This window comes from Electrophorus electricus, chromosome 2, assembly GCF_041902795.1.
Source record: "Electrophorus electricus isolate QZ-2024a chromosome 2, ASM4190279v1, whole genome shotgun sequence".
Taxonomy (NCBI): Eukaryota; Metazoa; Chordata; class Actinopteri; order Gymnotiformes; family Gymnotidae; genus Electrophorus; species Electrophorus electricus.
Window position 1 is genome coordinate 15,424,298 of NC_137498.1, and position 72,089 is coordinate 15,496,386.

Genomic DNA, 72,089 nt, shown 5'->3' on the forward strand with positions numbered 1-72,089 from the left:
CTGCAAAGGTCCGTGGTGGATGAAAGCGGTAAACGGGTTGGTGATAAGGAAATAAAAAACTGGTTAGCAGATCAGGATGCATACACACTACATAAACCAATCTGTATAAAATTGAAAAGAAACAGAGTCATTGTAAAAAAAAAACATAGATGAACAATGGCAGGCCGATTTGCTGGACATGACCAACATAACGGGAACATGAAAGTTAGGCTAACGTGCTAACTTTCCAAGTATGCTTGGGTACGCGTGATGAAAAACAAAACAGGTGCCGAGGTTACCAAAGCCTTTGTATCGATTCTAAAAGAAGGCAGAGTTCCTAAAAAACTTCAGCCTGATGAAGGGAAATAATTTTTAATAAAAGCTTCAAAACATTAATGAAAAAAACATAACGTCAATCACTTTGCTACCGGGACGGGACAAAAAGATTAAAGTTTAGAGTCGGCGATACCGTCAGAATTTCACGATTAAAAAGACATTGTGAGAAAGGGTACGAGCAGAACTTTACGGATGAATATTTGAATATTTTACCGTTTTTGAATGTCTAAGGAAAGACCCTCCCATATCAAATTACGGAATTTCGATGGGGAAAATGTAGATGGGACCTTTTATGAACAGGAGCTGCAAAATATTTTAGTGGGAAAAGATAAAGCCTTTAAAATAGAAAAAAATATATCTGAAAAAAACTAGGAACCGATAAAAGATGTGCTTGATCAGGTGGGTTGGGTGGCCCAATAAATTTAACTCCTGGATTCCGGCCGAGGACGTCCTTAACATTGTGAAAGGTTAAAAGGTGGGGTGCTAAATCAAAATGAAATTATAATCCAATCACCATGGAAGAGAGCGGATTCTACGTGACTCTACTGAGCAACGCCTCCAAAGACATTTACCCCGATAATAAGATTTCGTGCTACACAACCAAATTTCTGAAGCCTATAGAGTTGGTGGGGGGATGGGAGGTCGCACTCACCGAGGTACAATACCCACACACGGTACTCGCTGAAGGAGCTAGACATTTTCACATTACCTTACACCCAAACAAGTATCAAAAAGTACACATACGTAGAAATCCCACTGCTTTCAGCCATTTCCGACAATTCTCCGATCGAATTTTATGTGGCAGGCAATGGTGATGATTATCTGGAGTTGAATAACACCGTTTTGCATCTAAGATGTAAAATCACAAACCTCGACGGGAGTAACATTGCTAACGATGCTAAGGTCGGCGTGGTAAACTATCCTATAGCGTCTCTGTTTTCACAAGTGGATGTTATGTTGGGTGACCGTTTCATCAGCCAAGCGAGTAACACGTACCCCTACATAGCCGTCATTGAATGTCTTGAATTATAGTAGGGACACTCTGGAAACACAATTTTCTGCCGGGTTGTTTTACAGAGACACAGGACATATGGAGGCTACGGACCCGACGGGGCATAACCTTGGACTCAGGACCAGAGACGCTTTCAGCGCCGAAAGTAAAACCTTTGAATTTATCGGACACATTCATTCTGACATATTTTTTCAGGATAAACTTTTACTGAACGGCGTTGATATGAAAATTAAAATGGTGTGGAGTAAAGATGAGTTTTGTCTAATGAAAGAAGGAGCCGGGGATTACGTTCTAAAAATACTCATGGCTTCTCTGTTTGTGAAAAAAAGTGTCCGTTTCACCAGCTGTTAAATTAGGTCACGCACTGGCTCTTTTAAGCGCCACCGCCAAATACCAAATACCCCATCGACAGAGTTTGTATGAAAACCTTCAGTTTCCGGGGGTCGTGTGTGCACCCAAGAAAACCTCTTCCTCGGACTGCTCCCTAAAACTCTTATTATTGGGATGCTTGACAATGAGGCTTACAGTGGAGCCTACCATAAAAATCCTTTTCATTGTGGCCACAAATGAAAGTCCTCCCACTGCACGTGGCGGGAGGCGAGCGTACCGTGACAGTGAGTAGCTTCTCATTTGTTAAACAACCATGTGGAAAGACACATCCTGTGGTCGTGGAAAAGATGTTAAAACCCAGTGACAGAGCAGTGCAAGAACAGGTGACTCGAGCACTAGATAATGCTTCATATCAAAAAGTCAAAGATGAATGCTCATTGGTGGTGTGATTTTGTGCAGTAATACATTTAATGTTTTGTGAAAATAAGATAAGGCATTAAAAAACAAAAGTAATAAATCAGCGAAGGTTTGACAAGGATACACATTGTCACTGACGCAAAATGCCACCGTCACAGTATCCCTCCTGTATTTCTTTCTCAGTAGCTCCACCTAGTGGAGGATTTAGTGCTGGGTAACCTTGAATGAGTATGTGCAAATACAAATACAAGATTTTTATAATCCATTCATATTTTAATAAAACTGATGAAGATCTTAAACTGAACCGCTGGCCGAGCCAAAGACTGTCAGATGGAGTTTTTTAATTTTTTTTATTTTATTTTTATAAAGAATCTAAAGTCATCTAGTCAACTGACCAGACAAACCGTTACACTGATAGAATTCAGCTGGTTGCTGCTCCAGGAAATTTCTCTCTATTCATATCTGGTCTGACTAAAGAGGACGGGGGACAGTACAGGTGTAGCATCAGCAGTCATCATCTTATAGAGGTCAAACTCCAAGTAACAGGTAAACCAACCTCTTGTATATTTATAGTATGCATGAAATGTTGACTACCCTTAGTGATTGGTCTGTACCAATGACTATCGTACTATGAATAAAAATGCAGTCAACTAGACAAATATGGAATGCTATTCTCATCTAAAATATGAATCTGAACCCACTGATGCAACACTAATAGATCACAGACCTGAAACACTCAGAAATAAAATATGACATTCTGTTTGTGCTTTATTTTAATCTCTCCATATTTAGTCCAAGGTGCCTGGGTCATGTGGTCAGAAACTGACCAGTGATAAAATAGTGGATCTCTAACACAAAATATTCATGGCCACAGATAGGCTGTACTTTCTAACTGTGGACATACTAGGTGTTTCTATTAGAGTATAAACACCCTGGAATTGTGACATGAGGCATATAAAGACATTTAGATTTCTGGTTGTTTGAGCACCAAGTTTCAAGAATCATTGAGAAAATACACTGCCTGACCAAAAAAAAGGTCACACACTCTAATATTTCATTGGGCCGCCTTTAGCTTTGATTACGGCATGTGTTCGCTGTGACATCATTTCCACAAGCAAGTCACAACATTTATTTCTGTCCAGAGTTGCATCAATTTTTCCCCAAGATCTTGTATTGATGATGGGAGATTTGGACCACTGTGCAAAGTCTTCTCCAGCACATCCCAAAAATTCTCAATGGGGTTCAGGGCTGGACTCTGTGGTGGCCAATCCATGTGTGAAAATGATGTCTCATGCTGGTGAACCACTCTTTTACAATTTGAGCCTGATGAATCCTGACATTGTCATCTTGGAATATGCCCATGCCATCAGGGAAGAAAAAAATCCATTGATGGAATAACCTGGTCATTCAGTATATTCAGATAGTCAGCTGACCTCATTCTTTGGGCACATAACGTTGTTGAACCTAGACCTGACCAACTGCAGCAACCCCAGATCATAGCACTGCCCCCACAGGCTTGTACGGTAGGCACTAGGCACGATGGATGCATCATTTCAGCCGCCTCTCTTCTTATCCTGATGCACCCATCACTCTGGAACAGGGTAAATCTAGACTCATCAGACCAAATGACCTTCTTCCATTGCTCCAGAGTCCAATATTTATGCTCCCTAGCAAACTGAAGCCATTTTTGCCGGTTAGCCTCACTGACAAGTGGTTTTCTTAAGGTTACACAGCTGTTTAGTCCCAATCCCTTGAGTTCACTTCACATTGTGCGTGTGTAAATGCTCCTACTTTCACTATTAAACATGTCCATGAGTTCTACTGTTGTTTTTCTTTGATTTGATTTCACTACACGTTTAAGTGATCGCCGAGCACAATCATTCAAGATTTCTTTCCGACCACATTCCTTCTTCGAAGATGATGTTTCCCCGCTGTCCTTCCACTTTTTAATAAGGCATTGGCCAGTTCTTAACCTGATTCTAGTAGTTTCAGCATCTCCTTAGATGTTTTCTCTGCTTGATGTATGCCAATAATTTGACACTTCGGAAACAGATTAACATCTTTTCCACGACCACAGGATGTGTCTTTCGACATGGTTGTTTAACAACTGAGAAGGTACTCACTGCATCAGTTAGGGTTAAATAACTTGTTTCCAGCTGAAACATAATCACCTATGCAGTAAGTATCCAATGGGAGGCTCTTACCTATTTGCTTAGTTAAATCCAGGTGGTGACCTTTTTTTTTTGGACATGTAGTGTATGATTCACAGTATTAAGTCCCACCTCTTTGATATCTGCAATTATTTGATTCTTTCACAGAAAATGATTGATTTGTATTTAAAAGAAAAGGCAATTTGCTTGCTTCAGAAAGGAAACACTGCACCTACAGAGCCCTGTAGCCTCAGACTAAGCTGTTGTATTACCAACACTGACACACAGCAAACTGACACACAGGAAACTGAACATTTCTGCTTGTACAAATTGTAAATCCATCAGTTCTGTAGTATAAAATCTAAAGCTAAATGTACAAAATACATAACAGCCCTGAACCCTCATTAAAGTAAATAAAACTTCCGAGTCTTAAACGAATACGTACCACCCAGTCTTTAATGTCCGCTCCGCTGCCGGTCATGTAGTCATACTCAAACTTGCGTATGGGTCTCGGGTGTGTGTGTGTGTGTGTGTGTGTGTGTGTCTCTCTCTCTCTCTCACTCACCCACTCATTCACCCCTCCCACTCCCTCCCATTGGTTGATTCTCTAGAGGTTACACCTCCTCACTCCCCCCCGCCCCCCATCATGCAGGAAAAACTTTCTGACAAAATATGATATAAGGTGAAAAAAACCTCCTCCCAGGGTCAGAAATACACTCCTCATTTGACTCCTCAATTTTGCCGCCTTTTCTTTCTACCCAACCACCCGGTCTGACCAATCCCGTGCAGCGTGCAACTCCTCCCACAAAACCAGACCCTCGTACCCGCTCATTTAAATTTAGTTGTACCCCAGATGTTTGAGTAGGAATCATTGAAATAATTCTTTAATAGTGAAATAATGTGATTAAAGAAAATAACATTTTTTAGTCTCATACTACACCAGTTTGTCTCCACTTTCTCTATCTGTTCAGTGTCCTCTCTGACACACACTCTGCAGTCAGAGGTCATTGACTCTCTCTCTCTCTCTCTCTCTCTCTCTCTCTCACACACACACACACACACACACACACACACATCTCTCCCACGACACCTCTTCACATCTTATTTGCCAGATGTATTCAAACAAGGCAATAAGCAAACTTTTCAGAAAACATCACAAAGTTTTAATTAATTAATTTTTTGTCTGATCTCTAACCATTGTGGTTACTCTATAAGTTTTATCACACAAGGTTTTTGTCCGTTATCACACGTTGTACTCTTACCACTTTCAGTGCATTCCACAACTGAGAGCGGTGTTGGGGGAGGGACGTAATTTACAACTTCTATCCGAAAACCATTTCTATCCCCACCGACTTTTTCTTAAAGCCGTGTTTTCGGTATTTCACTCCTTTAGTTCACAACAGGTAAGCAATTCAGTAATGCTTAACTAATTCATGCTATACCTTATATTAGTATAAGTTACCAAAAAGGCTGACGTGTATTTAGCTATTTATTTAGCTAATGGATGAAATACTTTATCGTGCGTTGTATGATTTAACTCAGTGGGGCTTAGCGTCGTAATTAATTTCAGGTCTAGATAAAACATACATTTTAACAATCAATGCGTATTATCTACAAGCTATCGTAAGTATTCTTTTGCGAGCTATCTAGGAAAGGATATTGTCAATGTCTTTATTCTGATGATTAATGGTCAATATGTAATATGACCGCTATGCCATAGAGTACGTGAAACATTTTGATCGACTAAAACTCTTTTGATCGACGGCTATTCTTATTCTCAGGGCTAGCTAAATAGAAAAACTTTAGCTTCGAAGTGGGTGAATCTATTTACTTAAATTAACCAGTACATGACCTGACATAAATGCGGTTTTGGTATAAAGGATATCATTATGGTGATCTTTTCTACTCATGGTCTATAATTCTGTTCTATGTATTTCCATAGTTTCCGACGTTCACGACTTCCTTGACTCTGGAGAGAATTGCCGACCAAGGTAATTTCTTATTTGTGAACTTTTATACATTTTAATTGTATGTATTTTATTTTGTTTACATTTTTGTTACTTTTATTTGCAGATATAAGGAAACAAGCTGATGAAACAGTTCATATATTGAATGAGTTGTTACAAGGTAATCTTTTCTAGAGTGCGTCTACCATATGATAAAAGATCGCTTTATGTCTAAAAGTTTATGCAGTGCGTTAATTTGTCACACAGGCAGAGGGGGTGAATCCCTCTACTGTCATCCACTATTCATCGAGCCCTCTGGCGGAGCTCACAAATATTTCACCTGTTACAACCGGCAACGTCTACAGAAACGTATACAGGTCACTGTGGCTTATAACATACATCTAAATAATTCTAGGCCTATTCACGCTGTTCAACCACACTAACCTGTAGGCCACCATCTCCACGTAAGTATATTTTTAAAAGCATGTTTATTAATCGCATTTATACTAGAATAATTGGATCAACTTTCTTTTCTAAGATGACTCGGACGACGAGGATGATTGACAGCTGTCAAATCAACCAATCAAATCAAGCAATAAATCATTTTGACGGTTAGGAAATACCATTACTCTCTCTGTTCACAAATAGCTGCCATTTTATGCAAATTTCGTGGGTATGTTGGATAGCCTAAAATGGGTTTTACGAGCAGATGTACTTAAAATTTAAATGGTTTACAATTCTAATTTTTCAGAAATATCTGATTCAAAGTTGCAGAAAAAAATGCTGCTTTCCAGCATTTGCTCATTTTTGGGGCTTGAAAATCATAGTTTTAAATCTGGCTAAGCAGTATGACTTCTCAAGCATTAGGATGCAAAATTCAGACAACCCCACCAAAGTTCTCTTGTTTCTTACCCTTCGAGAAACAGACTGTTGCTAACTGGGCATAATATGAAGAGTTTTACTTTATCTCTGTAGTTCTCTCATTGGCATTTAGAGCATAACCTATTGCACAAATTCTGTATGCTTGACATTGCCTTGCAAGGATTTTTTCTTTGCCATAGACTTGATGAAAGTAACTTTTAAAATTGAGCTAATTAGCATAAACCTTTTTAGGAAACAAAATAAGGACACACTCACTAAAGTTTATACTTCCTGTACTAATGTTTGAAAGTCTTGAATTAGCATAGACATTATGCTACGAGTTTTAATTAATCAGTTTGGCGATTTGTTAAGGAGCCTGACTTTGCTCTGTGAAGAACAGCCCTCCATTCAACTGTAAGGACAGCAGTTACACATTTACCAAGAAAAGTGTTTCAGCCTGGTATTGAACTAGGTACTTTCTGCCTGTAAAACAAACATGATAACCACTACACTACAGAAACCATACAGCAAGGGGACTTCTGGATCCATCCAGCATTTCCTCCTTTTTGGTGCCTGAAAGGCATAGTTTAAAAACTGGCTTGAATTGTCTTCTCCCCATTAGGATGCAAAATTCAATCCCACAAACCAACGTTTTCTTGTTTCATTGCCTTTGAGGGACAGAATGTTACTCTCTAGGAATAATATGATGAGCTTTACGTGATCACTGTAGGCTGTTGCCTGCAGTGTTTACTCTGCTCAGTAAAGCCATACATTTCTAGCGGCATGCGACTCCCATCTTGCCTGCTTCTCAAAACTAACATTATGGTTTAATATATATTTGAAGTACAGTTGTTTTCTATTGATTTTGATTAATCAGCATTTCAAGAAACGTCAGTTGTACTGCGTTTATTTCACCATCGTCTCAACAACATATCAGCAAGAATGTGTTCTGATTGTCATTAAGAACATAATATGATTAGATTTATAGATCAAAACAACAATTAATCAAATTATATTTATCAAATGGAGCAAAATGAAGCTTGTGAAGAAAATACTAATATTTTCTTAATACACTTTCAAGAAGTAGTGGGGACAATGTAAGTTCAGAAATGGATGGGGACAGGGTAAATTGCATCTGGCAGTTGTCTCGGGTATTTCCAATGCTGTGCCTCATGAGCTGAAAACTAACTTTGTGGTGTACCATGTTACGCAGGTTTTAAACTAACATGGATTTTCGCTGAAACAGAATCCATCCTTATAACCAACGACATAGACATCGGCACCATTCCCCCACATCACAGTGTCACCCCTTTCCACATGGACACCACAAGGCGGCAGATGAGGAGATGATGGGAGAGTGGCTGAGGAAGATGAAGGAGGAGCAGCAGACACTGAAGGAGGAGAGAGACATGGCAGGTTCTCCTGCAGATGTGAGTAAATGTATCTATTTTCATCCAGCATTCATTTTATGCATCATCTATAGGTTTTCTGTTTATCTGTCTGGAGTTGGTATTCTCAAAGCATTCCATTCTTAATATCATGATAACCAGAATGAAGTCATTTTACTGACTTAACATGTCAGAATAATCTTGGCTCTGCAATGGGAAGCACTAATTTTTGTGTTAGATATGCAGGTAGCAGTCTATAGCAGACTATAAACTTAAGAGAACTCGAATGAATAGTGAATCTGAGAAGATATGGTAGTAGGAATAACACACTTTAATAGCAAAAGCAAATCCATTCACAGCCACTTATAAAAACATCTGTTTTCCTCAACACACAATCAGCTTTTTCATTCATGAAGCAAAGTGATGGGAATCAGGAACCAGTTCCAAATTGCCCGATCCATCAGAATTATACGACTCCCAGATGAAGACTTCTTTTTAGCATTGCTTGTGCATTTTTCTGAATTAGGCATTGTGCAAAACTAACACTGAGTGTCATGATTTCAATCTCTTACAAACATGCAAGAAGGTGTCATGGAGGAGAGGCGTGGCTTCTTTTCATGAAAAAAAGATAACAGAGGTGCATGGATTGTCTGGAATATGACCATTTCAAGTAAGAGTGGAATCACAAGACGTATGTCGAAACATCTTTCGATGCAACTTGGTCCAACATTCCAGAAATACCATGTGCTGCTGCTTCCCAGTCAAGCAGGATGTCCCATCCCCCAGATAAATATGCTGCATTAGAATAAAGTTAACACTATGCTGCCAGGCTTAGCAGGTTATTTCTTTGATTAAATGAAAATGAACACTGTACAAACCTCCTCTACTTTCATGCATATTAGATGAGGATGGACAGACTGTTGCTCCAGCCAGCTGGAAGACTCAACATCAGCCCCCAGCTGAAAGCTCCATCTCATGCTTGCTGCACAGTGATGGAGAGTGAGCATAGCAGGGGTGAATGCATCACTGTGCCAGACAGGCAGGCAGGGAGGCAGACAGGCAAGTAAACTGGGCAGGCAGGTGGGCAGGTGGCAGGGTAAGCAGAGAGGCTGGGGAGGCAGGGAGGCAGGGAGGGAGGGAGGGTGCACAGGCAGGCAGGCAGGGAGGGTGGTAGGCTGGGGAGGGAGGGAGGGAGGGAGGGAGGGAGGGAGGGAGTCTGGGGAGACAAGCAGGCTGGCAGACAAGCAGGGAGAGATGGAGGGAGGGAGGGGGCTGAGGAGTGAGGGAGACAGGCAAACAGGGAGGGAGGCAGACTGGCACATAAGCTGAGCAGGCAGGCAAGTGCGTGGGCAGGAGGGTAAGCAGAGAGGCTGGGGAGGCAGGCAGGCAGGGAGGGAGAGAGAGGCACTGGGGAGGCAGGTGGGGAAGGCAGGAAGGGAGGGAGGCTTTGGAGGTAAGCAGGTAGGCAGGCAGGCAAGCTGGGTGGGCAGAGAGGCTGGAGTGAGGCTGGGGAGTCAGGCAAGCAGGCTTGGATGGAGGGAGGCAGGGAGGGTGGGGAGGCAAGCAGGCAGGGAGAGAGCAAGAACACTGGGTACACTGGGGAGGAAAGGAGGGAGGCAGGAAGGGAGGGAGGGAGTCTGGGGTTACATGTGGCCAGATGAACAGAATGTATTCCAAACCTCCCCCAGGAGTCTGCGTCTCCATTCAGATCTACTGTCCATGGGTAGCCCCAGCCTCCCCTCGGTGTCTGGGTCTCGATTCTAATCATGTGGCCACATGTATTCCCAGCCTCCCTCCCTCCCACCCTGGCTGCCTACCTGCCTCACTGCCTCTTGAGCCTCCCTCACTCCCTCCCTCCCTGTCAGCCTCCCTGCCTCCTTCTCTCCCCAGCCTCCCTCCCTCCGTGCCTTCCCTCTGTGCTTCATCGTTGTTCTCCTGTTAGCCATTCCTTAGTGTTAAGTTTCCTTAGTTGCCTTGTTATCAGCCTCGCCCTGTTAGCCTGTTTAGTCTTCTGATTCTTTCCCTCATTCTATTCTGTGTTGTTTTTCTTGTTCATTTTTTTATATTAAACTTCTTATTTATTTGTTAATCCTGTCTGTTCGTTTACTCATTCTCTTTAGGGTTTGCATACTCATTGTTCCAGTTCACTCTCACATCCGAGGCATTGTTACTTTGTATATGTGTTCACCCTCAGCCTCCCAACCATTACACTCATGTGGTTCCTTATTTCCCAAAATCCAGATGTATTATTAAGTACATTTTAAATAGAAAAATAAAGATGCAGACTCGAGAATTAATTGGAGAATAGCAGGCCCTGTGTTTTTGCTGTTCGATATAACATACAAACAAGGCATATGGTAAATATGCTGCGTTAGAGTAATGTGAACGCCACACAGGCAGGTTTAGCAGGTTATTTCTTTGACTAAATTAAAATGAACGCTGTGCAAACATTCTCTGCTTTCATCCATTTTAGATGAGGATGGACAGACGGTTGTTCCAGCCAGCTGTAAGACTCACCGTCCCCCCCCAGCTGAAAGCTCCATCTCATGCTTGCTGTGAGTGTGGCAACGGTGAACACGTCACTGTGCCCATCACTGCATCACGGAAGAGACACTGAGACACTGTGATGAAGAGGAGGAAGAGGACTACACTCAGATCATTATTATGATCATGTGGCATGGTTTAAAACATGAAGCTTCAATAAAGCCATTAAACTAAACCATTTGGTGGTACTAATATAATAATAGTAAACTTTAGTTGTATACAACTTTTTAAAATTATAGTACAAGATAAGAGTACACACAATCAAGATAAAAAAAAAAACCAATGATAAAAACCTGGATAATAAAATCATAGAACATAAAATCTGTTCAATATAAACTGTATAATATAAACAGTGAAATAAATTTGGTAAGAGAGATAAAACTAGACAGATTTACAATATAATTTTTTTTTTTACGTTCCATGTAATTTTCATACGCCCAAACTATGATGGAGTTTGCAGATCGGTGCCCTTCAAAACTATTTAGAATGAAAGAGCTCAATAGCATTTATGGCAGACCCCAACCACCAGGCCCCACTCACCAGGCCCCACCCCACAATCTTTACATTCACTGTATATAAAAGATAAATATGTTTCTATGATTCTATGTTATATATGTTATATATGTAAAGTATAATAATGCTATAAGGATGGATGAAATAAAGGGTCAGTATCACTGCCCAGACAGAACACATATTGCATCTGAGAAAGAAAGGTCAGACTACATCAGGAATCCACCAGAGCCAAACTGTAATGTGGACATTGTGTGGTCCAGCTGTGGCCATGCAGATGATGGTCATGACTAAGGTAACTACTGTCATCCACTGCTTGAAGCTCACCTAACTTCGTGGTAAGCTACCATCAGACAGTATGCTCACAAATGTAAATGCAGCAATAAGCACAATACCAACAACCTGTATAACTGAAACCAACAAACTGGTATATACCACTGTAGTAGTTAAGCTCAAGATCCTAGCATACAGAATGCAAGCAACAGGCCACTTCCACTATGCCCCCTGGAAACAGAGGTTTGAAACCAATATAAAGCCAACTTGAAGTCAGCTAATTGACAGATCTTCAGAAGGAGATAAAGACCAAATATGTGGCCTGGTTACAGAATAAATATAATGGGTGGCCCATAACTTAGGATCTAGAGTCTGGTAAACAGAGGTCAAAAGAGTGGTCAAGAGGCTTTTTATTGTCTTTCTGTGATGGCGGCGGGTGAATGGAAGCGAGAGGTGGGTCAGCAGCGAGGTAATCTTTATTCTCCATAGGTTGTCCGTGATAGAAGCATGGAACCTCAAATACAAATACAGAGGAGCTAGTCTTCCTCTAGACAATTGATCATGCATTGTTCGACCCACACGTAATAGGACCGCTAATGTGCAGCTCCGTCTCCGCGGATCTGGGGGTTAAAATAGAGCAGGGAGTGAATGTGGAATGGGTGAAAATAATTAGTAATCAGGGGATTGTGAACGGGGCAGGTGCGATGAGTAGTCCTTAGCAGGGGTGGGTGTGTCTCCCCTGCTAACTGGCTGACCAACCGTGAAACTTTCTAGCTATAAACAGGTAATTAAATAATGCTCCTACAGTACCATGATGCAACACAAAAGGAGAACATGTGTAAACAATAAATATGAAATACAGCACAAATATTAACATATAGGCAACTTCAACCAGTGCACCATACTGTGACATATAAACAAATACGCTTATAGTATACAGCAGTTACTGAGGTAACAGTACCTAACTGCTGTTCTTACTATTCTCCTCAGGGTTTTGCGGTCTGAGTCAGTTCCTAAACCAGGCAGTGAAGCAGCTGCTCAGGATGCTGTCTATTGTAGAACATGGTGAGGATAGTGGCAGGGGGATGAGCTAGAAGTAGTAGTTACTGCTGGGCTTTCTTGGCTATAGAGCTAGTATTGAGGGTCCAGGTGAGGTTCTCTGCTAGGTGGACACCAAAGAACTTGGTGCTTGTAATGATTTTCACAGAGGAGCTGTCGATATTGATCGGAGAGTGAAAACTACATACTTTCCTGAAGTCAACCACCATCTTTTTTGTTTTTTTCCACATTTAGTGACTGACAGGTTCTGAGACATCCTCTCTGAACGCTGACTCATCATCACTGCTGATGAGACCCCACAGTCTTGCCATTAGTGAATTTGATGTGGTTCAAGCTGTGCATTGCTGCACAATTTAGGGTCAGCAATGTGAACAACAGTGGACTGAGCACACAACACTGGGGAAGCTCAGTGCTCAGTGTGGTGGTGCTGGAGACAGTGATCCTGATCTAGACTGATGGGGCTTTCCCACCAAGAAAGTCCTGGATCCAGCTGCAGAGAGAGGAGTTCAGACCCAGCAGTCTCTTTTCAACCAGACACTGAGGAATGATGGTGTTGAATTCTGAGCTGCAGTCTATGAACAGAATTCTATCGTATGTGTCTTTGTTCAGCTGGATAAGGGTCAGATGAAGAGTGGGGGCAATTGCATCATCTATTGAATGGTTGGGACGATATGTGAACTGTAGGTAAAAAGCACTGGTGTCCAGTCTGCAGAGCTACACAAAAGAAGAAGCAGCCAAAAGTAATGCCTTTGTTTGTAACCACACCCACCTTGATTTCATCATAAGTCATCACACCTGATCCTTGTTACACACATCGTTTATGTATATATGTATTTAAACCCCTGTGTTTGAGAGTTAGTTGTCGGTCATTGTTAGTGTTAATATTCATGCGTATTTTCAGAGTTCATAGTATTTGATCCTGTCATTAATTGTGTTTATGTCTATGTGTTAATATCGCGCTGCCCTGTTTGTTATGCGTGAGTGCCTTTAGTGTTTATTGTTAATCCATGTTTCATCTTATTTAATAAATGTCTGCCTGCAGTTGCCACTGCAGGTGAGATAGCAGAGCATGATGAGATTTCGATCAATGTAACACTCTGCATGTCATCTGTTAAAGAGATAAGTTAAGATGTTTGTAAAACATTTTATATAATAACAATACTATTTATGATTTATTTAATAACGATATGCCCACAGTCCTCCTTCCCAAATCCTCTGTGTGAACACTGATTTATATATTTCTCAGTTCCTAAACACTGAACATCTTCCAGCCATGCTGGTTCTTGTCCCTGACCACAGTGGGCAGTGAGAGCTGGGCCACATCGCAGATGTCTGCACACCACCTCTTCATGTCCCAGTGATCATCACACACTGTTCCCCACTGACCATTACGGTAGATCTCCACTCTACCACAGCAGGCGTTACTGCCCCCAATGTTAAGGCCCTCTATTAGGAAAGAAACATAATAAACAGTTTTATTAACTATAAGCTACTAATAGTCACATATTTCTGTAGAACTAAGCAAAGCATTTTCTGTGTATCCTAATGTGTCTTGCAAAACATTTCTGCAAAGGATGTCTGAAGAATAAAGATGCATGTTGATATATAGGAGATACTATAGCCATTCATTGGCATATGAATTGGCTCATATCAAGCCAATATTTATATCTGAACCAGAAACGTACCAGCAAGCATGAAAACACTAAAGTTACTGGCTACTGAAAGAAAGATATTTGTTACTAAACCCATGATAAGTCACAGCTGTTCATGGTCACACTAACTTCACATGATTGGAGGATGTGTGGGAGCTGGCATGGCTGGATGCCTACCAGCACATGATATAGCTTAATTTCCAAGCCACAATCTCAATTAGTAATTAATTAATTATTATTCTTATTATTCAGATACTTGTGTTCAAAGATGCTTTCAGAAACAATGTTCCCCATATGGATTTGGGCAGAGATTTTAATTTTCTTCAATCAGGAAAACTGAAGAAAAGATTATGCATATTGAAATAATAAAACATTTGCAAATCATCAAGTGTTCTCATGAGTGGTCTAATATGAGCGTGGCGCTCCCAGCCTGCAGTTAGTACTGGTTCTATAAAAAAATATATTTAAAAAATAGGGTGGGGGGGATGTTATGTGTGAATGTTAGGTATGAATGCTAAGTATGAAAATACATATGACTGTCACTTAAGCAGCAAGTGAACAGTCAGTTCTCTGAGTGACATGGGCCAAACTGAGATGGCAAGATGACTGAGTCAAAGCATTTGCCAAACAGCTGGTCTTGTAGAATTCAATTAGCACACACCAACAGGGGTTTAAATACATACTGACATAACGACACTAAATCAGGTGCAGGTGTGTGCTAAACAACATGGGTGTGGTTACAAACAAGTTAAGTCACAGTAAACGAGAAACACCCACTGAACACAGTGGGCCGTAGCACGTGATCAGCAGGAAGGAGAGCGTTCCGTGACATCATTCCAAAGTACTGTATGGAAATCCAGAAAGGCCATATGTGACATCTGGGGTTGGTTGCGTGACATCATAAGTTAACTATTGTTTGTCTCGCCTTATGAACTATCTAACCTAGGTTAAAATTACTCTTAACTAAAATAAGTAATTAAAGACAAAGTACAGTACTTAATTAATTAAAGAAAAAATACTTTTGAATAAAATCAAGAAGTCAGACTTGATTATGGAAAAGTAATAAAAGATTACGGAAGAACTGAGTGATGGGAAATGAATAATGTTTAAACCAAGAATAGGCCTACATAAGTTTGTGTTCCATGTTCCTAAGTTGAAGTGGAGGAGACTGAAGAACAGAATACACATTTTGGCCATTAGGGTAAAAACAAAGGAACAGTTACATAATGAAAGTAAAAAGGTGATTAGGAATGGTGTCCTAGCCCTACACATACTCGGCTGCAGTATATATGAAGCTAAAGTCATTAAATATATCTAAAAAAAAATGTTTTTCATAAATTACCCCTTTTAAGTTTCATCCATGCTTCAACAATTGCAATTGACTAATTCATTGTGTTGCTGTAGCTACAGGGGATGCATGTGCATATGTGTGTAATGTTTGTGAGCTTGAGGGCAAACACACGTGCGGAGTATAATTATCTCGTATGAGAGAGTATAGAAAGTCAGAGTCTGATATATGACATTGTCTGATATATATAGAGTCTGATATATGACATTGGACAATTTTGGGGGGGTCCTGAGTGTGGTCCAGGATCGGACTCTGCGGAGTCCTACAGACCGCATCCGGACTCTGAGGATTGGCATGCGGAAGTGGACTTCTCTGGGTCCTACAACCCCTAGATGGACTTCTACGAGGGTTAGGCGGATTATGGAAACAACGGGGAGTGCAGCGACGTTAGTCTACAGTCAGACTTGGGATTCGACTATGGGGAGGACCTGTCTATGGAGGTGGGGATCGTCCCAACATCAGTGATGTAGAGTCTGCAGACTCTGAGAGCGATAAGCCTCCAGCACTTAAGATACCGCCCAATGCTCCACCTAGGAGGTGCCACTCGGGATCGAGCAAACCATCCGGTGCGGCACAAAGAGGGGCGACCTCGTTCGAGGAGGAAACTCCCTCCACTAGGGCATACAGCCCCGGAATTCATGCGCTGGTACCTAAGTCTCGTAGAGGCAAGGGGGAGGTGTCACCAGTGCCCACCCCACAACTTCTGTGCCTCCTGTATTCCCCATGGGGGAAGTGGATGGCTGAATACAACCTTGATTTAATACTTCATCTATATATTCCTCTCTTCTTCTTGGGAGAGAGGATAAATACGATCCTTGGGAAACACGGATACTTCCAGGAGCTCAATAGCACAGTTGTAGGGATGATGGGGAGGTAACAGGGTTGCTTTTTTCTTACTAAAGACCAAAGTGAGATCCTGATATTCCAGAGGGAGGGAAAAGGCTTGTGTATCAGCAGGGCTCTCAAAAGTGGTGGAACATAACTGGACAACTGGTAATGTCAAACAATTTCTTAGGCAGTGAGATGACCACTGAGTGATTTCCTTACGTGACCATGTTATAATTGGGTCATGTTGTTCTAGCCAAGGTAGACTTAAAATGACTGGTAATGAGGCATCTTCTATGACGAGAAATTAGATGATCTCTGAGTGGAGTGTGCTTGTGGTAAGTTTTATGAGTGTAGTGCGGAGTGTAATATAACCGGCTCCTACTGGTGATCCTTCCAGACCCGCCAGGTGAAGAGACTTGGTTAATAGCTGGGATGTCCATTTCCCATAAAAGATTCATGTATGAAGTGTCCCTCAGCTCCTGAATCAACTAAGGCTGTAAATGTAGAAGATGGTGTAAGAGACCCAATAAAAACACTTTAAAATGTCTTAGTGATCATCTTTCTTTCTCTGGCAAGATCTCTACCTTGTTTTCTGACATGGGTGGCCTGATCTGTCTATGGCTCAGTGATGCTCGATTAGGTCGAAGACAACAACCACTGATAAAATGTTCTGAGGATCCATAGTAAAAACAGAGACCATATTGGAATCGGTGCTGCCTCTCCTCTTCAGTGAAGCATGAAGAATCATATTGCACTGGTTCCACTGGTCTATAACTGGGAGAGGGATAGCTATGGTGAGAACTACTAGTTCTACGTGGTTTTCGTTCCTGGATGAAGTGATCCAGATGTATAGAAAGAGCTATAAGCCGATTCAAATATAACTTATCATCTCGGCAAGCCAGTTCATGTAAAATCTCTGCATTGAAACCATTCCAGAAAGTGACGATCAACGCCACCTAATTTCATCCACTGCCAGCAGTGACTGTACGGAATTCTCATGGGTAGTCGGCCACAGAATGATTGCATTGGTGTAATTTGGTAAGTATCTCCACACAGGTTCTTCCCTCATGTGGGTGATCGAACACAGCCTTGAATTGCTCAATAAAGTCGTCATAAGACGCCAGTTGTACGTTAGCCCAAATGGCTGTCGCCCAGTTAAGAGCTTTGTCAGTTAGACGAGAGGTAATGAAGGTAATTTTATCTTGATTGGAACAGGTTGGAAGACTATTGAAATACAATGAATATTGCAACAAAAAACGTTGACACTTGGGTAGCCATAATATTTTTCAGGTTTCTCAGAGGGAGGGTTGGTTGGATACTGCTTGTGGCGGTAGTAGGTGCAGGTGTGGGACTGAACTGAGAAGGAGTAGTCATCATTTGTAGCTGGGATGTAAGCTCTCTGAGACTTTGTCCTAGTTCCAACATTTGAGTTTGTTGGTCTGCTTGTTGCTTGCCTATAATCCATTGACTGTGTGAAACCCTCAAGCAACTGGTGCTGTTGGTGGATTAGTTGACCCTGGTTGTTCAAAGCTTCCTTCAAAGCATCTGAGTCCACCATCTGCATGGAGGTGAAGTATGGGCCAGGCAAAAATCACATGCAGATAAAAAAAATAGGGATTTATTGTAGTAACAGGTAGTGGAAACGGTCACAGAAATAAATTAGTAACTCGAAAGTAGGGAAAACAGTCCGTGTCAAAAAATCATAAAGACCAACCAATAATCCAGGCATCAGAATCCAAAAGGAGCAGGCAAAAATCGAAACGGGAAACATTAAGTCAAGGTTCGGTACACAGGAAAACAATCCAAAGCACGTTCGGTATGCATAGGACTCTAGAGGCAATACTTCACAGTGTCCTAATGTTCGAGACAGGCTTAAATAATCAAGTACACAGGGGAGTTCAATATTCCGGTAATGACGATCTGATGTGAAGTTCATGATTGGTGGAGTCCTGGGTTGGGTGACAAACAGCCTGCTGGGTGCTGTACTGTGATGAGGAATTGGGTGATATGACACATATGGACTCAATGTTGGAATGTAAATAATGACCAAAGCAGATATTAACACACAATGATGATTTTTCTAATGCAAAGATGGTACAGATAAGTGTGAAAAGTTAATGGAGCGCTAAGACTGGAGAGACGACATTTCACTGAGACATAAGACAATAAGAAATGGCATTCTTGGAGGGTGACACTCTACTTTGGTGGGGTGGTGTAGCAAGAAGGATAAAAGAAGATCCCAAATGTAAGGTCTGCAGTTGTTCTTGAGGCAACTCCTTTGTTGTAAACCATACTGGTGTCAATAAAGACATCTTCTGTTTTTCTCTACCATCCTGAACATTGCCTGTTTGAGTGCTTTGATGTTTTGCATGACTCATCAGCTCTGTAAATATCTGAGCATCAAAGTTTCACATCCACTATTACCCTCGGTCGTCAGGCATAGTGGAATGAACAGACTACATGATCAAAAAACTGCTAGCTGCAGTTCTATGTGAAATGCATATGACTCCTAGTGCAACCACAAAAGTGGCCCCTTTCGAAGTTTTGATGGGAAGACCATTTGAGCCAACCAGGCCTCCTGCTAGCTGTTTGGCACACTCTGATTAGGTTGTACCCTCATTAAGAGCCACCAACTCTGCCCCATAAACCAACTGCCAACTGACACTGAGGAAAACATGGAGGAGCAATGCAATGCACCACATGCCCCGGTCTGGTTTTGTCTGCATGCACAACTCCCACAACCCACCAATCACAATTTCAATATGTAACCTGTGACTGTCAGGTTGATCAGGGGTGAGGCACCCTGACAGACGTAACACGTGTGTCACAACAAGATTTTCTAAGAGGGGCCTTTATGAAGCTGTTATGTAGGGTGATGCCACCTGAAGGAGATCAGGCTAACCAACCCTGACTAGCTCCCGGCTTGTGGCCTCCCTCTGGTAGCCGTGAACTTGCGTTGTAAGCCACACGTTACTTAACCAACATCACCTCAATTATCAACACTGGAGGATGCCACAACTGTTCAATGAACAGGTTGGTATTTCCATGACTTTTCAATGCTAAGCTGCACACCGTTGTCAGCACTCTTCAAATATCCTCTGACAAACGGTTCCATTTAAAAACAGTATAATAGCTATTTTTAAATCATTTATCTTTGCTCTGTTGCCAAGCAGAGATTCTATAGTTGTTTTAGTCACTTTATATTGTTGCCAAGCAGGTTTTCTACGTTTGTTGTGATAGCAGTCTGCCAAAACTATATTCTTCCTCTTTTTTGTCACTCATGCTGTCTATATATTCTAAGCCCTGTGTGAGAATAAGCTGGAGCACTTCTGAGTGCTTGCTGACTCAGTGTCCTGTGTGCAACTCAGGACTTCTCTCCAGGCACCTGAGGTTCACAAAGATGAAACCGGTCTCCTCACTGAGGGTTGACCATCCAAATGCTTAACACACTGCATTGCGGGTAATAAGAATGTTCTGAATTTAAAATGCTCCTTAACATCCGTTCAACACTTTTTAAAAGTCTCAGGTAGCCAATTCTTTAGCTGCTCTAATTGCATGTGCTATTTTCTTTAATAAGAAGAAAAGATCCCTTTGAACCGATAGTAAAATGAACTGACCACACATGGTGGTAAAAATATTTGGTGTGTGTGTTGGGGTTAGATGTTTGTCAAAAGTTCATTTGAATATATTTCCTCTCCACTGTAAGTGTAGAACATTCAGTAGACTATGTTTCTAAAGAGTGTTTATGTTACTGTGGGTTACTATGGAGGTCAAGGCCTGTTTGATACTCAAAAAGGATGGCAGAGGTCCTCATCCTGGGAAATTTGAACTGTTTCCATCAGGTGTTTTTCACAGACTGCACATTAATTTGGGGAACCAAAAGGTTCATGTGGGAGGGTCTGTTCTACTGACCTGCTCCTAGACTGAACATCACATACCACACACTCTTAAACGAATCTTCAGAGAAAAAGAAATCGTACCCACTGACCAGACTCAGGGTTACACAGGCAGAGTTCAGCATCTTAAAGATACTCCAGGAAATATCTCTCTACTCATATCACCCCCCACTGAGGAGGATGGGGGAGTGTCCACCATACCTGTGTAAACACTGCAGTCCACTTCCTCCCACTGACTGGACTCTGGCTATCAGGTGTTTCCCTCTGACTCATGTTGCCTTTATCACTCCAGGACGGCACTGCCATCCTGTGGGAGAAACTGACTTGGAGAACCGAGATGGATGATGCTTGTCCACAAACTCTACTACACTGTGTAGTAGTGTTATATTCTGTGCAGATGACTTTTTGACTGGGACATATGTATAGAGAATAACATTTTTTTTTTAAATTTCCATCAGTCATTCAGTGTATTTGTTTCAATCTTTCCAAGAGATGACATGGGGGTTTAATCATGAAGTTTGGGAATTTTCACATTTGTAAACTAATTGCCTTGAGCACAAAGACAAAAACAACAAAAAAAGACTAATTAAGAAAACCAGTCTTTAAACTGGAGTCACTGGAGTGAATGTGACAGAATCCATGCTGCCAGTCAGTTAGTGATTGACTGATTAAAACATGAAGTTGATATTTGGATCACAGCAGAACCTAAAGCCCACAAAACCAAAAAAGAAGCATGGACATGTATGTCTGGGTCTGTGTCTGTGTGTGTTTGTGTGTGTGTGTGTGCGCGAGCAAGCATGCATGAATGTGTTAGTGTAGGCGTGAATGTGTGTATGTGTTTGTGTGCATCAGCATTGGCTGTCCTTTCTTCTTGACCAAGTGTGTAGCGACCAAAGAGCTGCATCACAAACAATAAAAAAGTGAGGAATAAATAACACAAACAGAAATAAAGAAGTGAGTACAATTCTCACAACTGTAAACTGGTAGCTACATACGCATGTATGGGAGCAGGCATATATTTGTGAGTGTGTGTGTGTGTGGGGGGGGGGGGGGTAGGTGTGTATCACTTTGTACATTTAGTGTGTGTGTAAAATTATGTTTTTTTCTCCAGGTCCTTCAAATGTGGGTCTGGCCATCCTGAAGCAGCTGTATGTGTGTGTGTGTGTGTGTGTATGTTTTTGTTTGTATGAATGTGTGCATGTGTTTTTATGTGTGTGTATGTATGTGTGTGTGCCAATTCCCCCCAGCTAGACACATCACAGATAGTGATGTCCAACAGATAGTGGCATGTCCAACTGCTGTCAGTGAACTGCACTCTACACACATTCTGCTGTCAAACTGCACCACACACACCTTCATGATGTGTGTGGTTATCAGTGGGTGTAAACAGAAACCACAACTCTCTGTCCTGCTTTGGCTCTTTATTTATGAAACAACAATAGATACACAGTGGAAGTGATGCGTACAGCCAACAGTTTGGCATTTGACTTTAAAAGACATGATTAAGAACAGAAAAAAAAATATGATGCTATTTAAAATTCAAATTTAAAAAAATCCTTCAATAGAAATACACACATAAAATGCAGAAAAAAATATTTTTGGGGAAAAATACGATAATGTAATAATAAAACGCAATACATTTTTTACAGACGCAATACATTTTTTACAGACAAGCAAAATGATGCTTGTTGGAGTCAGAATTTAGTTCTATATTGTCCTGCCCCTACAAGTCCTACTTTATGCTAGTATCTAATTAGCAATTAGCAAGTAATTAGCACCGGTTCCTCTCTACCGGACCGAACCACAACGCAGATTTCAGTGCCACTTAACGCTGATCAGATGTGTGTGGCAGGTCTGTTAAACAGGTGTGTAGGTCTGTAGCTGGTCTGTTGATTTCTCTTGGTTTTCTTCTCTACTGCAGACTAGCTGTTTCATCTCCACCAGCAGTGTTATAGTGAACTCTGCTCATTTCTGACACTGAAGCAGGTCACATGAACAAGAACAACTCAGTTCATTCAGGATCTGACTCTGCACATGGTAAAATGGATGTTAATGGACACAATGAGAAAACAATCTGATTATAACAGCTTGCTAATGAGATTTTTACCTTTGTTTCTTTTGGTGCAATAAACCACAGCCACGATAATGTGGAGGAAGATCACAGTGACCAAAGCAAAGGGGATGTAGGGCAGAGTCTGAGGAGAGACTGTAACAACACAACAAACACTGACCCCAGTCTTACACAGCAGCAGAATACATTTATTTAGCACAGCTGTGAACTGTTTACTCTTCCAAACACTCCCTCTTAAACTAAATGTTAAACTAAATGTCGTTTACTACTATTATTATTATTAGTATTCGTAGTAGTAGTATATAGTGGGGAATCATTTTATGGAGTTGATGGGAGAATATTATTAAACAAATGCATCTTAAATTCAGTGGTAGTTGATGAACAGAATGAATGTGGGCCCTCTGCAAGAATAGAAAATATGATGAGTTGAAAGTACTGAAGGTTCTGTGCTTTCATGCGTTTTACATGTTTACATTTATATTTTGTACTACAAAACTGATGTATGTACAGTTTGTAAAAGCAAAAGTATTCGGTTCACTGTGTTACTGGTGGTTAATAGGATGGCTAAGTGTGAGGTTACAGGTTCTGTAGGTGCAGTGTGTCCTTCAGTCATTTTCTGTGAGTGAATGAAACAGGGACTGCTGGGTCAAGTCCTCATGGAGTGGATTAGTCTTCACCTGAGCAGAATAGCTGTCCCGGGGGGGGTCTCTCTCTCTCTCTCTCTCGCTCTCTCGCTCTCTCTCGCTTTCGCTCTCTGCAGACATTCTCCCTCATTCCTGGCCTGGCTACCTCCTGTCACATCTCTGTTGTGCTTGGACTGACTTTTCATTGTTACCCTACCAGTCCCAGTGTCTGCCTTTGTCTGTCCCCATTCATGTCTTTGTAACTGTCCCAATCCCAGCTGTGGTTCGGTTCCTGTTATCCCGTATCCCGTGCTCCTACTCTCAGCCGGGCTCCCGTCCATCCCACTGCCCAAGCTGGAACCCACTCGTCTCCTGTCCAGCCTGCTGTCAGGTCTCTGGTTGTGGTACAAAGTCCTGTTTCCACCCCTCACCCGATGGACTTGCCCCTTTTTTTCCTCCTTTCCCACCTGTCCTTGTCCAGGTTCTCCAGACCCTGCTGTGTGATGCTGGGCTTGGGCTCCCTTGTCAACTGTTATGCACGTCAGGAGCCCCGTGTTAAGGAGGGTGTGGGTGCTACTGTAACACCCCTCACCACCATCACACAGGAGCCCCGTGTTAAGGAGGGTGTGGGTGCTACTGTAACACCCCTCACCACCATCACACAGGAGCCCCGTGTTAAGGAGGGTGTGGGTGCTACTGTAACACCCCTCACCACCATCACACAGGAGCCCCGTGTTAAGGGGGGTGTGGGTGCTACTGTAACACCCCTCACCACCATCACACAGGAGCCCCGTGTTAAGGGGGGTGTGGGTGCTACTGTAACACCCCTCACCACCATCACACAGGAGCCCCGTGTTAAGGGGGGTGTGGGTGCTACTGTAACACCTCTCACCACCATCCTCCTCCCCATGTGCTCCTTTGTTTGTTTTTGTTCCTCCACATGCTTTGTGTGGTTCATGCCCTCACACAGGGGTCCTGTGTTTCCCCTTTCACTTTCCCCCGTCACCTGGGTCTAGTCTCACCCTCATTATTTACCCTATAAAGCCCAATCCTGTACAACCACTAATGTCAGTTATTTTGCCTTAATCGCTTGTATGACATTGTGTATGCAACATTAGCACAGTACGTTCACGTGCGCTTTCATTTTCATTAAAAACAAAAACGCATCAAACCAGGCTAAGTCACGCTTGCATCCTGCCCCACACTCGTTAAACCAATGCGTGTTACCTCCATTGGTAGTTGATGGACTGAATGTCTTATAACCTTTTGGAGACGTCATTGTAGTAGTAGGTTTAGTTGAAGCTGTTGGACTTGTTGTGTCAGTGTCCACTGGAGGAGGATTTACAGGTTTATATGGAGCCTCTGCAAGATTAGAAAAGTGTGATCAATTATAAGTAATGAGGGTTCAGGGCTGTTATGTATTTAACATGTTTAGATTTTGTACTACAGAACTGATGTATGTACAGTTTGGCCAAGCAGACGTGTTCACTCCTCTGTGTGTCAGTGGTGGTGATACGTTGGCTACGTCTGAAGCTGCAGGGCTCTGTAGATGCAGTGTGTCCTTCAGTCATTTTCTGAATGAATGAATTAGGGACTTCTGAGTCAAGTCTCTCTCTCTCTCTCTCTCTCTCTCTCTCTCTCAGTGCATTTCAGTTCAGTAAGTTTTATTGGCATGAGCATATACAACTATAGTATTGTAATATTGCCAAAGCAGTATTATAACATGAACATTACACAACATTACAACCTTTGCAATTATGGAAATTAAGAATTCTGTTATGATAAAGAACTTGAAGAGAAACTGTAATTGGTCTGAAATAATAATAATTAGAAGTAAAAGGGAAGAAGTGAAAAGAAAGGAAAATGAATAAATAATAATGATGGAAAATAATAAATAGTTAATAATAATAATAATAATAATAATAATAATAATAATAATAATAATAATAATAATAATAATAATAATAATAAATAGTTAATAATAAATAGTTAATAATAATAAATAGTTAGGTAACTTTTATAAACTGGATAATATAGTCTGTTTGTGTGTGTGTGTGTGTGTTTGGGTGGGTTAATCACTGTCCCTCATCTTATGGCAGGCAGATATGTATCACGCAGCTAAAGCGCTGCTTTCCTTCTTTTCGCCCAGTAGGATGGGCAGTTTGTCAGTGTTAGACAGACACTTAAAGTTGGGTGGATCGTCTCAGATTTTGTAAAGTAAATTTGCCATATTTGGATGAATTTTTCACATTCAGTGAGGAAGTGCAGCTCTGTCTCTACAGTGTCATATTTACATTGCTGACAGAGTCTCTGTTCTCTGGGCAGCCATGACATTTATATCGGCTGGTCTGGACGGCAAGCTGTGTTCTCTGAGTCTGGACTTTGTCAACGTGGTTCTGTGTTTAATGTCAGTCACTGTGTACAGGTCGTCTGCTACAGTGTACTGACGTTTTAGGGCCAGATAACGTTGCATTTTGCTTTGTGCTTGTGTTTGTGTTCCAGTGGGTGATGTAGTTTAGTTTGTGAAGTGTAATAATTTGGTTTGGTCTGATTGTTTGTACTTCAGACTGGTCCTGATGTGTTAGTGTTAGTGTGTGTTAATGAACTCAGTGTCAGCACCAGCTGTGAGAGGAGACTCTTCTCTCTGCTCTTATTTTTTTTCCCTTTCTTTCTCCCCCTCTCTGCCTCCCTCCTTCTCTCTCTCTCTGCTTCCCTCCTTCTCTCTCTCTTTATGCAATAGTTTATGCTCCATCACATTTGATAAATATGAATGGTTGAGAAAAATCTTGTATTTGTAGAGTCAGTGGTTCTAGCCCATCTGGTCTATTACACAGTTAGTGTTAACCATCCTCCAACTCCAGTCATGGTCAGTGTCTGACCACTGAAACACTGCTGGCTGGATATCTTTCACTGTCAGAACACTCTCAGCCTACCAGTATCACTGAATCCAGTAACACTGCTGTACCTGAACCACTCATACCTCACACATCTGAACAGATGTGAGCACCTCAAACCATGTAGTACCTTCCTGTTCTTGAAACTGGGTGATGAAGCTGAAATGAAACTCCCATATGACTCTGTTGTAAATTACTTTGTACTGAAAGTGATGCATTTGCCCTGGTTCTGAAATAAAGTGTTCCATTTTGATGTTTATATGATTGTGAATGTCTTAAGTAATGCCACAAAACTAACAGTTAAATAAAGGTCAGAGACAATATATGTAACTCTGATAGAGCATCAGTGTGGAAGCCTTCACTAGAATTCTTTATATTAAGTCAGCAATTGTCACGGAACGCTCCCCTCACCACTGGTCACGTGGTACGGCCCACCGCCTGCAGTTGAAGTCACTTTTTGTTCTGTAATCACGCCCCCATGATGGCACACACCTGCCCCTGGTTTAATGTTGTGTGTGTCTGTGTGTAGTTAAACCCCTGTTGGTGTGTGCATTAGTGTTGGTCATTGTTTGTGTTGCTAGTCCTACGTGTATTCATGTTAAACGTATATGTTTGTGTTGCCGTCGTTAGTGTTCCTGCAGTGTTACGTTTATTCGTGTTATCCGTTTATGTTGTGTGAGTGCCGTCGTCGTAAGCGTTAAGTATCAATAAATGTCTTTCAAAGTCGAGGGAGTCTGTGCGTCCTGCTCCGCGCCCTGCGGCACTCCAGCTGTTACAGCAATCAAGTGGCACATACAACAAATGCTACAGATTCTTGAAGTGCTGATGTTTGTTCAGTTTTCCAACGGATCTCAAAGAGTTTGTCTGTGTGTCTAGTGAGGGGTCTGGTGTTGTCTGTACAGGCAAAGGTCTGAGTAACAGAAATGATCCAGTTAGATTCCCATTCTAATTAGATTTCCATTCCCATCATGTATGAAGACTTAAGCGTCGGTCACATCTAACTGCCACCTCGCTCATGTTTTCACATGGGTGGAGCAAAATGAGGGGATTATGGGCGGTCTTGGTATTGTGTAATTTTGGGGAACGTAGTCCTTCAGAAAACAGCTAACACTACTTGTGACATTGTTTTAATAATTAGTATAAGAATAGCAGCTGCTTTTCTTTCAGAAAGAAGCAAGTAAAGCTCTTGCCCCTTCAAGTGAATGAGGTTTTTCACCAGGCAGATTTTTCTCGTGTTCGGTGTGAAAGATTATTTATACTGCAGATTTAGTGTCTGATGCTGCCTTTAAATTGAACCTAAATAAGATGCCTTAGCAGGCAGCATATGTCAGAGGGAGAACAGTGATCACACATTTATTCAACAGTCTTGGATCTGGAAGCATATTGGTCATTATTTCCATAGACATTCCAGAAAATTCTAATCTAAAGCCTCAACCCAAGCAGCTACAAAATTAAGATAAAAAAAGAGCAAAATTACAAGACTTTATACATAAATGCTTCATGAACTACAAATTCCATAATGCCCTCATACAGGTAGCTGAGATATGTGTACACTGAGAGAGACTGAGCTACAGCGTCATTTGTCATGGCATACTATGTCATTTCAACCAAGAAAATTGTAACATATTTATATGTGTAGGCCAAACTCTCAACTATGAAGTCTTGTTCTTGTTTGCCCCAACTGCTGTGGTCATCTGTGGTCTCTTGCAGAGATATTGTTATTCATCAATTGTTATTCAGGACAGTAAATCACTCTACCAGCTGTGGGTTCCTCTCGGATGTGCTATGACAGGGATGCTGCTCGTATGTGGTCACTCTTTGATTAGTCAGTGTTGGACAAACTCTGCTGTTGATCAATCAAGATAAGACTAAAGAAATTCTGAACCATAAGGAGTTAATGCTGGAGCAGAGCTGAGAGTGGAGCTGGAGCAGAGTTGGTGGACTGAAGACGTACATTTGGAGAAATCTCTCCCTTGGGCTTGTGCTCTCTCTCTCTCCCTCTCTCTCTCTGTCATGCTCTCTCTCAGTCACATTCTATTTCTGTCTCTCCTTCTCGCTCTCTTTTTTCTGCCTGGATGCCCCAGCAGACATGCTCTACTGTTCCTGGCCTGGCCACCCACTTCACCTTCTTTAATGTCCATGTTGTCTTTCTCTCAATCTGGCACTTAGGTAACATTTAGAAAGTATTTTCTGTGCCACATTTCTGTAACTTATTTACAGAGTTTCATTATAATATCTATTTTATTCTAATTGGTTTCATTATAATATCTATTTTATTCTAATTGGTTTCATTATAATATCTATTCTATTCTATTGTGTATCTACTTCTCTTCTATTATGGTAATTAACCCCTTGCTACATTGAACTCATGAAGCTCGGCTCTCCGTGTCGTATTTGTAATGAGACTGATGGAGTCCAGACACTCGCAGATGATGTTAATCACTTGATAATTTATTAAGAGAGAGGAAGTCCAAAGCTGTAGTCAAAATTCTCTGCACTGGTGGATTGAGAATGAGTGAAGAGCCAGCTATATTTTTCTATATATTTAGACTGCTGACACCAGTTTCCTGTAAAGTATCCAATCTTTGCACTGCACATTTAGTAGGTCAAATCCTATGTTAGGTTGACAGAACCGCTGACAAAGCAGGATGTATTAAGAAAGGAATTTTAGAAAGGTGGTTATGCATATTCTCATAACACATTAGACAATGCAGTAGAGCATTCTCTTCAGAATATAAATTGTAATTACAGGAATAATTTGGAATCAGATACATTTTGTAGTTTTATGTGCATTAAACCTTTGCCTGCACCTCTGCCTTTGGTTGTAGGTAAGTGGGACAGGGGTAAATAATTACAGTAACAGAAGCTCCAAATATGTCACTTGTAATGTGAAGCTAACATCAACATTGACTAAATCAACTTTTATGACTGTTTGTTTACGCCCATTTGCAACTTGTCATAGCAAAGCCTTGCTTCTTATTTTAGATGTTTTAAATCAAAAATCTAAAATAAGAACACATTAGTGATTTTGATCCAGCTGGTCCACCAACATTACTGATTTGCACACTGTGCAGTTTTCAACACGATAATGTAACGCAGAGGCAGAGGCAGACAGGACTTGATGCATGTAAATGAAAGTTCTTCATTTGCAAAACAGGTAGACACAACGGCAAAATTAACAAAATGATGCAAACTAAGCACTGACTAAATGGAACACCAAAAGGAGAAAAATGATACAGGAACTGTGCAGAAACAATAAAATTGTGATGTAACATTTGATACTAAGACATCGAAGCTCGTATCACACTGTGTACTGAAGCTTGTATCAGTTACTATTACCACTAAAGTTAATATTACCATTAATAGTACCACTAAAGTTACTAACAACACGTGACTAATGACGGTCGAAGCTTTAGACATCACTGAAGCACAGGATGAGGGTGAGACTGTTTCATAAGTTTGGCACTGTCCTGTAACTTGGAAGCTTTTTCTTTTTACTAAAAAAAACAAATGGAAATGCTAATTATAGAAGTCAAAAGTGAGAGTAAACGTTTCATAACGCCAACCTGTTGTCTTTTACATAAAAGGGAAACAATGATTTTAGACAAATAATTTCAGAATTTAATTACTAAACATCATTACTGATCATCCATTACTAACAACACGTGACTAATGACGGTCGAAGCTTTAGACATCACTGAAGCACAGGATGAGGGTGAGACTGTTTCATAAGTTTGGCACTGTCCTGTAACTTGGAAGCTTTTTCTTTTTACTAAAAAAAACAAATGGAAATGCTAATTATAGAAGTCAAAAGTGAGAGTAAACGTTTCATAACGCCAACCTGTTGTCTTTTACATAAAAGGGAAACAATGATTTTAGACAAATAATTTCAGAATTTAATTACTAAACATCATTACTGATCATCCATTTTTTTTAATGACATATGAAGGCGGCGGAGTGTTGTAATAGTTTCTAATGCTGCGCAGTTTTGAATATATGGCTGCTATAATTTCTGAGAACTACCAGGTGTCACTGTTTTGTCACCAGCTTTCAATGCTCCAATGCTTCAAATCCTTCAGCAGTACAATAAGGAAGAACCTCAAACGCTTCACAGGACTTCGTCTGCACATCATTACCAAGAAGGAAGTTAAACAGTAAACACTAGAATAACAAGCAGGCTAATAACGTTACCAAACAACAATAATCTCACGGGAGGACGAGAGAGCGCACATTCAAAGACCCACAGCCAAGACGATAAAACAAGGGATATTTATACAAAGATTAACGAATGCAAACTAGACAAAGATGAAAACAGTGACAGGAAAACCAAACGAGGGGTCGGAACAGAAAAACCAAAACAAAGAAGCATGTGTGTTAAAAACCTGAGAAATTCTTACTTGAACTGCCAAAGATATTTGTTACAATTAAAGGAGTATTTGACCATCACTAAACTAAACGTTACTGGTAATGGGCACAGATGACAGCACAACAACAAATATGACAGCAGAAAGTCTACAAGCAACTCAGACAACCAAGACTTTGCTAGTGTGGATACATAAGAAAACCTTAAAGCTGGATTTATCATTTACAGTTGGATTTGGATCAAATACCGTGTTTTACCTTTAATGGTGAGTCTGATGGCTTTATAGTTCCACTGGTTAGGATAACACCTGTAGACTCCCTCATCCTCTTCAGTCAGGTGTGATATGAGTAGAAAGAGATTTCCTGGAGAGTGAGCAGTACCCATCTGAACTCTGTTTCTGTTTTGTTCACTCTCACTGGTGATCACGTCCCATGTTTTACTGCTTGTGTTGCGTTTCTTCCAGGTGAAACTCTCAGGTTTGGCGTGTGGGTCAGTACAGGAGCAGGGCAGCAGTACTGATTCTCCTGTGTATGCAGTGATGACGTCTCTCCTCAGATTCCCTTGCAGCATACAGCCTGCAGAAACACACGGGATAAAGGCCTTCACTATTAAACATGGCTGCATATGTACATGTAAAATGATTATATATGACATACTCCATTATTATTATTATATATGACATACTCCATTATTATTAAATATGACATACTTAATTATTATATATGACATACTTAATTGCTCCAGGTCCAGTCACCTGATGGTACTGATGGTACCAGCCAACTGATGATGGTACTGGAAATCATTAAGAGATTTCCCAATATATGCTGGTATGATGGATGCATGACCATCAAGTTATAAGATTTAAATGTCTGATTATATTGATTATAGATTGTCTCTCTCCCTCCCTCCTTCTCTCTCTCTCTCTCTCTCTCCATCCCTTTCTTTCTCTCCCCCTCTCTCTAGAGCAAATGAGAACAGTAGTAACTAAATAAGTAAACTAAACAAGTCGTGTGTAATATGGGTATATAACTGACTAGAACCTAAACAGGACAGAAGACAAGAGTCATTAACTACAGGTATGAAATACAAATACAAACAGAAGATGTAACTAGAAACAGACAGAAGTAGAACTGCAGATCCTGCTGCTGGACAGATTTTTTGTTTTATGTAGTACAGTAGTTATTGGTACAGACCAGTCGCTATATGCAGTATGGCCCACCGCCTGCAGTTGAAGTCACTTTTTGTTTTGTAACCACGCCCCCATGATGGCACAAACCTGCCCCTGGTTTAATGTTGTGTGTGTCTGTGTGTATTTAAACCCCTGTTGGTGTGTGCATTAGTGTTGGTCATTGTTTGTGTTGCTAGTCCTACGTGTATTCATGTTAAACGTATATGTTCATGTTGCTGTCATGTTCCTGCCAGTGTTACGTGTATTCGTGTTATCCGTTTATTTTGTGTGAGTGCCGTCGTCGTAAGTGTTATGTGTTAATAAATGTCCGTCAAAGTCGAGGGAGTCTGTGCGTCCTGCTCCGCGCCCTGCGGCACTCCAGCTGTTACAGCAATCAAGTGGTACATACATCAAATGCTACAGATTCTTGAAGTGCTGATGTTTGTTCAGTTTTCCACCTGATCTCACTGAGTTTGTCTGTGTGTCTAGTGAGGGGTCTGGTGTTGTCTGTACAGGAAAAGGTCTGAGTAACAGAAATGATCCAGTTAGATTCCCATTCTAATTAGATTTCCATTCCCATCATGTATGAAGACTTAAGCGTCGGTCACATCTAACTGCCACCTCGCTCATGTTTTCACATGGGTGGAGCAAAATGAGGGGATTATGGGCGGTCTTGGTATTGTGTAATTTTGGGAAACGTAGTCCTTCAGAAAACAGCTAACACTACTTGTGACATTGTTTTAATAATTAGTATAAGAATAGCAGCTGCTTTTCTTTCAGAAAGAAGCAAGTAAAGCTCTTGCCCCTTCAAGTGAATGAGGTTTTTCACCAGGCAGATTTTTCTTGTGTTCGGTGTGAAAGATTATTTATACTGCAGATTTAGTGTCTGATGCTGCCTTTAAATTGAACCTAAATAAGATGCCTTAGCAGGCAGCATATGTCAGAGGGAGTGATCACACATTTATTCAACAGTCTTGGATCTGGAAGCATAATGGTCAGTATTTCCATAGACATTCCAGAAAATTCTAATTTAAAGCCTCAACCCAACCAGCTACAAAATTAAGATAAAAAAAGAGCAAAATTACAAGACTTTGTACATAAATGCTTCATGAACTACAAATTCCATAATGCCCTCATACAGGTAGCTGAGATATGTGTACACTGAGAGAGACTGAGCTACAGCGTCATTTGTCATGGCATACTATGTCATTTCAACCAAGAAAATCATAACATATTTATATGTGTACACCAAACTCTCAACTATGAAGTCTTGTTCTTGTTTGCCACCAACTGCTGTGGTCATCTGTGGTCTCTTGCAGAGATATTGTTATTCATCAATTGTTATTCAGGACAGTAAATCACTCTACCAGCTGTGGGTTCCTCTCAGATGTGCTATGACAGGGATGCTGCTCGTATGTGGTCACTCTTTGATTAGTCAGTGTTGGACAAACTCGGCTGTTGATCAATCAAGATCAGACTAAAGAAATTCTGAACCATATGGAGTTAATGCTGGAGCAGAGCTGAGAGTGGAGCTGAAGCATATTTGGTGGACTGAAGACGTACATTTGGAGAAATCTCTCCCTTGGGCTTGTTCTCTCTCTCTCTCTCTCTCTCTCTCTCTCGATGCTCCAGCAGACATGCTCTACTGTTCCCGGCCTGGCCACCCACTTCACCTTCTTTAACCCTTTGCTACATTGAACTTATGAAGCTCGGCTCTCCGCGTAGTATTTGTAATGAGACTGATGGACTCCAGACACTCGCAGATGATGTTAATCACTGATAATTTATGAAGAGAGGGGAAATCCAAAGGTGTAGTCAAAATTCTCTACACTGGTAGATTGAGGCCGAGTGAAGAGCCAGCTATATTTTTATATATATTTAGAGTGCTGACACCAGTTTCCTGTAAAGTATCCAATCTCTGCACTATAAGTTTAGTAGGTCAAATCCTATGTTAGGCTGACAGAACCACTGAAAAAGCAGGATGCATTAAGACAGGAATTTCAGAAAGGTGGTTATGTATATTCTCATAACACATGCTAGACAATGCAGTAGAGCATTCTCTTCAGAATATAAATTATAATTACAGGAATAATTTGGAATCAGATACATTTTGTAATTTTATGTGCATTAAACCTTTGCCGGCACCTCTGCCTTTGGTTGTAGGTAAGTGGGACAGGGGTAAATAATTACAGTAACAAGCTCCAAATATGTCACTTGTAATGTCAAGCTGACATCAACATTGACTAAATCAACTTTTATGACTGTTTGTTTACGCCCATTTGCAACTTGTCATAGTAAAGCCTTGCTTCTTATTTTAGATGTTTTAAATCAAAAATCTAAAATAAGAACACATTAGTGATTTTGATCCAGCTGGTCCACCAACATTAATGATCTGCACACTGTGTAGTTTTCAGAACGATAATGTAACGCAGAGGCAGACAGGACTTGACGCACATGTGTAAACGAAAGTTCTTCATTTGCAAAACAGGTAGACACAACGGCAAAATTAACAAAATGATGCAAACTAAGCAATGACTAAATGGAACACCAAAAAGGGAGAAAAATGATACAGGAACTGTGCAGAAACAATAAAATTGTGATGTAACATTTGATACTAAGACATCGAAGCTCGTATCACACAGTGTACCGAAGCTTGTATCAGTTACTATTACCATTAAAGTTAATATTACCATTAATATTACCACTAAAGTTACTAACAACACGTGAATAATGATGGTCGAAGCTTCAGACGTCACTGAAGCACAGAATGAGGGTGAGACTTTCATAAGTTTGGCACTGTCCTATAACTTGGAAGCTTTATCTTTTTACTAAAAAAAATTGGAAATGTGCTAATTATAGAAGTCAAAAGTGAGAGTAAACATTTCCTAACGCCAACCTGTTGTACTTACATAAAAGGGAAACAATGATTTTACACAAATTATTTCAGAATTTAATTATTAAACATCATTACTGATCATCCTTTTTTTTTTTTTTAATGACATATGAAGGCGGTGCAGTGTTGTATTGTTTATAGTGCTGCGCAGTTTTGAATCTTTAGCTGCTATAATTTCTGAAAACCACCAGGTGTCGCTGTTTGTCACCAGCTTTCAATGCTCCAAAGCTTCGAATCCTTCAGCAGTACAATAAGGAAGAACCTCAAACGCTTCACAAGACTTCATCTGCACATCATTACCAAGAAGGAAGTTAAACAGTAAACACTAGAATAACGAGCAGGCTAATAACGTTACCAAACAACAATAATCTCACGGGAGGACGAGAGAGCGCACATTCAAAGACCCACAGCCAAGACGATAAAACAAGGGATATTTATACAAAGATTAACGAATGCAAACTAGACAAAGATGAAAACAGTGACAGGAAAACCAAACGAGGGGTCGGAACAGAAAAACCAAAACAAAGAAGCATGTGTGTTAAAAACCTGAGAAATTCTTACTTGAACTGCCAAAGATATTTGTTACAATTAAAGGAGTATTTGACCATCACTAAACTAAACGTTACTGGTAATGGGCACAGATGACAGCACAACAGCAAATATAACAGCAGAAAGTCTACAAGTAACTCAGACAACCAAGACTTTGCTAGTGTGGATACATAAGAAAACCTTAAAGCTGGATTTATCATTTGCAGTTGGATTTGTATCAAATACCGTGTTTTACCTTTAATGATGAGTTTGATGTATTTATAGTTCCACTGGTTAAGATAACACCAGTATTCTCCCTCATCCTCTTCAGTCAGGTGTGATATGAGTAGAGAGAGATTTCCTGGAGAGTGAGCAGTACCCATCTGAACTCTGTTTCTGTACTGTTCACTCTCACTGGTGATCACATCCCATGTTTGTCTTCTTGTGTTGTATTTCTGCCAGGTGAAACTCTCAGGTTTGGCGTGTGGTTCAGTACAGGAGCAGAGCAGCTGTACTGAGTCTCCTGTGTATGCAGTGATGACGTCTGTCCTCAGATTCCCTACCAACATGCAGCCTGCAGAAACACACGAGATAAAGGCCTTCACTATTAAACATAGCTGCACATTTACATGTAAAATGGTTATTATTATATATGACATACTCCGTTATTATTATTATATATGACATACTTAATTGTTATTGTATATCACATACTCCATTTTTATTATAGATGGCATACTTAACTATTATATATGGCATACTTAATTGCTCCAGGTCCAGTCACCTGATGGTACTGATGGTACCAGCCAACTGATGATGGTACTGGAAATCACTAAGAGATTTCCCAATAGATGTTGGTATGATGGATACATGACCATCAAGTTATAAGATGTAAATGTCTGATTATATTTTCTCTCTCTCTCTCCCTCCTTCTCTCTCTCCCCCTCTGCCCACCCTCGCTCCCTCCCTCCCTCCCTCCCTCCCTCCCTCCCTCCCTCCTTCTCTCCTTCTCTCTCCATCCCTCATTCTCTCTCTATTTCTTCCTTTCTCTCTCTCTCTCCTTCCCTCCTCTCTCTCTCCCTCTTTCTTTTTCTCCCCCTCTCTCTAGATAAATGAGAACAGTAGTAACTAAATAAGGAAACTAAACAAGTTGTGTGTAATATGGGTATATAACTGACTAGAACCTAAAAAGGACAGAAGACAAGAGTCATTAACTACAGGCATGAAATACAAATACAAACAGAAGATGTAACTAGAAACAGACAGAAGTAGAACTGCAGATCCTGCTGCTGGATAGATTTTTTGTTTTATGTAGTACAGTAGTTATTGATACAGACCAGTCGCTATATGCAGTACGGCCCACTGAGTGCAGTTGAAATGATTTTTTGTTTTGTAACCACGCCCCCATGATGGCACACACCTGCCCCTGGTTTAATGTTGTGTGTGTCTGTGTGTAGTTAAACCCCTGTTGGTGTGTGCATTAGTGTTGGTCATTGTTTGTGTTGCTAGTCCTACGTGTATTCATGTTAAACGTATATGTTTGTGTTGCGTCGTTAGTGTTCCTGCAGTGTTACGTGTATTCGTGTTATCCGTTTATGTTGTGTGAGTGCCGTCGTCGTAAGCGTTATGTATCAATAAATGTCTGTCAAAGTCAAGGGAGTCTGTGCGTCCTGCTCCGCGCACTGCGGCACTCCAGCTGTTACAGCAATCAAGTGGCACATACAACAAATGCTACAGATTCTTGAAGTGCTGATGTTTGTTCAGTTTTCCACCTGATCTCACTGAGTTTGTCTGTGTGTCTAGTGAGGGGTCTGGTGTTGTCTGTACAGGCAAAGGTCTGAGTAACAGAAATGATCCAGTTAGATTCCCATTCTAATTACATTCCCATCATGTATGAAGACTTAAAATTTAAGATTTAATTTTTTCACATGGGTTGAGCAAAATCAGGTGATTATGGCTGCTCTTCATGTTGTTTAATTTTGGGGAAGGTAGTCATTCAGAAAACAGCTAACACTACTTGTGACATTGTTTAAAATAGTATTTGACCATCACTGAACTAAAGGTTACTGGTAATGTGCAAAGATGACAGCACAACAACAAATATGACAGCAGAAAGTCTACAAGTAACTCAGACAACCAAGATTTTGCTAGTGTGGATACCTAAGAAAACCTTAAAGCTGGATTTATCATTTGCAGTTGGATTTGGATCAAATACAGTGTTTTACCTTTAATGATGAGTCTGATGGCTTTATAGTTCCACTGGTTAGGATAACACCTGTAGACTCCCTCATCCTCTTCAGTCAGGTGTGATATGAATAGAGAGAGATTTCCTGGAGAGTGAACAGTACCCATCTGAACTCTGTTTCTGTACTGTTCACTCTCACTGGTGATCACGTCCCATGTGTTTCTGTTTGTGTTGCGTTTCCTCCAGGTGAAACTCTCATGTTTGGCGTGTGGGTCAGTACAGGAGCAGGGCAGCAGTACTGAGTCTCCTGTGTATGCAGTGATGACGTCTGTCCTCAGATTCCCTACCAACATGCAGCCTGCAGAAACACACAGGATAAAGGCCTTCACTATTAAACATGGCTGCACATGTACATGTAAAATGGCTGTTATTACATATGACATACTCCATTATTATTATATATGACATACTCCATTATTATTATATATGACATACTTAATTATTATATATGACATACTCCGTTATTATTATTATATATGACATACTTAATTATTATTGTATATCACATACTCCATTATTATTATATATGACATACTTAACTATTATATATGGCATACTTAATTGCTCCAGGTCCAGTCACCTGATGGTACTGATGGTACCAGCCAACTGATGATGGTACTGGAAATCACTAAGAGATTTCCCAATAGATGTTGGTATGATGGATACATGACCATCAAGTTATAAGATGTAAACGTCTGATTATATATTGTCTCTCTCCCTCCCTCCTTCTCTCTCTCCCCCTCTGCCCACCCTCGCTCCCTCCCTCCCTCCTTCTCTCCTTCTCTCTCTATCCCTCATTCTCTCTCTATTTCTTCCTTTCTCTCTCTCTCTCCTTCCCTCCTCTCTCTCTCCCTCTTTCTTTTTCTCCCCCTCTCTCTAGAGCAAATGAGAACAGTAGTAACTAAATAAGGAAACTAAACAAGTTGTGTGTAATATGGGTATATAACTGACTAGAACCTAAAAAGGACAGAAGACAAGAGTCATTAACTACAGGCATGAAATACAAATACAAACAGAAGATGTAACTAGAAACAGACAGAAGTAGAACTGCAGATCCTGCTGCTGGATAGATTTTTTGTTTTATGTAGTACAGTAGTTATTGGTACAGACCAGTCGCTATATGCAGTACAGCCCACTGAGTGCAGTTGAAATGATTTTTTGTTTTGTAACCACGCCCCCATGATGGCACAAACCTGCCCCTGGTTTAATGTTGTGTGTGTCTGTGTGTATTTAAACCCCTGTTGGTGTGTGCATTAGTGTTGGTCATTGTTTGTGTTGCTAGTCCTACGTGTATTCATGTTAAACGTACATGTTCATGTTGCTGTCATGTTCCTGCCAGTGTTACGTGTATTCATGTTATCCGTTTATGTTGTGTGAGTGCCGTCGTCGTAAGCGTTACGTGTTAATAAATGTGTGTCAAAGTCGAGGGAGTCTGTGCGTCCTGCTCCGCGCCCTGCGGTTCTCCAGCTGTTACAGCAGTCAAGTGGCACATACAACAAATGCTACAGATTCTTGAAATGCTGATGTTTGTTCAGTTTTCCACCTGATCTCACTGAGTTTGTCTGTGTGTCTAGTGAGGGGTCTGGTGTTGTCTGTACAGGCAAAGGTCTGAGTAACAGAAATGATCCAGTTAGATTCCCATTCTAATTAGATTTCCATTCCCATCATGTATGAAGACTTAAGCGTCGGTCACATCTAACTGCCACCTCGCTCATGTTTTCACATGGGTGGAGCAAAATGAGGGGATTATGGGCGGTCTTGGTATTGTGTAATTTTGGGGAACGTAGTCCTTCAGAAAACAGCTAACACTACTTGTGACATTGTTTTAATAATTAGTATAAGAATAGCAGCTGCTTTTCTTTCAGAAAGAAGCAAGTAAAGCTCTTGCCCCTTCAAGTGAATGAGGTTTTTCACCAGGCAGATTTTTCTCGTGTTCGGTGTGAAAGATTATTTATACTGCAGATTTAGTGTCTGATGCTGCCTTTAAATTGAACCTAAATAAGATGCCTTAGCAGGCAGCATATGTCAGAGGGAGAACAGTGATCACACATTTATTCAACAGTCTTGGATCTGGAAGCATATTGGTCATTATTTCCATAGACATTCCAGAAAATTCTAATCTAAAGCCTCAACCCAAGCAGCTACAAAATTAAGATAAAAAAAGAGCAAAATTACAAGACTTTATACATAAATGCTTCATGAACTACAAATTCCATAATGCCCTCATACAGGTAGCTGAGATATGTGTACACTGAGAGAGACTGAGCTACAGCGTCATTTGTCATGGCATACTATGTCATTTCAACCAAGAAAATTGTAACATATTTATATGTGTAGGCCAAACTCTCAACTATGAAGTCTTGTTCTTGTTTGCCCCAACTGCTGTGGTCATCTGTGGTCTCTTGCAGAGATATTGTTATTCATCAAATGCTATTCAGGACAGTAAATCACTCTACCAGCTGTGGGTTCCTCTCAGATGTGCTATGACAGGGATGCTGCTCGTATGTGGTCACTCTTTGATTAGTCAGTGTTGGACAAACTCGGCTGTTGATCAATCAAGATCAGACTAAAGAAATTCTGAACCATATGGAGTTAATGCTGGAGCAGAGCTGAGAGTGGAGCTGGAGCAGAGTTGGTGGACTGAAGACGTACATTTGGAGAAATCTCTCCCTTGGGCTTGTTCTCTCTCTCTCTCTCTCTCTCTCTCTCTCTCGATGCTCCAGCAGACATGCTCTACTGTTCCCGGCCTGGCCACCCACTTCACCTTCTTTAACCCTTTGCTACATTGAACTTATGAAGCTCGGCTCTCCGCGTAGTATTTGTAATGAGGCTGATGGACTCCAGACACTCGCAGATGATGTTAATCACTGATAATTTATGAAGAGAGGGGAAATCCAAAGGTGTAGTCAAAATTCTCTACACTGGTAGATTGAGGCCGAGTGAAGAGCCAGCTATATTTTTATATATATTTAGAGTGCTGACACCAGTTTCCTGTAAAGTATCCAATCTCTGCACTATAAGTTTAGTAGGTCAAATCCTATGTTAGGCTGACAGAACCACTGAAAAAGCAGGATGCATTAAGACAGGAATTTCAGAAAGGTGGTTATGTATATTCTCATAACACATGCTAGACAATGCAGTAGAGCATTCTCTTCAGAATATAAATTATAATTACAGGAATAATTTGGAATCAGATACATTTTGTAATTTTATGTGCATTAAACCTTTGCCGGCACCTCTGCCTTTGGTTGTAGGTAAGTGGGACAGGGGTAAATAATTACAGTAACAAGCTCCAAATATGTCACTTGTAATGTCAAGCTGACATCAACATTGACTAAATCAACTTTTATGACTGTTTGTTTACGCCCATTTGCAACTTGTCATAGTAAAGCCTTGCTTCTTATTTTAGATGTTTTAAATCAAAAATCTAAAATAAGAACACATTAGTGATTTTGATCCAGCTGGTCCACCAACATTAATGATCTGCACACTGTGTAGTTTTCAGAACGATAATGTAGCGCAGAGGCAGACAGGACTTGACGCACATGTGTAAACGAAAGTTCTTCATTTGCAAAACAGGTAGACACAACGGCAAAATTAACAAAATGATGCAAACTAAGCAATGACTAAATGGAACACCAAAAAGGGAGAAAAATGATACAGGAACTGTGCAGAAACAATAAAATTGTGATGTAACATTTGATACTAAGACATCGAAGCTCGTATCACACAGTGTACCGAAGCTTGTATCAGTTACTATTACCACTAAAGTTAATATTACCATTAATATTACCACTAAAGTTACTAACAACACGTGACTAATGATGGTCCAAGCTTCAGACGTCACTGAAGCACAGAATGAGGGTGAGACTTTCATAAGTTTGGCACTGTCCTATAACTTGGAAGCTTTATCTTTTTACTAAAAAAAATTGGAAATGTGCTAATTATAGAAGTCAAAAGTGAGAGTAAACATTTCCTAACGCCAACCTGTTGTACTTACATAAAAGGGAAACAATGATTTTACACAAATTATTTCAGAATTTAATTATTAAACATCATTACTGATCATCCTTTTTTTTTTTTTAATGACATATGAAGGCGGTGCAGTGTTGTATTGTTTATAGTGCTGCGCAGTTTTGAATCTTTAGCTGCTATAATTTCGGAAAACCACCAGGTGTCGCTGTTTGTCACCAGCTTTCAATGCTCCAAAGCTTCGAATCCTTCAGCAGTACAATAAGGAAGAACCTCAAACGCTTCACAAGACTTCGTCTGCACATCATTACCAAGAAGGAAGTTAAACAGTAAACACTAGAATAACGAGCAGGCTAATAACGTTACCAAACAACAATAAACTCACGGGAGGACTAGAGCGCACATTCAGATACCCACAACCAAGATGATAAAACAAGGGATATTTATACAAAGATTAACGAATGCAAACTAGACAAAGATGAAAACAGTGACAGAAAAACCAAAACAAAGAAGCATGTGTGTTAAAAACCTGAGACATTCTTACTTGAACTGCCCAAGATATTTGTTACAATTAAAGGAGTATTTGACCATCACTGAACTAAACGTTACTGGTAATGTGCACAGATGACAGCACAACAGCAAATATAACAGCAGAAAGTCTACAAGTAACTCAGACAACCAAGACTTTGCTAGTGTGGATACATAAGAAAACCTTAAAGCTGGATTTATCATTTGCAGTTGGATTTGGATCAAATACCGTGTTTTACCTTTAATGATGAGTTTGATGTATTTATAGTTCCACTGGTTAAGATAACACCAGTATTCTCCCTCATCCTCTTCAGTCAGGTGTGATATGAGTAGAGAGAGATTTCCTGGAGAGTGAGCAGTACCCATCTGAACTCTGTTTCTGTACTGTTCACTCTCACTGGTGATCACATCCCATGTTTGTCTTCTTGTGTTGTATTTCTGCCAGGTGAAACTCTCAGGTTTGGCGTGTGGTTCAGTACAGGAGCAGGGCAGCTGTACTGAGTCTCCTGTGTATGCAGTGATGACGTCTGTCCTCAGATTCCCTACCAACATGCAGCCTGCAGAAACACACGAGATAAAGGCCTTCACTATTAAACATGGCTGCACATGTACATGTAAAATGGCTGTTATTACATATGACATACTCCATTATTATTATTATATATGACATACTCCATTATTATTATATATGACATACTTAATTATTATATATGACATACTTAATTGCTCCAGGTCCAGTCACCTGATGGTACTGATGGTACCAGCCAAATGATGATGGTACTGGAAATCACTAAGAGATTTCCCAATAGATGTTAGTATGATGTATGCATGACCATCAAGTTATAAGATGTAAATGTCTGATTATATTGATTATAGATTGTCTTTGCCTCCCTCTCACTCACTCACTCACTCACTCACTCACTCACTCACTCCCTCCCTCCTTCCTTCTCTCCCTCTCCCTTCCCACTAAAGTTACTATTACCACTAACATTACCACTAAAGTTACTATTACCACTAACATTACCACTAAAGTTACTAATAACGTGACTAATCTTGTTTGAAGCTTCAAACATCACAGATACACAGGATGAGATTGAGACTGTTTCATAAGTTTGGCACTGTCCTATAACTTGGAAGCTTTATCTTTTTACTGAAAAAATTGGAAATGTGCAAATTATAGAACCCAAAAGGGAGGGTAAATGTTTCATTACATCAACCTGTTGTCTCCCAGTACAGTTTTGTATTATGTTTTCACATAAAAAGGGAAACAATGATTTTAAACTAATTATTGTAGAATATAATTACTAAACATCATTACTGATCATCTTTTTTTTTTTAATGAAATATGATGGCGGTGCAGTGTTGTATTGTTTATAATGCTGCGCAGTTTTGAATCGATGCCTGCTATAATTTCTGAAAACCACCAGGTGTCGCTGTTTGTCACCAGCTTTCAATGCTCCAATGCTTCGAATCATTCAGCAGTACAATAAGGCAGAACCTCAAACGCTTCACAGGACTTCGTCTGCACATCATTTCCAAAAAGAAAGTAAAAACACATCTGTAGATAAAAACACAGTTGCATTCCACAACACACTACACACAGCTACAGCAGTAACGCTGCTACACATCTTATACACTCTACAAAACTACAGTGTACTGAACACTGAAAAACTGTAGCCCAGAATACAGTCTGTCTAGTGGAACCACCATACGACTATGACCTGGAACTCTACAACTCTCTCAGTAGAACTCCACTGAAATTCTCCACACACTAATATCCACAGTAGAGGGGAAGTGTGTTCAAGTGCAAAATAAATGATTCCTCCACTTCTTTCTCTTTCACATCCAGACTAAATCTAACAATGAAACAGTGTCTTTCTAGTGTCATCACTTCCTCCTGAGCTGCCAGTGTTCAGTCCCCATCCTCAGTAAAGTGATCCTGCAGTAAGAAGTAGTGCTACACAGTGATCCCCCTCAGCACTGTTTGGACACATCATTTCACTCCTGCACTTAAAGTGATCAGAGGGCCAAACTGAATGTGTAGCTTAGCAAATATTAGACAGATCAGACAGGAAAAGCTCTAGACTACATGCTGATCAAAATAAACATTGATCATTTAATCAGGTAAACACGAGCATTGTCTGATAACATTCATATTATTCATAGAGTACAGGTGGAGGCAGCAGTCTATGATCATGTTGTAGTTTTCATACTATTAAGAAAAAACTACTTAAGAGAAGCTGTGAAATCCACCCACTGACACAGAACCAATAAAGGAGTCACCAAAGTAAAGACCACTTTGGATGTAGACAGTACAATGTCATCACAACCCAACAGTTATCACAGGAAGTAGAAACATTTTCTCTCCTTTTCTCTTTGTTACTTTGTTCTTTTTGTTGTTAAAGCTGTCAAAAGCTGTTTAACTGTTTGCTAAATGCTGAATATCTGTAAAGTAACTAATTGAGGCTGTAGGCTAGTGTGCACTGCGCTGTAACAACAACAACAAAATAAAATAAAAACTGTACAGAGACAACCCCCCTAAAAAGCAAAAATAGTAATAAATAAATGTATATATAAAATAACTGAGAACAGCAATAGAGAGAGTGGGCTTCCTTGCCTAGTACCTCTATGCACATTTTGTGATGGTATTATATTAGTACTGACTGTGGCCTCAGGTGTGGTTTTAAAGATTTTACACAATGTGAGGAGAAAAACTTCAGGTTTTCTTTACTGAAGGCCTTCTCTGTATAGCTGTTTCTAATATGTGGAGTGAGGTGTGACGTATTTGTCACGGTTGGCCGGGCAGCCAGAGGGAGGGACACGCCCACTCCTGCTAGGGATCACACTAAACACCTGCCTCATTCCCAGTCTCCTGACTACTAATCACCTTCACCTGTTCTTGTTCGTTCTCTCTATTTAAACTCACAGGTCAAGAGAGAGTGTAGCACATTAGTGGCCCGTCGGACTGCTCACTCCCAACGTGTACATCGCTACAAGGACTACTGGAACAGAGTAGTGTTTGTCATTAGTAGCGGTATCGTCACATATTGACAATGGAAAATAAAGAGCACTTTGGCGCAACCTTGCCTCTCGCTCCCTCTGAACTGCCACCGTCACAGTATTAGGTTAAGTAGTCTACCCTGTTAATGGCTGAGTGTCTCCTTTGATGAAACCAGTTTGATCAGGGTGTATCAGTGATGGAATAATATGTTCTAATCTAATGGCTAATGCTTTGCTTTTTTTTTTTTTTCATTTTTTATTTCAATGTTTCCAAGAGATGACATTGAGTTTTACTTAGAGATGGGGTTTGTACTTAGAGATGTAGATTTCATTAAAAGGACCAAATAAGGACGGACTTTAGTAAAACGTGTTCAGAGTTGTAGACCAATACCACAGACCAAACATCTTTCACCTCCAAGGCAGCCTGACTGCTGTCCAAGGTGCTGAAACTGCACCCTTCAGCCAAGTTCAGAACCTGTGCTGTACACAGCTGCCCTGCATATGGCTGCCCAGTGAGACCCAGACAGAAGCCCCTGGTGCTTCCTCAGCTGTAGCTGTAGCCACTCACCTTCCCACCTCACCAAATACACCAAAAGGTCTTTAGAGGTCACATATCCTACATGTTTCCTTTATTTTATAGTTTTCTTAGGTGTCTTCTTACAATGTTTTTGTGGCGTTATCTTTCAAAAAGAGTCATAATTCAATTTTACACAACTATTTTCCATCCTCTCTTTATCCCTTGGAATTAAACAGGCAGTTTCTGTTGCTGTGCCTTTGAGATGCAAGATAAATGAGCTCTGTTCTGATTGGCTGCCCTGTATTGTGCTTCATTTAAAAAGCACTAAGAGCTGAAATATGCCTGAGAACTGCAATGTAGGTGTTAGGGGTTAAACTGCTGTAGGCCAAAGAGGCAGAGATAAGTAAATGAGCTGGTTCTCATGACATCAGAGAAACAGTGATTTCAAAACAGGCTATTTTTACAGATTATATTCCATATATGGACTGTAAGAAATGGGAGAGTAAACAATGTGTTTTAAAATGTAACAATATTTACATATTACTTAAAAATTATTTATTTAAATAAAGTGAGTGAAATTCAGTTTTCCATGGTAGGGGCCCTTTAAGGACATGGGCCCAGATATGACTTTGTCAAAACCAATAAGCAGAGTCAGACTGCACTGTTTGTATTTGGTACCTTTTGTGGTTCTGTGATTGTTAAGGTGCAGTTCCATCTCTGAATCAGTGTCTCACCTACTTCACCTTCACTCTTGTTGCTACACTTGTATTCCACATTATATTTGATTTACTGTTTCTTTTCAAGAACACAGAAGGTAAACACATGTGGTACAGTTTACAAACTTGATGCAAATTCCTGAACTTTATACAAATTCAGAAAACACTTTATTCAAAATGACGTGTGCTATATTTTGGAAATGCGAGGCAACTTCCGAAAACAGTTCCGTTATGTTGTGACTGAGTTTGCAGCATTTCTGAAGTTGCTCTGTATTTCGGAACTGTAGCGCACATATTTCCATTCTAATGAATTTGCTTTTTTTATTTTTACATTTTCTGCACAATAGGTCTTCACACCCACCATAGAACTGGACCTGGATACCTCACTTGTCTTGCCAAATGTATTTATTCATCACTAGTCCAACTCTTTATCCTGTAGGTAGTGAGCTCTGCCACTACTCAGGTCTCCATGGTAACACAGAGTAGTATTGTCTTGCATTTGATGAGTATGTCAAAATTCATGAGATCAGAACTCACTGTAGCCTCTCCCTGAAACCCACCCCCATGCCCCACTTAGTGAAACACACAGAAGCACCAAACAGTTACATCATACACCACACATAAAGGACTGTACCACATATACAGTCAACCACAATGAGGTGTGACCTCTGTCACAGGCAGCTGGATACAGAAGTGGGTAGTGGACAAGAGCTGCATCATACACAGAATGAACAAGTGAGGAAAAAATAGTACTAACAGAAACAGTGTGTGTGTGTGTGTGTGTGTGTGTGTGTGTGTGTGTGTGTGTGTGTGTGTGTGTGTGTGCGCAGCAGCATGGGCTGTCCAAGCCTCATGACCAATTGATGAACAAATGAGGAACAAATAACACAAACAGAAATAAACAAGTGAGCACATTTCACACGTAGCATCCAGTGCACCCAGATTAGCAATACATATGTGAGGAGGAAGCAGTGCATGCTGGGAATTCTCACATCTGTAAACTGGTAGCTATGACTATGGTGACAGAATAACTTAGCACTAAATAAGAAAAGTCTTTAAACTGGAGTCACTGGAGTGAATTTCTGCTGCCAGAGTCAGTTAGTGTTTGACTGATTAAACCTTGAAGTTTAGAACTGGATAACTGACACTGAAGAGGATTTGGAGACTGTTTGACAGTCTTCATGGGTGAGTGAAAGAAGTAAACATGTCATTCACACACCACTCAGAGAACAGCGCAGCAGCATTTTAAGCTCACGAACCCATAAAGGAAGCATGCACATATGCATGTCTGTGTTTGTGTGTGTGTGTGTTATTTATGTATTGCTAAAGTGCACCAAGTTTAGTAATATATATGTGAGGAGGAAGAAATGCATGCTGGGAAATTGTACTGTCTTTATGGTTTTATTTTTTCTTCTCATTTGTTCATTTTTTATTTGTAAATTTTTCTAAGCATCTAAGATAAGAGGAACAACATAGGAGAACTTGAAGCCCAAACACCCAACAAGAAGAGTGAGAGAGAGAGTGAGTGAATGAGTGTGTGTGTGAGAGAGAGAGAGAGCAGGGCAGGGTGGGGGAGGGGGTGTTTTTGCATCTACAAGTATCACTTTGAATGTACATTTACTGTGTGTGTAGAATTGTCTTTCTCCAAGTCCTTCAGATGTGGATCTGGCCATCCTGCAGCAGCTGTGCATGTTTGTGTGTGTGTGTGTGTGTGTGTGTGTGTGTGTGTGTGTGTGTGTGTGTGTGTGTGTGTGTGTGTGTGAGTGAGAGAGAGAGATAGTTAGTTATGTATTGTTAAATTGTTAAACAGTGCTCCAAGTTTGCTAGGAGGAAGAGGTGCTTACTGGGAAACTGTACTGTTTTTGTGATATTACAGTTTTTTGCAAGACACAAAAACAGGGACATGTGACACAATAATTGAAACCACTAACTCATGTAGCCCAACTCCTGACCTGTTATACTAAACCAAAAGCACCTTCTCTGATTTACACTCATTTTGTATTTCTAAAACACATTTCTTTTTCCAATACGTTAAACACAATTCTCTATATTGGACACATCATTCAACAGAAATATGTGTGTTTCCTATGGAAAACCCTCAAATGCAATTGATGCATCCATTTATCAATTAACCAAACCCAGTACTCATAGGTGAAGACACTTGACGAATTTTACTAATGACACTTAGAAATCAGAACCTGAGCACTATAAAGAGGCCACAGGCTCGATATCTTGATTGGATATCAATGGAGGTCAGTATTGGAGAGCGAGGATGAGGAAGAGGATGAGCGGGAGGAAGAGCAACCATCACGGATGAGATCTGGGCCACTTTAGTTGACCATGTCGTTAAGCATGGGTTGTGTTTCAGGAAAGCTCTAGCCTAATTGGAGTCACTACACTGTAGGAAGTGTCAGCAAGTACTATAGTCAGTGTCCCTGAGCAGCACGGGGGTAAACCATAATAAACCATTTTACTTGTTAAACCATAACAAGTAAAAAACTGTCTTCACAGTGGGAGACAGCTGTCTGGCTAAAACCCTCTGGGAAGTCCTGATAGCTGAGACCTCCTAATGGAAATGGATTTATTTAGTACCAGTCCAACTCTTTAACCTGCAGGTAGTGAGCTCTGCTCCTCCTCTGGTCTCCACAGTAAAATAGAGTAATACCAAATTGTTTGATTGCTAGCTCAATAAGGGATATTATTGGTACGTCAAAATTCATGAGATCAGAATTCTCTTTAGTCTCTCCCCCAAACCCACCCACACTCCCCACTTGGGCAAACACACAGAAGCACCAAACACATACATCACACACCACATGTACAGGACTGTACCACATATTCAATCAACCACAATGAGGTGTGACCTCTGTCGCAGGCAGCTGGATACAGAAGTGTGTAGTGGACAAGAGCTGCATTATACACAGAATGAGCAAGAGGAATAAATAACACACACAGAAATAAACAAGTGAGCACATTTCACATACCACACCATAATAAAAAACAAAACAAAACATAAATTGTTTTTGTAAATGTATAGACTTATAGGGAAAAATGATGCTTGTAAGAGTCACAATACTCTTTTTCTTAATTTCATCAGTCTTAGTAATGTCCCTACAATTCCTACCTTATGCTGGTCTGAAGTAACTAATTAGCAATTAGCAAGTAATTAGCAGCGGTTCCTCTCTACCGGACCGAACCACAGCGCAGATTTCAGTGCCACTTAACAAATAAAGTCAACAAATTTACTTTATTTTCCCTTAACCCGGGTGGACAAGACATGTTTGGAGTCCATATTTCGCTCCATTAGAACCAATAGCTGCTAACATTGCTAACAAACACTGGAAGCCAACAGCAACGACAGCTAATAGGATTTGTAAATAAGTCAGATAGCGAGCTACATGTCCTCAAACCTCATCCAGGTCGCTTCCCGGTGACGTGTTTCTTCACTTGTCTAGTTCACAGTGAGTTATACGACACACCGACTAGTCTGGGAGACATTTATTAACACTTGGATGCAGTTTGACCGGCTTGAGAGAAGTCTGTGGGCATGTATTTACGAAGGCTATATTTGAGCTGCTGTTGACTTACAGTGTTTGTTAGCAATGTTAGCATTTAACAGCTTTTGTTCTAAACTAAAGAGGCAAAATTTGGACTTCAAACATTTCTTGGTGGATAGACAGAATCTGGGGTAAGTGGTGAGCTGCTGCTCTCTGCTGCTCCCAGATATAAATACCTTTGTGTAAATGAATGTATGAGGATGGCAACACCTGTAGAGAGAAGGTAACACTCACCATCAGCAGCGTGGAGCACAAGGAGCAGATAAACACACACCTGCATTCTTACTGAGTTACACACACACACACACACACACACACACAGCTACAGCAGGACTGCTGATACACACCATACACACTCTTCAATACAGTCTACTGAATGACTTCACAGCTACACTTAAGTGGAGAGGAAGTGTATTCAGATGAAACTGACAAACTAAGCTCAACACAACACACACCAAATATAGAGATGCGGTAGGTTTTGTAAGATGTCATATGGTACGTCCTCTTTCTTCCTTATCAGTCAGTGATCTATCAGATATTCTCACATTGTCAGTGAGGACGGTCTCGTTCTTAGTTAAGTGGCTCCGTCCTTTGTCACAGAGAAACGATGTAGAAGCTCAGGGGGTGAGACCCAACATAACTTCCCTCACTGCTGTTTGGTCAGTTCATTTCACTACGACACCCAAAGTACTTCAAAGGCTTATTAATGAAAAAAGTCTAACGCTTCTTACCTGGAGTGAGGAACAGGTGCTACGGGGTAACCGCGATGCGTGGAGTTAACATGGAGTGACACACACACTGGTGTGGACAATCTGAAAGACTTTTTTTCTCTCCTGGACCACTTCAAGCCAGGTCACACGGCTACCTTCATTGTATTTACACGTAAAGGAAACAGAGAAGGCGAGCAGAAAGGTGACGGTTCTCCCTTCACACAAACACACACACACACACACACACACACACACACACACACACACACACACTCTCTCAGTTACTCAATTCACATTACCATAAAGCTCCCTCTTAAAGACGCAGTACAACTGTGTCTGTTACAAGAGCATGTGGAATTACAGCAGCCACAGTGCTGGCTACCTGAGACTTTCAAAAAGTTTGAACAGATATTTAAAGGAGCATTTAATTTCAGAGCATTATTTTTTATTTATTTATACATAATGCAGTGCATGAAACATAAGTCAGGGTGTATTTTAATTGCACATGTTCAGTTTGATTAGTGTGGTTCAGTTTCAAATTTGATATGGAATTTGTTTGCAGGAGTAACGTGTTTGTTGGCCAAAAAACTGGTCCTCCTTCTGTAAGAATGTCACTCCACCACTAGAGATGTGAACTCTACTCACACCACAAATGTACTGTTGCTTTCAGACTGGACTGTCCAATTAAAATGAAAGCTAAAATAACCAATTTGACAGTCTATAGACTATTAAATAAATGTCTACAATCATGGACTTAATTCTCCAAATAAAGTGAAAGCTGCACTATGTAGAATGTATGTTGTCCACTACACTATCTGACAGAAACCTTGGCCTCACCATTAAGAAACAATGTCATCGTAAGGACTTACTGTGCCCTGGGCCTACATGGCACTGTGTTTACCGTCCCCTCTGCCCTGGTGGCACAATGTTTACCATGCCCTGGGCCCTGGGTGGTGCTGTGTTTACTGTCAACAAACTCAGGCATCTGAATGGTAATAAAGGATTTGAGTGAGACCTGAATCGGTCTTCATTTGTTTTGACAGACCAATCATAGCAGTCTCTAACACACAAATCAGGGGCAGTTATAACATTAGGCATGTTGGTGATATTTGTTATTGTTTCATACACATATTACTTAAATTATGGAAACTATGTAATTCTAAAACAAATGTGGCAATGTGACAAATATACATTAACCTCGAAACTCTCTGACTTACCTGTGACTCATTTATAAATGAGTTCTTTCAAATCAAAGTGTATTTATATAATGCTTTTTACAACAGATGTTGTCACAAGACAGCTTTACAAATGATCAAGTCCAAGCTCTCAGGGAGCAAGCCAAGGGCAACAGTTCTAGACAAATCTCTCTAGAAGAAGAAATAAGGGGAAGAAACTTTGAGAGGAAGCAAGACTCAAAAGGGGGGCCCATCCTCCTCTGCTCAACAATGGTCACCACAATAATAACAATTTAAAAAGAAAAATAAATGTAACAAATTAAAAAATAAGCAATTAATGTCTAGTCCAACTTTCTAGAGGTCCTGTTCTTGTCCAAAGGTGTGCATTCCCGGTGTGTTGTCTTGTATTTCGAATCACTATGATGATCTGATCACAGCAGTTGGTGCAACATCCAGGCCCTTCTGAGTCTGTCAGCGTTCAAAATCAGATTTATCACCTCTGGTTTGGTGTCAGATAAAGTAATAAGAATCACAGTAACACTGCTACTAAGCCAGTAAGTGGAGGGGCCATAATTGTAAAAATATGTATACAGTTCTGGTTTGACCATTTGAGCAGTAACTGAGTCAGAAATCAGACTTCAAAATGCTGTTCTCAATTTAAAGAATGTACGATGTATGGTAGCTAGGTCTGACATTGAGGATTTTAGAGGGGATCTCATTTTTTTAAGATGGTGAATTAGAGAGTAAGAATTTTAGTTCTTTTTTTCAAATGTATTTGATCTTATAGGATTTAATGTCTGTACTGGATCTGAAAACCCCCTTGTCCTGTAACAGATAACTTTATTATATATCTCTAGGATTAGGTAAAACCATGCGTATTAAATGTAATATGTTTTAAACCATTTTATTCTTAGATTTAGTGCTTAGATTTTTGCCAAGGCCCAATCCCCTCTCATTTTTCCTCCTACTCCTTGTTTTCAAGTGTCATCTTGCCCCTTGGGACTGAGTTACAAAGGGTAGTGGTTGAAATCTTCCCCCTTGCTTCTGCATCCATTTTATCAATGATTCACAAGGGATTCTGAGACCTTTCACACTCAATTTGGAGTGTGACTCTGAAAACCTTCAGTTTGGAGGGCCATTTAGCACTAACAGTGCACCCTAGCCCTCTATCAGACACCCAACCCTTACTTATGAACACCGCATATGGAGGGCCAGGGTTAAGTGGTAGGGTCAAGGGGTGAAATGTGATTGGGCCCAAGTGAATGTGTATGAGGCAGAGGAACATGGGAAATAATGATGTTTCTGTGGACCACAATGACTGGATTTAGAACATCTGTGCTAGCTGAGCTGTTTTTAAAAAGAAACACACGTGGCCTGAGCGAGCTGTTAGTCGTGGTTTTGGTCCTTGTGGTTTTAACCAGCGCTTTTTATTATTAAGTGTAACGGCTCCTAGCAAAGGCAGAGTCTAATTATAACTGATCACCCAGGCTCTGTTTAACTGGCTTGTCAAATATCTTTCAAATACATAATAAATAGAATAATACAAATATTTACACTTTATTACAAGAAAAAAGGATTTGTGCTGGAGGGGACATCCATAGTTTAAAACACCATTCATTACCAAAAAAACAACCCACTGTATTGCTGATTTTATGTATTTATGCTGTATGATGTTTGCTGTATTTATGTATTTTATGTTTATAAAGTGTTATGGCTACACTATAAGTAGTGTATTCAGTTTTTGTCCACCAGTAGACTGGTTGTGTTACATGGCTGCTTTAACGGCAAGTTGTCAACAAGGAGGCTTTTTCAGCCTTCAGGTGGCTTCTCAAGCCTCGTCTTTCTTCCCCTACAGACCCCCCCACACTGAAACCACAACATGCATGTCTGGTTCACAGCGGCACCAGGGGCCCTGTGGGCTCTGTGAAACTACACAATGAAAAAACAGACCTCAGGTGTTCTCAGGACTCACAAGACACCACATTACTGTGGGGGACGTAGTGAAGTCCTTGTGCACTTCAGCGAAGTACTGCTGAGAGAGTTCTGGACTGAGTTCTGGAGTCAGTGTGTGTCCACAGTGGTAGTGGAGTTCTGGGTGTAGAGTTGTCAGTGTGTGCTGGGGGGTTAGTGGTGTTTCCATAGTGACAATGCTGCTGAGTTTGTGTATTCTCTTCACTGAAAGTGAGTGTAAAATTCTCTTTTAATGCTGAATTGCATGAAATTGTACATTTATTTGTTAATATAAAAATGTTATTTAAGCAAGCTGACTTTTCAGGGAACTGGAAAAATATTTTACTTAACAAATAATTATTAAATATTTCTGCATATCTTATGATTCCATCTTATGAAGTCTGTGTACTTTTTAATATGTGCTTTTGTATGTTTTAGTTTGTAGCTCCTCCCCTGCTCTGCCCCTTGACATGTGTCTCATGTGAGTTTTGTCTCTTATCCCTCCCAGTAATTGTTCCCAGATATTCCCTGTTTGTCTCCTGCTGTATAAATACCCTAATGCTAATGTCTGCAGTCATGGTCAGTGTATGACCCTACTTTCATGTAAATACTTGTGTCATGAAATAACTCAGCTCAGTGAATACATCAAATATAACATACAAGCAGTGTTCTTAATCTTAGTGGTGTGAGAAAAATATGGTTTGTGGACTAAATCGTGGTAGAAATGTATTTGATAAGTGTATGGCATCTTAATGTGAATATGTGCAGTTTTTAAAATCAGTAAACATTTTGCTCTCCATATACCTTATGAACGCCCCAGAAGAAGGAGGAGACTGTTCTGGTCTGAGAGCTCAGGATGTCTGACGTCTGCTGTGGTTTCATTTCTCACAGTTCCAAGCAGTGGGTACCAGAGCAGAATCTAAAGCCCATTTTAGACCAGAAGTGACAACCATGCTGCTTCTGCACCTCTGCAGCTAAGCTGTGGTCACACACTCACAAGCTCAATTTTGTTCTAGTCTATTTCTTGCCTTATACCATGACAGGCTTATCAGTGGTTTCTAGCTAGAAATAGTACAAAATACTACATTTATTCTGTAATGTGTAGTTTAATAATCAAAACAGCACAACTCTGACTGCTGGGTCTATACTAGTGTAAAAATGGGATAAAGGATGATGAAACACAGACTAAAACTAGGACTAGGCTCCAATGTGTTCTCAATGGCAGGTCCAGTTTGACTGTAATTTAGTACAAAACAGGTTTAGTATGAGTAGGACTGGTATGGTTACTGATCATTTGGGGAATATTGTGTACTGTGAGGAGAGATGTCAGTGAGAAAAGGGACTGCTCATGTACTACCCAAACCATGTCTATGTTCAAAGGGTGATTAATAGAGTTTATCAAAATTCAAATAGGTTCTTATTGTGAGTAATGCAGGTTTTTGTTGTTTGTTTTCGACTCACTCAGTAAATCCAGAACTTCATATTACTCACAAAAAATCTTAAAGAACCTTTCTACATAAGCAATGGTCCACAAATTATTGTGAAGTAGAAACTGAAAAATCACCAAACAAAAAGCATGTCTGTAAACTACATTTTAAAACTATAAACTTAGAAATAGGAGTTTGAGAATAGAGTGACGGGATAATACTGCTTGTTTCTCTCCTCTACATCAGACTCCACCCCCTTTGCTTTATAATGAGCATGTGTGTCTCCTATATGGTTTCACAGATGCAGCATCATGGTCAGTGTGGGGTTGCAAGTAAGTAAGTAAAGCACATTTCACACATTGCACCCAGTGTACCCAGATTAGCAATACATATGTGAGGAGGAAGAGATGTATGCTGGGAACTCTCACATCTGTAAACTGGTAACTGTTTCCACAGTGACGTGTGTGTGTGTGTGTGTATGGGAGCATGTATTTGTGAGTGTGGGTGCATGTGTGTGTTTTGGGGTGGGCAGGGGTGTATGACTTTTGCAGGTTTATCACTTTGTACATTTACTATGTTTGTAAAATGATATCTTTCTCCAAGTCCTTCAAATGTGGTTCTGGCCATCACACACAGCAGTGTGTATGTGTTGCAGATAGAAGTTCATCAGAGTTTCATTTGAATACACTTCCTCTCCACTATAAGTGCACTAATGCAAAAACATAAGAGGACACCAAACCAAACTATAAAAAAAAGGAAAAATGTAGGATATGCGCCCTCTGAAGACCATTTGGTGAGATGGGAAGGTGAGTGGCTACAGCTGAGGAAGCACCAGGGGTTCCTGTCTGGGTCCCACTGGGCAGCCATATACAGGGAAGCTGTGTACAGCACAGGTTCTGAACCTGGCTGAAGGGTGCAGGTTGAGCATCTTGGACATCAGTCACGCTGCCTTGGAGATGAAAGATATTTGGTCTGTGGTATTGGTCTACAACTCTAAACATGTTTTACTAAAGTAAGTCCTCATTTGGTCCTTTTAATTAAATCTACATCTTTAAGTACAAACCCCATCTCTAAGTAAAACTCTATATCATCTCTTGGAAACATTGAAATAAAAAATGAAAAAAAAAAAAAAAATAGCAAAGCATTAGCCATTAGATTAGAACATATTATTCCATCACTGATACACCCTGATCAAACCGGTTTCATCAGAGGAGACACTCAGCCATTAACAGGGTAGACTACTTAACCTAATACTGTGACCGTGGCAGTTCAGAGGAAGCGAGAGGCAAGGTTGCGCCAAAGTTCTCTTTATTTTCCATTGTCAATATGTGACGATACCGCTACTAACGACAAACACTACTCTGTTCCAATAGTCCTTGTAGCGATGTACACGTTGTGCGTGAGCAGTCCAACGGGCCACTAATGTGCTGCACTCTCTCTTGACCTGTGAGTTTAAATAGAGAGAATGAACAAGGAACAGGTGAAGGTGATTAGTAGGCAGGAGACTGGGAATGAGGCAGGTGTTTAGTGTGATCCCTAGCAGGAGTGGGCGTGTCCCTCCCTCTGGCTGCCCGGCCAACCATGACAAATACGTCACACCTCACTCCACATATTAGAAATTGCTATGCAGAGAAGGCCTTCAGTAAAGAAAACTGGAAGTTTTTCTCTTCACATTGCATAAAATCTTTAACACCACACCTAAGGCCACAGTCAGTATTAATGTAATAACACCACAAAATGTGAATAGAGGTACTAGGCAAGGAAGCCCACTCTCTCTATTGCTGTTCTCAGTTCTTATATTTATACATTTTTTATTACTATTTTAACTTTTTTTTGGGGGGGGGGGTTTGTCTTTTTAATTTTTATTTGTTGTTGTTGTTGTTACAGTGCAGTGCACACTAGCCTACAGCCTCAATTAGTTACTTTACAGATATTCACCATTTAGCAAACAGTTGTTAAACAGCTTTTGACAGCTTTAACAACAAAAAGAACAAAGTAACAAAGAGAAAAGGAGAGAAAATGTTTCTACTTCCTGTGATAACTGTTGGGTTGTGATGACATTGTACTGTCTACATCCAAAGTGGTCTTTACTTTGGTGACTCCTTTAGTGGTTCTGTGTCAGTGGGTGGATTTCACAGCTTCAATTAAGTAGTTTTTTTCTCAATAGTATGAAAACTACAACATGATCATAGACTGCTGCATTCCACCTGTACTTTATGAATAATATGAATGTTATCAGACCATCCTCATGTTTACCTGATTAAATGATCAAAGTTTATTTTGATCAGCATGAATTCTAGAGCTCTTCCTGTCTGATCTCTCTAATATTTGCTAAGATACACATTCAGTTTGGTCCTCTGATCACTAAGTGCAGGAGTGAAATGATGTGTCCAAACAGTGCTGAGGGGGATCACTGTGTAGCACTACTTCTTACTGCAGGATCACTTTACTGAGGATGGGGACTGAACACTGGGAAGCTCAGGAGGAAGTGATGACACTAGAAAGACAGTGTCACTGTTAGATTTAGTCTGTATGTGAGAGAGAAAGAAGTGGAGGAATAATTTATTTTGCACTTGAACACACTTCCTCTCTACTGTGGATATTAGTGGGTGGTGAATTTCAGTGGAGTTCTACTGAGAGAGTTGTAGAGTTCCAGGTCATAGTTGTGTGGTGATTCCCACAGACAGACTGTAGTCTGGGCTGCAGTTTTCAGAGTGTTCAGTACACTGTAGTTTTGTAGAGTGTATAAGATGTGTAGCAGCGTTACTGCTGTAGCTGTGTGTAGTGTTGTTTCATTTTGTCTGCTATTGTACGTAATCAGTTATATAGATACACCGTATGCAGGAATGTGGGGCACCAACATAGACCGATTTACAGCTTATTTCATAACCTTGATGTAATCTAAATTGGGTGATTCTTTCCCGCGTGCTTTGTTTAGGTGTTCTTCCTGGTTCTGTTCGCTCGTGTCTGGTGCTTCTTTGTTTTGGTTTTTCTGTTCCGACCCCTCGTTTGGTTTTCACTGTTTTCATCTTTGTCTAGTTTGCATTCGTTAATCTTTGTATAAATATCCCTTGTTTTAGCGTCTTGGCTGTGGGTATCTGAATGTGCGCTCTCTCGTCCTCCCGTGAGTTTATTGTTGTTTGGTAACGTTATTAGCCTGCTCGTTATTCTAGTGTTTACTGTTTAACTTCCTTCTTGGTAATGATGTGCAGACGAAATCCTGTGAAGCGTTTGAGGTTCTTCCTTATTGTACTGCTAAAGGATTCGAAGCGTTGGAGCATTGAAAGCTGGTGACAAAACAGCGACACCTGGTGGTTCTCAGAAATTATAGCAGCCATAGATTCAAAAGTGCGCAGCACTATAAACAATACAACACTGCATCGCCTTCATATTTAATAAAAAAAGAAGAAGAAATATTTATTTCATGATCAGTAATGCTGCTTACACATTAAAGTTCTGCAATAATTTGTTTAAAATAATTTTTCCCTTTTTATTTAAAAACAGTACAAAACTATACTGGGAGACAACAGGTTGACGCTATGAAACATTTACTCTCCCTTTTGGGTTCTATAATTTGCACATTTCCAATTTTTCAGTAAAAAGATAAAGCTTCCAAATTATAGGACAGTGCCAAACTTATGAAACAGTCTCAACCTCATCCTGTGCATCTGTGATGTTTGAAGCTTCAAACAAGATTAGTCACATGTTATTAGTAACTTTAGTGGTAATGTTAGTGGTAATAGTAACTTTAGTGGGAGGAGAGAGGGAGAGTGAGTGAGTGAGTGAGTGAGAGGGAGGGAGGCAGGGAGGGAGAGAGATGGAGGGAGGGAAGGGAGACAATCTATAATCAGTATAATCAGACATTTACATCTTATAACTTGATGGTCATGCATCCATCATACCAACATCTATTGGGAAATCTCTTAGTGATTTCCAGTACCATCATCAGTTGGCTGGTACCATCAGTACCATCAGGTGACTGGACCTGGAGCAATTAAGTATGTCATATATAATAGTTAAGTATGTCATATATAATAATAATAATAATAATAATAATAATAATAATAATAATAATAATAATAATAATAATTAAGAATGTCATATTTAATAATAATTAATGATGTCATATTTAATAATAATAATGGAGTATGTCATATATAATAATAACCATTTTACATGTACATGTGCAGCCATATTGAATAGTGAAGGCCTTTATTCTGTGTGTTTCTGCAGGCTGCAGTTTGGCAGAGAATCAGAAGACAGACTACATCACTGCATACACAGGAGACTCAGTACTGCTGCCCTGCTTCTGTACTGACCCACACGCCAAACCTGAGAGTTTCACCTGGCAAAAATACAACACAAGAAGACAAACATGGGACGTAATCACCAGTGAGAGTGAACAGTACAGAAACAGAGTTCAGCTGGGTACTGTTCATGCTCCAGGAAATCTCTCTCTCCTCATATCACACCTGACCGAAGGGGATGGGGGAGTGTAAAGGTGTTATCTTAAATGGAGAGAATATAAAGACACCGTACTCACCATTAAATCTCTATCAAGCACAGTGATACTGTCATCATTAGACTGAACCCACAACTTTTGACTGTTCCAGACCTTCTGTGTTAAACTGTGTTTAGAGCAGTACTTTAACCAGATGTTACTCAAATGCACCATTTGTTGTAATGAATGCCGTTAGGGTTGCAAGCAGTCAGCACTGTGGTAGTAGATGACAAGGGGCAGATGTGCTGGACTGAACTAATAGCACTTAGGGAGTCATTTTGGGTCCATCCCACTGGGCCGCCACATCTCTGTGACAACGGACCAAGCCAATTTAAGTAAGAATGAGGACATTCTCACTTATGATGTGAGGCTGTTAAGGAAGAAAGAGGACACACCAAATGACTTTTAAAAACTTATAAAACCCTACTGCCTCCCTATGTTTGTTGTGTATGTTGGGGATAGAAGTTTGTCAAAGCTTCATTTGAATACACTTCATCTCCACTGTAACTGTAGTTGTCAGAACATTCAGTATACTGTATTTTTGACTGTGTGTACAGTGTGTATCATCAGTCCTGCTGTAGCTGTGTGTAGTGTGTGTGTAACCCAGTACGAATGCAGGTGTGTGTTTATCTGCTCCTTGTGCTCCACACTGCTGATGGTGAGTGTTACCTTCTCTCTACTTCTGTAGATCATCAAATATCTACTCAGTAGCTACTTTATAAGAAACACTGGAAACATCTAATAGGAGTCCAGTTAGAGGCGACATGTCATATATTTCTGACACATCAAGTCCAACAGCTTCAACTAAACCTACTACTACAATGACATCTCCAAATGGTTATAAGTTATTAATTTCATCAACTACTACTGATGGTAAGATTAATTTGTTTAATAGTATTCTCCAATCAACACCATAAAATGATTCCCCACTAAATACTACTACTACTAACAATGATAATAGTAAGTGACATCAACAATTAATTTCTTAATGCAGTTCACTTCATATAGGATACTGTAAGGGTTGGCACCAGGCCAAGACCCCCTCCGGCCACCAGAGGGAGGCCTCAAATGAACCACGCCATTAATCAGGATTAACACCCAACAGCTGGGTTAGACCTTATAAAAGCCCCGTGACCCCGTCATTCAGTGCTGGGTATTTCCTAAAGTTTTGATCCAAGCTCCTAGCCACTAGCTTCGGGTATTGAAGTCTGTGAGCCCTCGTGCTACACCTCATTTCTTGTCTGTGAGGTTGTTTGTGTTTTTATGTGTCCCCTCCCCTCTCCAGTTTTCCATCTGGAGTCTGTCTCTCTCCCAAGGCTTCCCTTAGCCATTCAAGTTCCTCCCTGTTTTCTGGTTTTGTTTGGGAAGTTTTAGTTTGGTTTTCCTCAGTGCATCGGGGTTTCCATTTTTTCCTGTCATGTCCTTTGTTCTCCCTTTTTCCACGCTCAGAATGGTGTTTAGTTATTTACCTTTTGTTTTACCTGATCCAGGATCTAACTGTTCTGCACATGTGCCCACCATTGTTAAAAGCGTGGTTGCTTACCCAGTACCCAGGGTATTGGTTTCATTACTTAGGTGACCTGGGTTCAAGCCTGCCTTACAGATATGTTCTTGAATTGCTTTACAGATGATCTTTCCTACAAAGGGCCATATTTATAGATACTTTAGGAATGTTTCCCAGCATTCATACCTGACTCTTCACTGGCTCCTACTTTTCAAACCCCTATTAATATGATCATTTCATGTTCATTCATGTTGTGTTTATGGCCTGATTATGTATAATCTTGCATTCAGAATGTAAGATTGTTTGTGTTTTATTTTTGATGAGGTGTGATGTTTGGTTGTTAGATTGTAGATTGCTTTGTATTGTTTTTTTCATGGTGCTTTTATTACACAGTTTGATTTTATTTATTTTTTTTAAACTACCCTTCAGGAATTTCTGCTCAAGCTTACTGTGGCCTGCACAGTGTTGTATTCCCAAAGCTTGAGGAGCTGAAGACAGACCTGGTAGCTGTGAAAGAAACACACCACCTAATGGTGGCAGGTTATGGTGAGACTGATGAAGACATTGAAGACCCATATGAGGATGTTGCCACGGATGCCTCAACAGATGATGAATTCTAGACTCCATCCTGTCCACTGCACTTTCCACATTAATTTCAAATCTGTATGCCTATATAATACATGTAATGATGTTTTTTTATCCTTGTCTCTTTGTAGCTAGGTTGTTTGGTTGGGTGTTCTTTATAAGATATAAGAAAATTTTTAAAAAATGTATGCTAACCTTTTTTTCTTTTCAGCAGTAATTAACCTTTGTGAAGATGAGATTAAACGTTGTGTTATAAAACACATATTGGAATAGCCCCTGTAAAACCACGTGCAGGGTATTTTGGGGCTACAATCCTGCACTTTTAAAAAATATATTAAAAAAAAATAATAAACCATTTGAAGCAGTAATGAATGGAGCATTTAATTCTGTTTGTCTAGTTGTTCAGTTTCATAATATAAGCATATATTATGCAAGAAAGTGTTTGCATAACTGCGTAGCCTTAGTACTGGAACACCAGAGTAAAGATAAGCCTTGTTTTGTTGAACATTGTATTGTGACCAATAAGTCTAATTTTCAGTTAAAATGGTATAATTTCTTAAGGTTTTATTATTGTTGTTGTTTAGGTTGCATTTTGATCCTTAATAAGTGTTCAAATGACTTTGGATTATAACGAATACAGAGTGAGTGAATTGTACCTATGTGGAATGATTACTAATTAATTAATATATAGTTTACATGTATAGGTTATATTTACTTTATTTATTTAGATTTTTTAATCTGAGCCTGATAACAAAATGATAACGTAAAGAGGGGGAAATGATTTTAAAATGTGATTTATAATATGAGACTATAATGTCATTTCAGCTGCACTTCTGTCATTGTTCTAAACAGCCACTGAAGAGAATTTAGCGCTCCATTATGTCATAATGTGTGTCATTCTATTTCTGACCCCAGATCAGTTTATTGAGTGGATTTGCCGATGACGATCATTTTAGACAAAACATCAACAGAGACTACAAACAATTCTTCACGCATAAGAGGTACTAAGAAACGAAAACAAAACGTAAGTAGAATTTAGTTTTATCTACAAAGGCAGTTTTTTTCCCAAATTAGAAACTAAATATTTGATAAGGGAATCGTATTATAAACATGTAGCCAATATGCGAATTTAAAATGAGAACACACATTTTAATGATAGAGAACTTTTGACTGAACGGAGAACTAATTAGTGGGCTGATAGTGAGCTCCCCGCCCCACTAGTCACGTGGTACGGCCCGCTGCCTGCATTGGGAGTTCATGGTCTTGTGTGAAACCACGACTATGTAGTCACACACACCTGCACCGCGTTATTCTCCTAATGTCTGTGTGTGTTTAAACCCCGGTTGGTGTGTATATCCCTGTCGGTCTGTGTTCGCTAATGTTCACGTACGTGGTGCACTTTATGTTTGTAAGCTATGTTCAATGCTGCACATGTTCATTTTGCCTGTTTGGTGTGAGCGCCACTGTGTTCGTTATTCGTGTTCGTCTAATAAACGTCTGTCTACGTCAAGGGAGTTTGTGGGAGTTTGTGGGACCTGCGGCACTCGGGCCGTCACAGCTGTTTAATTTCACGGACCGCACACATATTTAAAAATGCGGAATAAGTGAGTAGAGAGTGAACTAACAAAAGGAAACCTTGATAAATAAAAGGGACGTAGCTGAAAATATTCGGGTAACCGAACTCCATTAGATGAAATACGTTGACTGAGACAAGGGAAAGTGACTTATGGGCTTGTTTTAGAAAAGCCTCTGTAAGACCACGAGTGTGGCCATTATGCACTGTCGCACAACGGACAACCTTTGTTTCACATTTATTAACATTTGTAGAAGAAATTGAGCTACGGGTGGCCATTTGTTCTGTTACATAATAACTATATACATATTTAAAGTCTACAGGCTCTGATTTTTCATTTCCATATAGAGATATGAAACTGGGGTACAAAGGTAATCCTGTGCACAAATGCATGTAAAATAAGCCTTGTTTTATAGAAAATTGTGTTGTAATCAAAGCCTAATTTTCATTTCAAATTCAATTACTTCTTAGGAATAAATCTTTAATTCTTAAAAATTAAAGTTTTTTTTTTTAATGTCCAAAAACACATGCAAACTTTTTAAAAGAAAGTAAACAGCTTTATTATCGTTCAGTGACAATAGAGCTTTCTTCTGCCCTTTCTAGATGCCAAGGGACAACTTAATTACTAATATTATCACCAGAAGCCAGAAGAGTCATAGATACCCTGCTCCCATTGCTTGGTTTAAGCAACATTACTGTGCCAATCTGGGAGAAAGTGTAAGTGTCTACATCTTTTTAATGCATCCACAGTTTTATTTATTTTGCCTTCACATTTCCCTGACTTGTACAGATGGCAATCCAAAATATGCTGTCCATTAGTGGAGTTTCCACTGCCCAGGTGGGGTCAATGGATGATTCATTTCCTTTACAATTCATCACTGATTATTTCTCATTTCTCACCCAAGAAACAGCAGGACTGTAAGGAGGTTCGTACCGTCCGGAGCAGAACTGCTGAACACTTTATGATCATAGAGTCAACGGAAGAGATTTGCTCTTTGGACCACAGCGCCCATGTAGAAGGTGCAGATGTACTTTCTTGCATAAATCTAGCTTTCCATTAAGAACACACAGTAGGATATGATCTTTGTTCACTTTAAATATGTGCCTGTACTTTATTATGTAATTGCATTTGTATTGATTTTTGGGAAAAATAAACATCTGTAGATGTAAGAGAGGATCTGGGTGGAGTAGGGGAATCTATTACAGAGGCAGTCAAAGTGGAGAACACCCCAGCTGGTGAGTAGCATCAAAGCACCACATCAATAATCAGAGTTTACATACATCCACTCCATGGACACCAGTTTAAAAGTTCTACTTTTATTTCAAATATAAAGGCTCAGAATGCAAGAGGTTGAAGAGAGTACGCATCTTCTTCAGACGAGCATGGCAGGCTATAAAAAGCACCTTGTCCTGTGCCAAGCGCTCCAACAAAATTAGCCCTACTCTTTAACTTTTCCCAGCTCTTTTTACCAATTTATTTTGTATTTCTTTTTTCCCTTCATTTTCCCCAACCTGTCTTTTCATTTTCTGAAATAACATCTTTTGACTTTTTGATTTATTTTTGATTAATAAACTTTAATTCATGCAAAGATATAGTCTTTTTGCATTCTGGACCATTTAATCATATTTTTTCATTCTAAGACCAGCCAGGTTATGATTCTAATTCAGCCAAATAAATCTTGAATGATTCAACTCACTTTAATAACATTTTTAGATTAGCACATATATGTACAGTTTCATGTCACTCACCTTTAGTGAGAGGAAGTACAGTAAAGGGAAAACACAAACTGAGCATCCTTGTCTCTATGGAAACACCATTGACCTCCCAGCACACACTGATAACTCTACACCCAGATCTCCACTACCACTGTGGACACACACTGACTCCAGAACTCTCACAGCATTACTTCAGTACTCCAGACCCTAATGTCCACCCAGCAGAGAGGAACTGGGAACAAATGAACTTGGCCAGAGCTCTTATGTTTCTTTTCAAGTTCACATCACCAGCTTTACAGAGACATACAAAACCACACACAGTGCCATCATGTCCTTTGACCTGTGAGGACTCTGGTTGTTTCTTCTTTTGTAATGTATCCCACAACCCCACACTGACCATGATGCTGCATCTGTGAAACCATATAGGAGACACACATGCTCATTATAAAGCAAAGGGGGTGGAGTCTGATGTAGAGGAGAGAAACAAACAGACATACTATCCCCTCAATCTTATTCTCAAACTCCTCTTTCTAAGTTTATAGTTTTAAAATACAGTTTATAGAGTTAATCACCACAAAGCTTGCGCACATACAAATTTTTGCATTACTTTTTCATAGCTTGATATATTTTATGTTTGCACTTTCTTATGATGTCCTGTGTACTTAATATTTTATTCATTGTATCAAATTTGTTTTATTGGTAAATATACTTTGAACTATTATGCACTGTCACTACAGAATGCTGTGTGCTTTGTCTTCAGAGTCTATAAGCATGCAAACACACACACACACACACACACACACATTTAAGAATTTATAGATAGTGAGAGGACCTGCTTTTTGTTTGTTTTTTCAGTTTCCACATCACAATAATTTCTTGTGGACCATTGCTTATGTAGAAAAGTTCTTTAAGATTTTTTGTGAGTAATATGAAGTTCTGAATTTACTGAATGAGTCAAAAACAAACAACAAAAACCTGCATTACTCACAATAAGAACCTATTTGAACTTTGATAAACTCTGTAAATCAGCCTTTGAACATAGACATGGTTTGGGTAGTACATGAGCAGTCCCTTTTCTCAGTGAAGTACTGACATCTCTTCTCACAGTACACAATATTCCCCAAATTATCAGTAACCATACCAGTCCTACACATACTAAACCTGTTTTGTACTAAATTAAATTCAAACTAGACCTGCCATTGAGAACACACTGGAGCCTAGTTCTAGTTTTAGTCTTTGTTTAAAACATCATCCTTTATCCCAATTTCACGTTAGAATAGACCCAGCAGTCAGAGTTGTGCTGTTTTGATTATTAAACTACACTTTACCGAATAAAAGTAGTATTTTGTACTATTTCTAGCTAGAAACCACTGATAAGCCTGTCATGGCATAAGGCAAGAAATAGACTAGAAGGAAACTGAGCTTGTGAGTGTGTGACCACAGTTCAGCTGCAGAGGGACAGAAGCAACACGGTTGTCACTTCTGGTCTAAAATGGGCTTTAGACTCTGATCTGGTACCCACTGCCCACTGGTTGGAACTGTGAGAAATGAAACCGCAGCAGACGTCAGACATCCTGAGCTCTCAGACCACATTAAAATGCATACACATATCTAATACTTTTCTACAACAATTTAGTCCACAAACCATATTTTTCTCACACCACTAATAGATTAAGAACACTGCTGTAAAAGTGGAGCCTGGATGTTATATTTGATGTATTCACTGAGCTGAGTTATTTCATGACACAAGTATTTACATGAAATAAGGGTCATACACTACCATGACTGCAGACATTAGCATTAGTGTATTTATACAGCAGGAGACAAACGGGGAATATCTGGGAACAATTACTGGGAGGGGTAAGAGACAAAACTCACATGAGACACATGTCAAGGGGCAGAGCAGGGGAGGAGCTACGAACTAAAACATACAAAAGCACATGGAGACAAAGACGTACTAAAGCAAGAACATGTAATTGTCTTCTACTCTTTACTACAGTGTAGCCTATAGAAACGTATACCAGGAAATATAGGACAATTATATTTTAACTATATTAAAAAGTACACAGACTTCATAAGATGGAATCATAAGATATGCAGAAATATTTAATAATTATTTTTTAAGCAAAATATTTTTCCAGTTCTACCTGAGAAAGTCAGCTTGCTTAAATAACATTTTATATTAACAAATAAATGTACAATTTAATGGAATTCAGCATTAAAAGAGAATTTCACACTCACCTTTAGTGAAGAGAAGACACAAACTCAGCAGCATTGTCACTATGGAAACACCACTGACCTCCCAGCACACACTGACAACTCTACACCCAGAACTCCACTACCACTGTGGACACACACTGACTCCAGCAGTCTCTCAGCAGTACTTCAGTCCACCTGACCCTAATGTCCACCCAGCAGAGAGGAACTGAGAACAAATGAACTTGGCCAGAGCTCTTATTTCTTCTTTTCATTTTATCATTAGCGGTTCTTTTTAGACTTCCCTGAACACACATGGTGCTACATCATCCTCTGACTGCTGAGAACTCTTGCTGTCATTTCCTGTTCTGTGACACGATGCTTCATGATACAAACACCCACACTGACCAAACGACTGCTTCTGTGAAACCATATTCAAGATACGCAAGTTACTCTGGATTGTCCAGGTGTTAATGACTGCATGCTCAGTGGTGGATGGTGCTTTGTCTTGGGTGTTATCTTCTCTCTTCCCTTCCTGCACACGATGCAGTCCCCCAGGGGGCTGTGGTTTCCAGTTGAGAGTATGCTGTACACAATTGACTGCTGATTGTGTTGACAGGATATAAAAACATGGTGCAGTGTGTTGATTGTAAAGCATTCCTGGGTACTGAGAAAGGCACTATATAAGGCTAAAATCATAATTTCTAGCAATAAATAGACTCGAAACAAAACAGAAAAACTGTGTGTGATCACTGCTTCACCCCAACAGTGCAGAAACAGTTGCTGCTTATGGTCTAAAAAGGGCTCTGGCTTTAATCTGGTAAAATCTACGCTTCAGTGTCAGTGCTAGCTCATTAGACAAATGTAGTCTAAACGTCATTTGTTATATATAAAACGCAAAATGGTATGTTTAATTTTTGTGGTTTGGACGCCCATGTTTAACGATGATCTCAAAGCATCTTGTGAATGCCCCAGAATAAAGTGTGTCTGTTCTGGTCTGAGAGATCAAGGTGTCTGACGTCTGTTGTGGTTTCATTTCTCAAGGTTTCACGCAGTGGGCGTCCACCAGATCAGAGTCTAAAGCCCATTTTAGACCAGAAACAGCAACTGTTTCTGCACTGCTGTGGTGGAGCAGTGGTCACACACAAGTTTTTTTGTTTCAAGTCTATTTATTGCTAGAGTTTTCTATGATATGACTTTACCCTTATATAGCGCCTTTCTCAGTACACAAGAGCAATCGGCAGTCAATTGTGCCCAATCTTCAGTCAACTGGAAACCACAGCCACCCGGAGGACTGCATCATGTACAGGAAGGGGAGCGAGAGGACAACACCCAGGACAGAGCACCATCCACCACTGAGTTCGCAGTCATTAACACCAGGACATTCTAGAGTAACCAATCAACCTAACCTCCATGTTTTTGGCGTGTGGGAGAAAGCACCCAGGAAACAAAGAGGAAACCTACGCAGACATGCAGAAACTCCTGAGACACCAATTCTGAAACGCAGACATGCTAACCACCAAGCCACTGTGCACAGTACTACATAGTGCAGTGTAGGCCCAGACTCAAAACAGCACAACTGGCTACATTTGAACTTGTAGTCCTACTGCAGTGGTAGCACCACCAGATGGCCATAACATTGTTAGAAAGTCAAGGGTCGGTACACAGAAAAACAATCCAAAGAACGTTCGGTATGCATAGGACTCTAGAGGCAATACTTCACAGTGTCCTAATGTTGGAGACAGGCTTAAATAATCAAGTACACAGGGGAGTTCAATATTCCGGTGATGACGATCTGACGTGAAGTTCATGATTGGTGGAGTCCTGGGTTGGGTGACAAACAGTCTGCTGGGTGCTGTACTGTGAGGAGGAATCGGGCGAAATGACACATATGGGCTGAATGCTGGAATATAAATAATGACCAAAGCAGATATTAACACACAAAGATGATTTTTCTAATGCAAAGATGGTACAGATAAGTGTGAAAAAGTAATGGAGGGCTAAGACTGGAGAGACAACATTTCACTGAGACATAAGACAATAAGAAATGGCGTCCTTGGAGGGTGACACTCTACTTTGGTCGGGGGGGATCAAGAAGGGTAAAATAAGATCCCAAATGTAAGGTCTGCAGTTGTTCTCGAGGCAACTCCTTTGTTGTAAACCATACTGGTGTCAATAAATACATCTTCTGTTTTTCTCTACCATCCTGAATGTTGGCTGTTTGAATGCTTTGATGTTTTGCATGACTCATCATCTCTGTAAATATCTGAGCATCAAAGTTTCACATTCGCTATTACCCTCGGTCGTCAGGCATAGTGGAATGAACACACTACATGATCAAAAAACTGCTAGCTGCAGTTCTATGTGAAATGCATATGACTCCTAGTGCAACCACAAAAGTGGCCCCTTTCGAAGTTTTGATGGGAAGACCATTTGAGCCAACCAGGCCTCCTGCTAGCTGTTTGGCACACTCTGATTAGGTTGTACCCTCATTAAGAGCCACCAACTCTGCCCCATAAACCAACTGCCAACCGACACTGACGAAAACATGGAGGAGCAATGCAATGCACCATGTGCCTCGGTGTGGTTTTGTCTGCATGCACAACTCCCACAACCCACCAATCACAATTTCAATATGTAACCTGTGACGGTCAGGTTGATCAGGGGTGAGGCACCCTGACAGATGTAACATACGTGTGTCACAACAAGACTTTTCTAAGAGGGGCCTTTGTGAAGCTGTTATGTAGGGTGATACCACCCGAAGGAGATCCGGCTAACAAACCCTGATTAGCTCCCGGCTTGTGGCCTCCCTCTGGTAGCTGTGAACTGGCAAGCCACCTGTTACTTAACCAACATCACATCAATTAACAACACTGGAGGACGCCACAACTGTTCAATGAACAGGTTGGTATTTCCATGACTTTTCAATGCTAGGCTGCACACCGTTGTCAGGATCTTCAAATATCCTCTGACAAATGGTTCCATTTAAAAACAGTATAATAGCTATTTTTAAATCATTTATCTTTGCTCTGTTGCCAAGCAGAGATTCTATAGACATTTTAGTTACTTTATAATGTTGCCAAGCAGGTTTTCTATGTTTGTTGTCTGCCAAAACTACATTCTTCCTCTTTTTTGTCACTCATGCTGTCTATATATTCTAAGCCCTGTGTGACAATAAGCTGGAGCACTTCGGAGTGTTTGCTGACTCAGTGTCTTGTGTGCAACTCAGGACTTCTCACCAGGCACCTGAGGTTCACAAAGATGAAACCGGACTCCTCACTGAGGGTTGACCATCCAAATGCTTAACACACTGCATTGTGGGTAATAAGAATGCTCTGAAATTAAAATGCTCCTTAACATCTGTTCAACACTTTTTAAAAGTCTCAGGAAGCCAATTCTTTAGCTGTTCTAATTTCATGTGCTATTTTCATTAATAAGAAGAAAAGATGCCTTTGAACCGATAGTGAAATGAAATGACAAAACAGGGTGGTAAAAATATTTGGTGTGCGTGTTGGGGTTAGAAGTTTGTCAAAATTTCATTTGAATACACTTCCTTTTGTTATGGAATTTTGAACAAACAGCAAGTCAGACGTGATTAAGAGAGTAATTTAATAAGAAAAAGAATAAAATAAATGTTTGGCTCTCCTCAGGTAGGGAGCCCCGAGTATACAAAACCGTGGCTAGTTATACTACTCCTGTGCTGTCTTTAACCAATCATCTTTTCTTAAGCAGCTCTTCTTTCCTTTGTTGCTGTGGCTATAAGCCAATCAGCTCTCGGCTTGGTTTTTTCCACAAACCAACCCAAACTGACTCCAAACAGTGTGGGTTGTGTGTCAAGTTGACCTTGATGTTAACAGTTCCTGATACATGTTCAACTTAATCAGCAACAGGCGGATACAAATGTGCAAACAGCATTATTAATTTACGAGCAAAAGGATCAGTGTGATTTTATATGAATCACATAATACATAGTTTCGTATCATTTTCCATCACATTTCCCCCCTTTGATTCTTATACAATCATTTGTTAATTATCAGAGAATACAGTGTGCAGGTACAGGGTGTTATCCTCATCCAGGTCCTCTTTAGTGACCTGAATAAGTTGGTATCTGGTATCCATATTCATGCGAATAGTACTAAGCATACATTGACATAACAAGGGTCCACAACATATAATCAAGGCAAGTAGTAAAATGGATGGGAGAATCATAATTACAATACTTTTCCACATTGAGAATAGAGATCCCCGTTTCCAGTCCCAAGGTCTCACTCCGGCTTCTTCAGCACGAAGTTGGTCAGCAATCTTACTCATGTGGTCCAAGGCCATGGAGATATTACCTCCAGGTGCATCACTGGGCGGTATGTACGTGCAACAATGGTCGCCTATCATCGAGCACACTCCCCCTTCCTTAGCGAGGAGCATGTCCAAGGCCATGCGGTTTTGTGTCGTCAGTAGTACTTGGAATGGTCCTCTCCACCTGGGTTGGCTCCACCGCTTCCTCCTGAAGTCCTTAATCAGCACCCAATCGCCTGGCTGATGTGTATGGAGGGGATTGTCCGTCACCTCAGGAAGGACTGCCTTCAGCTGCTTAGACACATGGAAAAGAGATTTGTGCAGAGACACACAATACTGCAAAAGCGATTCATTGATCAGTTTAGTATCCCAGTCGGGCGGACCTATCCCCGTGTTGGGAGGCCGTCCAAACACTCTCAAAAGCTGATAAGCCTGTTCGTGCCTGCGACCTGGTTTGACATTGCCACAGGACGAGGGGAAGGCATTTTACCCAATTCATGCCTGTTTCCTGCATTAATTTAGCTAGACCCCCTTTAATGGTACCATTTGCCCGTTCTACTGCCCCTGCACTAGCAGGGTGATAACTGCAGTGTTTTCTCATATCCACCCCTAGGTATTTAGTCAGAGCCTTTAGCCCTTCATGTACGAAGGGTGTCCCATTGTCACTGGACACTCGTTGTGGCAACCCCCATCTGGGAATTATTTCTCTCAGTAGCGCTTTTGCTACTGCATCACTATCTTGTTTCCCTGTTGGAAGGCCTCCACCCACTTACTAAACACACATATACACACATGTATGTACCTCTTCCCTTTGGCTGGTGTTAGTTCTACAACATCTATTTGCCAATGTTGAAA

General features: G+C 40.3%; 1 protein-coding gene and 2 long non-coding RNA genes across 3 annotated transcripts in view; 1 reads left to right on the top strand and 2 right to left on the bottom strand.

The window, feature by feature from the left end:
* The window catches only part of LOC118241853 (uncharacterized), an 8,877-nt gene extending 4,159 nt beyond the window's left edge, over positions 1–4,718 (bottom strand). Inside the window, exon 1 of the long non-coding RNA XR_014126553.1 lies at positions 4,670–4,718. This is a non-coding gene — a long non-coding RNA (uncharacterized LOC118241853). The remainder of the gene's footprint in view (positions 1–4,669) is intronic.
* Positions 4,719–21,960: 17,242 nt separating this feature from the next.
* On the bottom strand, positions 21,961–42,366 carry LOC118241875 (immunoglobulin superfamily member 3-like). Its single transcript, XM_081694754.1, has 6 exons — positions 42,054–42,366; positions 37,295–37,612; positions 35,326–35,643; positions 30,738–31,055; positions 22,637–22,735; positions 21,961–22,506 (listed from the first exon to the last, which is right to left on the bottom strand). Exons 1-6 carry the CDS (start codon positions 42,364–42,366, stop codon positions 22,442–22,444), a joined length of 1,431 nt encoding a protein of 476 aa, XP_081550880.1. The 3' UTR covers positions 21,961–22,441.
* Positions 42,367–62,206: 19,840 nt separating this feature from the next.
* On the top strand, positions 62,207–64,259 carry LOC145660302 (uncharacterized). Its single transcript, XR_014126554.1, has 3 exons — positions 62,207–62,480; positions 63,633–63,746; positions 63,935–64,259. It is a non-coding gene; the product is annotated as an uncharacterized LOC145660302 (long non-coding RNA).
* Positions 64,260–72,089: the final 7,830 nt, after the last annotated feature.

What these genes read in the sequence shown, in the direction of transcription:
- LOC118241875 (XM_081694754.1), bottom strand. Translation starts at nt 42,366, where the DNA reads ATGTTGGTAGGGAATCTGAGGACAGACGTCATCACTGCATACACAGGA. An exon ending in CATCAGACTCATCATTAAAG is followed by an intron (nt 35,644 to 37,294) that starts GTAAAACACTGT and finishes GTGTTTCTGCAG; the next exon opens with GCTGCATGTTGGTAGGGAAT. An exon ending in CATCAGACTCACCATTAAAG is followed by an intron (nt 22,736 to 30,737) that starts GTAAAACACGGT and finishes GTGTTGTTACAG; the next exon opens with TCTCTCCTCAGACTCTGCCC.